Genomic DNA, 54,681 nt, shown 5'->3' with positions numbered 1-54,681 from the left:
TGGGTGGTGTGGGGCTTAGGGCCTGGGCTTCAACCCCACGCGGCGGGGCTTCGGCTTTCTGCCCTGGGCTCCAGAAAGTCTAGTGCTGGCCCTGTTAGTGGCCCTGCCAAAACCTGCTCGCAGCCCTCCAGGGGGCCTGTGACTCCTGGTTAAGAACCACTGCTCTCGTGGACAGGACAGATGGACGGACGTGGAGTCTGGATTAAGGGGGCATGGGCAGTTGTAAATCTAGCATTCCCTAAATGTTGGGGACTTGGGTTTACAGCCGAAACATTCTTCATGTAGTGTGTGTGTGTGTGTGTGTGTGATGTGAGACCTGTAGCCTGGAGTTTAGAGCGCCGGGCACTTGCTGCTACCCTCGATCGGTGAGCGGTGGAAAGTGGCCCAGAGCTGTTTGAGAACGCCAGATGGGCAGAAGCTCCGCAGGGTAAAGAGCTCTCTGCTGCCATCTACTGGTGAACGGGGAGAAGAGACTGAATTAGCCAGGCCTCATTTGCATTTTTGTTATGTGAAAGTTTTAGTGGTGGTGGTGAAAATTGTTTTTTGGGTGAAAGGATAATGAAATGTTGTTATCCTTGCTGGGTGACAGAAGGCAAAAGAACGACACCAAATGTGCCCTGGGTGAGGGGTCACCCTAACCAATCCTCTGTCTGGCATGGCTGGATAGTGAAATATGGACAGAAACCAAAAGGGCAAGTTTGTTCCCTACTATTCTGAAATTATCACAGTTGAATTAAATGATGAAGACTCAGGACCAGACTGCATAGTGTTTCCCCTAGGGGTTGGAGATAGGCCTGCTGAATTCTGGACTTTGCTAACCAGGGATAATCAATGATGAGTGGAGTGCAGTAGCAGAGGGGGAAGATGACTGTGACAACCAATCAACAATGAGAGGGTGTAATGGAAGAAGGAGAAGGGGATAGAAATTGTTAAAGGGACATTTTCTTATCCTGTAACACACCAGCCTTTTGGGAACTGAGCTGAACGTCTGCCAAAGATACCATGGGCGTGGGTGATTTGTTTTATACGTACGCACACATGTTGTTGCTGTTCCTGATTCTGCATCCCCTTTTCCCTGAATACAGTTTTCCTTGTTTCCTACTCAGACTCCGTGCTTGCGAGTGGGGAAGTATTGCCTGTTAAAGATGCCCAGGGAAGGCATTTAGTTTTCCCAGGTTTCTGGGAAGGGGCTTAAGCTGGTATTTGTTTAATTCTAAAAGGAACCCCTAGATATTTGAATTGGTTATTTGTGCTGCTGACTACTCCTGGCAGAAGGGTTACACTAACATAGTCTAGAGTAGACTTTACCCTTTTTCATGTCAGTATAATTTCAAGTACCAGTTCTCCTCCACTTCCTGGATTCGGAAGTGTGGTTTGGTACATTTTAAAGCTGGTAAGCATCTTATTGTATGTCAAAAAGTGGCTCTAATCTAACAAAACATGGATAACACCCTGAGCAAGCAAAGGAAGTGACGGTACAGTGCCTGCAAGTCTGTCTTCAAATACATTTGGGGCTAGGTTTTGCCCGTTCATTATTGCTGTGAAGTGTGTTCCCTCCTGTACGGGACACACATACCCTGACCCCGTCTAGATAGAATACACACAGTAGGTAAAATGCGCAAGAACCCCACCAGCTTGTCCTTCGAGCTGAACCCTTAGTAACCTGGCATAGAGGTACCCGCCGCTCTCTAGTAGATTTGGCTGCTGCTGCTCCAGCTTCAGGGTGGTGGAAGTGGGCCGAGGGAGAGGAGTCCTCATGCTGCTGTAGCTGGGGGGAAATACACAATCTCCTACGTGGAATGAACAGATGGTGCAAAGGGGCCCAACATCCTGCTGCTGAAGTGAGCAGTACCCTGGGTCTCGCGGCAGCCACATGCACAGATGACTGGGGCTTTGGCAGGAGTGCAGCCCTAGATGCAGTGACGGTGTAAGGGAACAAATGGGTAGAGCATGCTGCACTGCTGGGCCCATCTGGCTGGGGCCCATGCCCAACCAGGCATTCACCCCCATCCCTTTCCCCACTCAACCATGGGCAGCTGTCTCCTGTCATGCCTAGCTGCTCACCTGGCCACTTGCACGCCATCACTGCTTCAGCATAGCTGCCACAGGCTCGCATTGTGGTATACACTGGGACACAGAGGGAATGAGCAGCCTGAGACAGGGGCAGGATGAATATCCCCCAACCACCACCCGTTTCCTCTCACAAGATCTTGGCAGGATCCTGTTCACCAGCCATCACCAATGCTCCAGCTGAGAAGGGTGACATTTTCCCAAAGGGAAAACAGGACACAGCACAGGGCAAGCCTGCAGCCCCCAGCTTCCCCCCTACACACATGAGCCTGCCCTCCCTGCCTTCTGCTGGCACGGGTCTGGCCTGAGGGCCCCCCCGCCCTTCCTCTCCCCATACGTGAGGCTGGCACGAGGCTTTGCTGCCACCCAGTCAGCCCAAGCCACCATGCCACCCATATGGGGCTGACCCAAAGGCCCCATCTACCCACCACCACCTGCATGGGTCTGGCTCAAGACCCCCCCCTGCTGCCTACCCATGCACGGCTGGCTTGGCCCAAGCCGCTCTCCCTAGCCCTCCCTCTGATGCTGCCGCTTGCCCATCCCCCGCCCCCCCAACGGTCCTCTGTGCCCCACTTTTTTGGCAAAACTGCATTTGTCCAGTTTGCGCTTGCCAGCTGGTGAGCAGTTGGCTGGGACAAATGCCCAGTTTTGCCAAACAAGGCAGGCCAGCCAGGACAGGGCTTAAAAAAGGGACTGTCCCAGCCAAAATGGGCCATATGGTCACCCTACAACGGCAGTGCCACTGCGGGGGAGTGCGAGTGTGCGTGTGCACACATCAACACCCCCCCCCCCTTGCACCCACAGGGCTGGAGCGAGGCCTGCAGTACAGGAGACCAGCTGGGCCAGGCCTGCTGAGCCCCTGAGGCTGCTGTTGGCCCAGGAGTACTCGGGGCGGGGGGAGAGCGTTTACTCTTATGCCTGCGGGGGGGGGGTGGTGGGGGACCTGCAGCCTTGATGTGCATTTCCTCCATCCAGAGGAGTTTGTACCATGCCCTGAGTGCCCCCCACCCCAAGGCTGAGCCCGCCTTGCTCTGGTGAGGAGCGGAGGGTGGCCTGCTGTGGCTCGAGCTGCAGTATCGGGTGATGGGCAGCAGGGGGAGCCCGCACGCCATCTGGTCCTGCAGCAACACACCACGCGTGGCCGTGGCCGGGCAGCTGAGCCCTGTGGACACGCGTGGGGCCAGGGCCAGCTGAGCCACATGCACAGCAGGGCTCCCACGCACGCCAAGGGGGGCAGCATGTCAGGGCTTTGGGCCTGGCCCTGCCCCATGCAGCGCCAGTCTTGCCCTAGCAGTTTGCTTTGGCTTGTGCCCAGCAGCAAGCGGTGCCCGCTGTCTTCCTGCTCGGGTCGCTGTCAGCCATGGCGGGGAGGGGTTGCCATAGCCGGCACCTCCCCTGCGGGGGTGCTGCACTGGGCAAAGAGGCTAGGGTGGCCCACTTTCTGCTTGCAGAAAACCGAACCTCGTCCCCTGCCCTGAGGTGAGACACCCCCCCCACACACCATCCCGCATTTTCACCAAAATGGAGCGGGTGGGGGACTCTGGCTTTTGGGGGGGGGGGGTGCAGGCTCTGGGGATGAGGGGGCACCGAGCTGAGGCCAAGGTGTTCAGAGTGCGGCCCAGGGGAGAGGGTAATGAGGGAGTTTGGGGGTGCAGGCTCCAGGTGGTGATTACCTCAGGTGACTCCCGGAAGCAGCCGGTAAGTCCCTGCAGCACCTAGGCACAGGGGTGGCCAGGGTGCTCCACGCACTGGCCTCGCCCGCAGGCGCTGCCCACGCAGCTCCCATTGGCCACGGTCCCAGCCAATGGGAGCTGTGGAGCCGGCACTCAGGGCAGGCGCAGAGCACGGAGACTCCTTGGCCACCCATGCACGTAGGGGGCCGCAGGGACATAGCAGCTGCTTTTAGGATCTGCAGGGTTACTGCCTTAGCCCCGCTACACCCCCGACTGGACTTTTAGTAGCTGGGTCAGCAGTGCTGGGTATTCCAGCCAAAAACCGGATGCCTAACAACCCTAGAAGAGGCTCAAACTGGAAGCCCAGCTGCTGGCTGCAGGGTGGGCTGAGGTGTGTTCGAGGGGGGAAGCTGTGTATGTGTCTGACGGGTTAAAGGGAGAGAGTGCTGCACCCCCAGAGCGGCTGACCCTTGCGCTGCTGTTCGGGAAGTGGGGGGGAGTCTCTGAGCCTTCTGCACCACAACCCCGTGAACTCGGGGGCTGACTGGGGTGGGAGCAAGGGAGGAGGAAGGGGCGGCTTACACCCCGATGCCCCCGGCTGGGATGAGAACGGCTTCACGTGGTGGGGGCACTGGTTGAGGGGCAGCGTCATGTCCCAGTCTGAGCCAGGCTGCCATTGTTACGCAGCATCAGTTAGCACAAGCCCCTCTAGCCTGTTGCTGGGACCCCTGTGCAGACCCCTAACCTGGTATCTGGTGGGGCAGCAGTTCCCTTTGACTAAGTTACATCGGTTTTCAACCCACGCTCCTCCCCGGACCGCTGGGGCTGGCTGGCAGGCAACGGGGCCAGTTGAGAATCTGGTCTCACTTGTGGGTGAGCCCCTGGGGAGCTGGCCCACAGCACTGGCTGCTCCTCCTTGTTCCCAGTTCCACCTGTAGCGAGCAATACAGAGACTTTGCCAGGGTTCCTTCTCCTTGGTAGCTAGTGCCATGGTTACAAGCAGGGGATTGGGGGACCCTGACAGAGGTGGGGATACAAGACGGTTTGAGCCAGGGGATAACCCTGGCACTGAGAATTTGACAGCGCCCCAATGCAGAAGAGCCGTGGGTTTGCTTAGGGGGCCTTTCTGCGACCCCATCCTGCCCCAGGGAGAACGTGGCCACAACTCACCCACGTCAGGGCCTGATTAAGACAGAAGAGGCGGTGGCAGCTGTAGGAAAAGGTGGGTTATAGAGCGGCGAGCTCAAGGGGCACGAGCTGGCAGAGCTCTGTCCGGCCACGGTGGGATGGGCGATGGACAGAGCTGGCGGCACCAGGCCGCAGCGTAGACAGAGCTAGCCCAGCAGAGCCGCGCGGTTGGCAGCATGTTCCTTGGAATAAGCTGCGCTGGCAGTTCTGCTGCTGTAAGCCGTGTCCACACCAGGAGGGCGTGGTCCGTGGCACGTACTGCTTTAGCCACGCAGGCAGAGCTCTCCTCAGGAACCGCTCCCGGTTCTCCGCCGTGGGGCAGCCAGCTGCAAGCTGAGTTTTCAAACTAAACAGCTGCATGTCTGCCGGGGGCCCGGCTGCACTGGTCCAACAGCCAGGTGCAGGCTCCTACCACGGCTGGATGGAAGCTCCAGCAGCTCAGGGAGCAAGCCCCACTTGTTCCATTCCCCATGCCCCGTTTTCCTTGGGACTGCAAGGGGTGACGATGCTGGAGGCAGCTCTGCAGTGGGGGAGCTGGAACCACCCAAGGGGCCACGGCTGCAAGTACAGTTTACCCCAGAGGCACTACGTTCCGTGTTTCTCAACCCTTTTGATCCCAGGGACTGGCTTGCTGCCTTCCTAAACTGTCAGGGAAACCTCAGGGACCGGCGCCGACCTGCAGACCCGTCGTTGAGAAACACTGCACTAGTGCACCAGGCCTGGCAAATGCAACAAGCTGGTTCAGTGCATCACGTGGCCCCTGGTGGCGGCTCCAGCCACACGTTTACGACTCTGCAAGCTGACGGAGCCACTCCATCGGTGACAGGAGTGGAGGCTGCCGCCCCTAGGCACCGATCCAGGAAAGGATTTGTGTACATGCCTATCTCCAAGCACATGAGCAGTCACCAGCTCCCATGTTCCATTCCCCACTGGTGAGTACTGGGAATGGGTCATTACACACCCAGCAGCCCCACTGCACTGCCCCATGATCCAGCAGCCAGCACAGCCGCCCCACCCAAACTCTCCCCCCGAGCCGGACACAAAAGGCAGACAGAGAGGAACGACTCTGAAAAACACAAATCTTTTATTTTTCTTGTGTGTCTGACAAACCCTCCCTTCCATGGGCACACGATTCCGGGCACAAGAGGGACCTGAGCGAAGAACACATGCGACAGATAGCATCGGCCCAAATTCCACTTGCAAAATCCTGGAAGAAAATTTTAAAAAGGGGCAGCCCCAGCAGTGCCCGCTCCAGCCGCACCCCTCCTGCCAGGAAGAGCCACAATCCCGGGTCACAGAGTGCAATTCCCTGGCGGGTTTTGTACATTCTAGCCCAGGTAATTCAAAGCTGGTTCCACTCGTTCCATTTTGTTTTTTAATTGCCACTTACAAACACCCTTTTACACATTGATTTTCCTTTTCAAAGCACTGTTTGGCTTCGTTACTTTTCCCCGATCTAGCCTGGGATCCCCAAAGGCCATGCTTCCTCTTCGTCTGTCTGCATGGAGCCAGCAAGCTGGGCCGGTTTGTGCAGTTGCGGGAGAGATGGCATGGCCTCTTACTGTCTTCCCCACCAACTGAGCCCAGCCTAGCGCACGTCCCCCAGCTCTGGTCCTGACTGACGTGAGCAGGAGCCTCACGGGTGGTAGGAGTGCAGGAGGACTGCCTAGGCTGCAGGGCTCCTACAAAGTGCATGACTATACCTTCCCCTTCACCAGTGGGGCACCGGGGACCCTGGCACATGGTGCCTCACCCCCCCCCCCTTTGCGATACACTCTGCCCTCTTTGGATGGAAGTGCTGGCTCAGCTAATGCACGGGCACTGGTGCATTCTTCCACCGCAGAGTGGCTTTCTGCCAGGGCACTGGGGCTAGTTTGCAATGCAGAGGCTCAGTACCAGTAATCAGCAGTGGACAGGGTAGACGACAAGGGCTGGTCCGACAACTGTTCCTGCCCAAGCTTTGTGTTATTAGCCAGGACCTCAGGTTCCTAGAGGGACCAGCGCGGGCCAGACAAGGGACAGGAAATCCAAGCAGAGGGACCCTCATCCCAACCCAGCTTCAGTGCAGCTGCAGAAAGCATCAGTACCTACAAAGATCCCTAGTGCATGAACCTGTCAGAGTCCCACAAGGTCAGAGAAATGGGTAACATCACACAGCCCAGGGAAACAAACAAGCTACATTCATTGCCTGATGGCCAGCAGGTTCACAGGTGAGAGCTAAATTCACCTCTGGGGAGGGGGTGGCTCAATTCCCCTGAACTGTGACTGCCTGTACAGAGGGCATGCGGGAGTTCGGAGTGTGGCTAGGGTGTAGCACATCTTTGGTCCACCCAGATATCTCTTGTGCATTCCCTGTCCATCTGGCTTTAATCCTCAAAGAACGTGTCCATTGCACTAGGAGACCACACGCATGCACACGCCACTCACTGCAACCAGTTACCTTCCCCCCTTGCACAAAGCCCGAGGCGACACCTCTGTGAGCAGCAGCAGCGAGGCCAGAATTGGTGAAGGGGCCCGGCAGGGCAGGGAGCTGGTGGCCAATCTCTGGGGTGAGGGTGGCACTGCCAGCCAAAGCCATTCAAAACCACGAAGGAGCAGCAGCCTCAGTCGCTTGCATTTGCCACGGTCAGGTAGGTAGCGTTGCCAGCTCTGTTCTGCGGCATCAAGCTCGTCTGTATCAAGTGCAGCCAGAGAAAGGAAAAAGGCCACCAGGATTCCTTGGGCAGCCACCTGCACCAACCCTCCCAGTGCAGGGACCCCACTGGTGCTGCAACAACCTGGAGCCGAGAGCAATTCCAGCCAGCTGCGTGTCACAGCCCAATCCTCCATCGCACCCAGGGCCCTGCCAGCAGGGCCCCATCGCCACTTGATACCCGTCACAGGCTGCATGCAAGGAGCCACGGAAACCACGGGCTCACCCCCTGCACAGCAAACCAGAGGGGTTTTCCCACTCGGCAGGGAAGAGACTCTTCTCTGCTTTACAGCTTAGGAGCACCATCAGCAGCCATGGGATGACCCCACTCCCTCCAGCTGGGGCCGACCTGCCCCCTGCAGGCCGTTCCCATGCTCAGTACATTCGCTTTGGGCAACGTTCCTGCCACTTCTCCTGAAATACTATTCCCAGCGTCCAGTGGACGCGACTGTTGGACCTTTAAAAGACACCAGCGGAGATGGAGTCTGCTGCTTCTGAGCTGCCGGCCAGCATCTGGGGATGTAGGATTGTCATATTGCTGAGACCCTCCACGCACTCGGACTGCAATCCCACCAGAACCAGCCCGAGGCCCAGACAAGCTCCCCTGGACCCTCGCCGGGAGAAATCCTCAGGTGCAGAGCTGTCACCCAGGGCACTGCTGGGATCCCACCCTGCTGCCACCGGGCTGGGAAAGCAGGAACTGAGCCCTACAAGAAGAGGTCCTGGGAATTCGTGGGGAAATCTTACAGCAAAAGGGGATTAACATGCTGAAGAAAGCAATGAAATGGTCATTAACGCACCGACCCTGCTGTTTGGGCAGCCCCTTCCCTGGGATTACGCTTCTCCGCTTTGCCCGTGGCTGCAAGAGGTGCACCCCTCCCCTCCCCCAATCATTTGCCTGGGGAAATCACAGTGCAAATTTGCTTTCTTAAGAAAAGTGAATTGTGTGCTAGTGAGCAGGGCCAGCCCCAGGCCCTGAACTCCCTGATTTACCCTTAGAATGGGCACACCACAGGTAGGGCACATGTCCCTTCACACCCCACCCCTCCCCCACAACAGAGCTCAACCCTGAGGATGGGGGCACCGTTTCCATGCTTGTTCGGGCCCTGGCCACGGGGGAAGCTGCCAGCATTTGTAGAGGGTTAGACCCTGCAGTCCCTTCTAACCCTCTGACTCTATGGGACACTAACCACCAGGAACCAGACTTGGGTCCCAGGCCACTGGCCAGCCCTCAGAGACTTCTGGTGACTACAGACCAGTGCCAGCTTCGAACCCGTGCCCCTGGCAGTGGACAAAGGTTAGTGCTAGCAGGTCCTCGCTACGCCATGCAGTGTTCTACCCTGAGAGAAGCTTGGGACATGCGACCCTCCAGCCTCCCGTTGGTGCTCCCCCAGAGACAGCGGGTTCTGCAGGATCCCGTAGCTCCGAGCGGCTGGGAAGCTCAGTAATGGTGGAGCAAGGGGTGAATATGGACCCCTGGAGCTTGAGAGGGAGGAAAAAGGCTTTAGGAGGAAAATAGCCCAGAACAGCAGAGCTCAGAATGATCCGTCCTAAAGCGTGGGTGGCTGAGCTCCGTCCTATAGAACTGTGCTGGGATACTGCCCCCCACGGCGCCAAGAGCTCTCACTGCCCCACAGCATGGGGCCCGCTGCGTCAAGCCCCACATCACCTTGCTCTGAGTCTGAGCACCGGAGCTGGCCCAGGAGGCACCTGGCCAGGCGTTCCAGCTGTGGATAAATTAGGGGAAGGTTTGACCCTGCTGAATTCGCAGAAGGGCTTTGAAATGCTGGAAGTGGCAGGAGATTGCTATGATCCCGCACGACCCCCGATCAGCTGAGAAATACAGCGGGCACCAGCTGGATCTGGGGTTTGCATCTCAACCCCTCTCCCCTGGAAGGATCCAGCGTGGGCCCATGGCTAGTCAGAGGCCCCGCTACAAAGCCACCATAACGCTACCTCTATGACCTACTGCCCCCTCTCCACGTGGTCTGAGTCAGGAGATCAAGAACGACTGGACCAAACTGCTATGAGCAGAGCCTGAAAAGAACCATGGACAGCAACAGCTGAGCAACCAGGAGAGAGCTGCAGCCATTGAAGTCTCTCCGGCCATCTTGGGGAAGTCTTCAGGGGCAGTAAAAGATGGCGGCAATTCTGAAATCGGGCTTTCCCAGCCCTCCCCTCAGACTGTTGGACAGCAGAACGAGCAAAACTTCCAACCGAGTTTTCGGCAACGTTTTTCAACAATGGGAAAATACCACCGAACGTTCAGAGAACCATTAAAATGCTTTAAAAAATTCTCAGGATTATTGGTTTTTACTTAAAAATAAACTGCAAACCCAAAAAACAGTTAGATCACATGGGTACTGTAGCATCACCAGGCTAGGAATTCCTACAGCTCACCCCCTGCCCACAGTCACCCCTCCACACCGACAGCAGGCCAGGAATCATTGGGCTAGGTACTCCCACCCCACAACCCTCCCACCACTGTTTTCTTCCTGTGTTTAGGACTAATCAGAGCTATATTACTGCTTGGGGGTGGGGTGGGGCCTGTTGGTTTTAAACACACCCAAACAGGGCAGGTTTGTGCAGGTGATTTCTACACCCCAAATCCTAGAGTTCCTCCATGGAGACAGGCTTAGGGTCACTTCCCAGCCAGATACATGAAACTAACACTCCCAAACTATGGCCCTGACTCCCAGTACCTTTCACATTCAGGAGCTCCCCCCACCCAGGGGCATTCACACCAATACACACCTGGCCCACGCTCCCTTTCCCCCACCTTAGTTACAAACACACACGGCCTGCCACCACTCCTAGCCAAGTCTTCAAGCACCATACACCCACCTGTGAATTAAGTCTCGTGTTACCCTGGAGGTAGGCCAGCATTATCCTTGTTTTACACAGGGGTGAGGTGCACTGTATCCTGCTCCCACTGAAACAGATGCAGCAGGATCAAGCCCCATGTTAATTGCCTAAAGCCATGCAGCAAGTCCGTGGGTGTGGCAGGAAAACAACCCGGATCAGTGCCCCCCATCAGACCATCCTCCCTGGTTACAAAAGGCCCATTCCCAGCCCGGCACTATACCAGGCCAAGCCCTCACCTCGCTGGAAACAATCAACCTGCTGAAGCAGGCCTGTGGCTGGCGGCTTTGAAAGCACAGTCCAAGGCAGGGACAGTCCTCGGACTGCACAGAAGGGAGGCGGTGCCCTGGGCGACAGAGCAGCCTCCAGGCATTGCAGCCTCCAGGCAGAAGGTGGCAAAGTCCCTTCACTTCAGTCTGTTCCAAGAGACCTCGAGACGCTTGGCGTTTTGGCAGGGCCTTTGCCCCAGGGCGCTCAGTGCCACCATGAATGACCCAATTCATGCCCAGCACGTGGCACTGGCCCAGTTCCATAGCAGGGCGGAAAGTGCAGAGACCAGCCAAGAGCACAGAGCAAGCCTGGGGGCAGGGGAGGGGAGAGCAAACGTTTTTGAAAATTACACAAAGTTCCCACAATTTAATCGGTCAATGATTCACCCACAGCCTAGCACCAAGGGCTAGTGGCCATGATCAACTTACAAGCGGGGGGGGAAAGAGGGGGGAAAGGGGGACGGGGGGATGGACAGATGGGGCGCGTGGGGGTATTCAAAAGGGAGAATATAACCTGTGTCATGAGTGTGAAAAAGCCCTCAATCACCTGCCCTGGCGAGGCAAAATGGATTGTGCCCAAAGGGAAACTGTCAAATCATTTCTCATTCAAATACCAGGAGAGAGCCCATTATGAAAATTATTCAAAGCCTAGAAAGGCCAGGGGCCCAACGTGAGCTACCTCAAGAAGGGCCTGGGTTTTCAGTGCTGAAAATCAGGGCCCAGGAAGGCAGCTCCGGTCAGATGCCCAAAAATTGCGGGTTACTCTCGAAAGCCTTGTCCTTGCGATTATCACTCCGCCAGCCTGAGTCACAGCCCAAGTGCATGGCCACACTAGGAAGAGAAGCGGGAAAACCTGCCTCCCCGGGCTGTACAAGTCTCTGCAGGTGCACACGTTTGAGCAAGAGTGGCTGTTTGGAGACCACCCAAGTCCCACCTACACTGTGGGCATACGTGGGATTTCAGTGATCTCCTTAGTGCCACTTACATACTTAAATTAGACACCTGCCGAAGCACCCTGCCGAGGACCATAACCGGAGTATTCCCCCTGGCACGGACCGTACTGCTCAGGCACAAAAGGCAGCAGAGGAGTATTCATTATACATTCATAATAGGGAGCTTTTTCCATTCAAATCCGCCTTAGTCGGGCCACTTGGTGCACAGACAATTGGTTTTGTTTACAAAAAACCCAACAACAACTTACATAGAATTGAGCCAGGCTACAAACATTGAAAAAACAATCTTACAAAATACGGCTTCGTAAACACACGCACACACAGGCACACAGAGACTCGTGTCTTTGCATCCAGCAAATGGATTTTGTGGTGGGGGGGGGGGGGGGGATTATCTCAGACATTAACGATCCAGGCAAATTCCAATGGACGTTATCCGGGTTGTTGCAGTCAAGACTGCAGGACACACAAAAAAATGCACAAAGGGAAAAACTACATTTCCCAGCAACCAGTGCTGCTTGCTTATAAACAGGGTGTTCAAAGGGATGGGGGGTGATGGGAGAGAGAAAGGATTCTGGGAAATATAGTCCCTACAGACACAAATCTAGAGACATGCTTTTGGAAAGCAAGGAGATGAGGGTTTTCTCCATCTCTCTCTCTCTCGTGCCCAGGGAGGGAATATTTAAAATACGACCTTTAATATATTTTATTAAAAAAAAAAAACACACACACAAAGAAAAGAATAAAGAAAACTCTTTGTGCAGTTTGGCTTAGTGCAAATGGGCGCGTTGACGCAGGCACTTCCGGGCGCTCTCGTTGCCACGGGAGCGGGGGGTTTTTTTTTTTCCTTTATAAAAAAAAAACAACAACAACAAAACACTTGAATCCCTCATCCTGGGTGGACGCATGTCCCCCGTCTCTGCCCTCTGCACCCAGGGAGCCGGGCTCCACCCGCAGAGAGGCGACAGAACAGGTGCGGCTGGGGGAGGGGCAGGTAGCGAGCCACATTTTCCACACGGAAAAGGACGACCAAGAGATGCCGCATTTTCCAGGCACAGCTTATTCTTCGGCACCGTTACCCCCACCGCCGCTTTCCCCCCACCCCGTGTCCATCCCGGACACAGAGCTCACAGATCTGACCACATACGCGTCTTCAAACAGTTGAGGCATCTGTTGCTGAGTCCATCTCCCTCCCCCTCTGCCCTCCCAAAATCGAGAATTCCCTGGAGGAGATAACAAACAGCACCGTCCCCCCTTGCCCCTGGGACGCTGGGTGTTTTAGCCCACCAGAGTCAGGACTCAGATCGGACGTGGCACTTTAAAACCAAGAGATAAAAAAGAAGGGTAGAAAACGGCTGCTCGGAACCTCGTCACATCCCAGCGGGCTGCACCGGCAGGCCGGGTTGGGTCCTTTTCTTGGTCTGAAGTCCATTTCGGTGGCGAACTGTGGTTGGTGAGATTCCAAAGCAAAAACCAAAAGGGAAAGGAGCTCGCGGCTTCCTGTGCAAGCACAGTACCAGGTCCGCTCCCCTCCTTTCCCACAGCGCAAGACGGAGCTGGTGGTTGATACTGGCCTCCCACTGCTGGATCCCAGCGCACGGACATCCCTGGCTCGGCCGGATCCCTGACGGCAGTCAGATGGCGGGAGGGAGGGGAGAGGAACGTAGTGAAGGAAGAGAAAATAGCTTATTTCCAAAAGAGAGTGATCAGAAAAGCTCCGTGCGTATGTGTGCGTAAAGTGTAAAGCTTCCAAGAGACAAGAGCACGACGCTGGCGGGGAGGAGACAGGATGAGGCGCCGCAAAAAACAAAAATACAGCGCCAGACGAATGGCTCTCAGGGGCCCGATCCTGGAGGGAACCGGATCTAAGATGATGTCGGGAGCCGTGTCGCACCAATGGGGATGGAGGAGGGGGAATGAGTTTTTCCTTTTCAAGGACAACCCCTTCCTTTTCCCCCCCCCCACGCCTAGAATCACCGCCCTACAATTCCTCAGAGCAATTGCAGGCCAAGGGGCTCCTTTTTCCTGAGTCCGGGGCAGTTTCCGGCTAGCCACAGCTGAGTCCCTGGGGGCCCGGAGGTGGGGTCGGGGCTCGAAGGCACCTGAAGTGCAAAACGTGCAAGAAGGAAGCGTTGATGCTGACTTTCCAGAGCTGGGAGGTTCCAGTGGAGCCAGAGGGGCCCGGGCAGCGGGGCCAGGCGCGGGGGGCAGAAGGCGCTCAGTCGACGAACCTCTGACAAGCTTTCTTCCACCGGCAGGCTGTGCACCACATGTCCCGGTTCTCCATCCCGTACACCTTGCGGCACTTCTTGGCCTCGCCACGGGGCTTCCTAGGGGAGAAGAGCAGATGGGCCCGTCAGAGTGGGGCTCTGCCTCGGAGAAGGGAGCGCGAGCAGCACCCTCAGCGCAAGAGACAGGGCTCAGCGGGGACGGAGGCCGATGCACTCCCGGGGTGCTGCTGTACCAACGGCCAAGGCCTCTGGCCGGGAGAGGCGTGGCAGGGCTCTCCGAGACCCGACGGAGTAGGACTGACCGTGGAGCGTTAGCACGAGCCCACGGGCTCCCAGCACAGGGAGCTTCTGCATCTTTAGAAGCAGTTAACTGGCACGGTCCTGCCCCGCCACGCAGTTCCCCCCCCTAAGTTGTACGGCAAGTGAAAGGGGCGGGGACACGGTTAGACACCAGGCCTCGGAACGTGGTATCCGTTCAGTGGGGTGAGACGACTATCCAAGGCCTTGCCCAGCTGGTGGCTCGTCCTCACATGCCCGCTATCTCCCTTGTCCCAGAGATGCCTTCGCTGGGCACAAGCCGCACATTAACCTGGTGTCACGATCCCTTGAGCTGCCAAGAGCACTCCTTGCCCCGGGACCGGGCCGGAGCACCGCTGGGCTGCCTCCCCGGGCAGCACACAGCCACACTCGAGACATGGGTCCCTGCACCCGGGCCCCCAGGGACTCCCTCCCCTCCCCTCCCCTCCTGGCCTGTGAAGAATGGGGAGACAGGCGGCTAATGGAGCTAGGGAGGGATCTGGCTCCCAGAGCAGCCCCTGGTGGCCTTTTCTCTCCACCTATGAGATTAAATGCTCACGCACCTGAAGTGTCCAGCTGCCCCTGAGCCTGGCTCCTTCCCAGGCTGGCAGCACGGCTGGAGGGGATGACTCAGGTGTCTATGCATCAGGGACAACTTCTCCCTAAAGCCCAAGGTTCCAGCCCCAGGAGGATCGAGTCGGGCTGTGGTCCGGCAGGAATGGGCTGTTAGCACCACCCCAACTCACCTGGTGCCCGCAGCCAGCTTTGGCACAGAGGGGGGCGCTGCGGTGATGGGCGGGTGAGGGATCTGCGGCCGCTTCTCTCCCACGCCAACGGGGCGGAGTGCCGTCAGGCAGCCCTGGGGACGACACAGCCCACTGTGAGACCCTCCTGTCCCAGCCAGCACTCACGGGCCCGGCAGCCACGACCCCGCCAGGGCAGAGCGAGCATGGGGGCGAGAGCAGACAGGTCGCTGCCGGGCAGCGGCACAGACCTGCACCCGCTGGGATCTGCCCTCTGGAGATACTAGCCAATGGGAGGCCAAGGAGCCTTCAGCCCACGGTCCCCACGCTGAGACGTGGGAGCTGAGATCTGGGTGGCAGGCGCCAGAACGCACCCTATGCCCTTCCACCTGGCACGGCCGAGGAGGCCTCACACGGCTAGATGGAAGCAGTGACTGTCCATTTCAGCCTATGGTTGATGCTGCAGCTCCCTTGGTTCTGCAGGTCTCACAACCTACATGTGTCCTGCCAAGCGGAAACAGCAGCTGAAGAGAATGGGAAGAGTGAGCCAGAGCCAGAGAAGAGTTAACGCTTGGGGTGGGGGAACCTGGCTCTGCCTCAAGGGTCCGGAAAAGAAGACCAGTTCCCTTCTTGTGGTTAGGTGAAAATCGCCACCACCTGTTTCGTGGCCTAGTGATTAGAGCTAAACCTAGGGTTGTGAGTTCAATCCTTGAGGGGGTCATTTAGGGATCTGGGGCAAAAACTGGGGATTGGTCCTGCTTTGAGCAGGGGCTTGGACTAGATGACCTCCTGAGGTCCCTTCCAACCTTGATTTTCTATGATTCTAGTTCTGCCACAGACTGTGCGAGCTTGTGAAACTCACGGTGCCTCTGTGCCTCAGTTTCCCCATACGTAAAAGGAAACCACCACCCGACCTCAAATGGGGCTCAGGCAGCTTAGCACGTGTGTGTGAAGTGTTCTGCAGTCCCTAGGCAGGAGGCACCAGGCAAGCCCAAACATGATAACTGAAGATCTAGGAAAACAGGGAACTTTTCTACCAGGGACCATTTCACAGCCCAAAGTTTTCCACTTTTCACACCACACCCTGAAAGGCAGAAGCTTGCTCCAGTGGCAGCTGGAGTCTCTGCTCTAAATGCAACCGGGTCCCAATTTCCTGCAAAACCAGCCCAGGTTCGAGCCAAAAACATCCTGTCAAAGGCCACAGGCTTGTCATGAAACAGAGTTTGTTTTGCAAAACGGAGACAAGACCGATGCAAACCCCTGCAGCGCACGGCATTCCAGATCAGAGGCCAGCCTGCATGGCACACGCACTTCCACTGTGTCTCTGCTGAATTCTAGCCAGGAAATTGCTCTGTGCTTCCCTCCTTTCCCTCTTCTGATGGACTTGGAGCATCCCTCCTCTCAGAGAGCGTATTGTTCTTGGCACCTGAGGGACAGGGACCTGTAGACGGGACGGGTTTGGGGAATGATCTGGGCTGTTTTAGCGCAGTCATATGTCCCACTGAGGTACCGATAGGGGCCATTCTAGGACTCCGGCTGCCTCTCTCCTGCCAGCCAACACAGAGGGTGGGGGGACTGTCTGGTTACTCACCGGGGACCCTTTAAAAACAACTGGTGACTGGGGTGCTGGGGGCGGCTGCCAGGAGATGCTGAAGCCCATCCCGCCAGGCAGGGTTTTCGAAGCAGCTGAGATGCTGATGGGAGCCATCGCCTGAAAGCCACAAATGTAACCAGGAGAGGATGAGATGCATCTGGGCACGAGGACGGGGGGTGGCCAGGAGAGCTGGGGAGGGAGCTGGCTCCCGTCGCCCCAAAGGCCACCAGCTGCGGGTCAGTGTCAGCAAAGCCCGGTGAGACCTCCCCGGCGTGGGGCCCAGCTCCGGCTAACACAGCACTACGCCTGCATTGCCCAGACGGGGCAGAGCTCTGGACAGGCCTGACAGAGAGCAACAGTGCTGAGAAATGTCACAGGCATCCGAACAAGCCCCTGCCGGGCCCCCACCGGCCCATCCGGCGGGCGTGGTCTGCCCAGCTGGGCAGGGCCACCACTTCATCCGAATGCTCCAGCAGAATAGGGGGGGGCGGGGGGCGGTCAGGAGAGATGAGCAGAGGGAGTCCAAGTCCAGCACGGTTTTGGCATTAAATACGCTCTCAGAACCTTCCTGCCACGGGATGGTTCGGCTCCCAGGTCTGCGTGGGGCTTTCACACTGTGCGTACGAACACAGGGGCTGCCCATTCACTCCAGTGTCCTGCCTCCCACTGGCCCATGCCACACACTTGAGAGCCCCCAAATACCACCTGGGGTGGGCAAGGAGGGACCATCCCCAAAGCCCAGCTGCTGAGGAATTTCTGCCCCAAAACATGAGGCACGACAGCCCTGGAGCATTTCTACCCTGCAACTGCAGCTGCTGCTCTCGTCTTTTGTCCTCCCTGAAACTTCCCAGATCTTCAGCCAGCCTCAAGCTGGACTCTGACTTCACCCCCGTTTCCACACGCACCCCTGGCCGCGCCTGCAGAAGTGTCCAGGCCTCCACCCAGTGCATCCAGATCAGGCAGCCTGGCTCCAACTGCCTGACTCACACAAAACTGGAGCAAACACACTTCTGGGAGCACTGCCAGTCGTGCGAGCAAAGACCAGAGGCCAGACTGCCCCCGTAGGCAAACCTGCCTCCTGCAGTGGTGAGTTCCACAGGCTCGCGGCAGCGTTTGCCTCCCAGCATGGCGAGGGCCATGCTCCAAAGGCACCTCCTATACCCCAGCCACTGCCTCCTTCCACAAGCACCATCTGGGAGCCTTGTTTGAAAACGTTTGCTGCACAGTCTGAGGCTGCAGCATGGCCAGGGCAGCAAAGATGCACCCTGTTCTAGGAACACTCGTCAGGGCGGACGTGGGAGACGTCAATGGATTTGCACTGGGCTGAGCCTGGTATGGTTTCAGCTCAGGGACTGAGGAGCCCACATGTCCCAGCATGCATTACTCCACCATCTGTGTCCTCCTTCCCCACCAATGCGGTCTCACCTGCTTTTCCACATGGCCCACCTGATAGGCGTGGTCGGTGTGGACATGGCACAGGCTCGTTGGAGCTGAATGACTCAGAGGAGACTCCACGGAGTCCTCAGGCTTCACCAGCACCGGCGGGGTTCGCTGCACCTCCAGGACAGGGAAGGCCGGGGGCACCGAAGAAGTGGGCGAGACGGGGGTCAGGCTAGACAGTCCATCCGTCAGGGAGTCCACGTTGACGTCCAGCTCCGTGTAGTAAAAGTCCTCCTCGCCGTCACTCTGATCCAGGTCGGCTTTCCGGCTGCACAGGGAAAACGGAGTCAGGCGCTGGAGACATTTCCAGCCCTGACCCAGCCACGGGGGCAAGGCTAAGGGTCCTGCCTACCGCCTGAGAGCATCCCACATGCGATTGTGCTGAGCGATCACAGCACCTGGAGCGGTTTGCTGCTGGTCACTAGCAAGGCATTGAGAGAGACAGCCCAGGCTGGAGAGAGCTAAGGGGGCACAGTGGTCCCAGGCTGCACCCCAGGGATCCTGTCACAGTGGCGCAGTGAGCAGGGTGAAATACACAGCTTGTTGTGCTGAGCAAGATTTGCACTTCATACACTGGTGTAAAGATTTTAAGTGAGGCTTTAAGTGTGGGTGCTAAGAACAGTCAGGAGGAGGCTACCGGTTTGTTATTTTCTGTTTGCTTATTTCGGGAAAGGGAAATAAGGACGGAAAACGAGTGCAAGCAGTGAAGCTACTGCGAAGTTGGAATTTTTTAGACTGCAGGTTGCAGAAAAAGAAAGAGAACACGAGAGAGTCTTGGTACTAAAGAAACTGGCCATGGAGAAGACGGAAAGAGAGAAAACACGAACTGGACCTCCTAGAGAAGCAGAACCAGAAACCACCGACTCCAATCATTCCCATCACTCCAAAAACCCACAACTGGGACCACCTATGGCCTGCATACAACAAGGACCCTGCTCACTGCGGCACACCCATCCTATCCAACAACCCTGGAGGGCCAGCAAGAGGGATTCCATGCCTGGCTCATCCCACTGATAGGGGCTGGGAGGGGATTGCTCAGTGATCTCTTGGGCTGGTTAAGGGAAGCGATGGAGTGGATGGACTCCAAGACAGGAGGCTGCAATGAGAGGCTTCCTGAATGGCAGACGTAAAGGCAGGAGCACGGGAGGCGAGGAAGGGAGAAGTAACCTGGAAGCAACCAAACACGGCTGCAGGAGATGTGGGGGAAAAAATTGGGGGAGGAGCTTTGGCAGAGCCTGCCGTGCCCGTAGGACATAATTCCTTCCTTCCCGGCCCTCCTCCTACAGCGCAGCCTGCCTGGTACCGCCCAGAGCACTGCAGGACCCAGCGCACCCTCACGCCTACCCGAGGTGGACGGTTCGGATGTGCTTCTGCATCCCCGAGGAGCTGCTCAGAACCTTGCCACAGCTTTTCCACAAGCACTTGAACATCACCTTGGTGGAGTTCTTGAGGAGAGGAGAGAATGAGAAAGAGAAAGAGAATGAATGAGGCCCACCGCTCCCACTCGGGCCCAGGCAGCCCCACTCCATGGGGCTCAGATCTCCACCTGGAAAGGGGACCAAGGCTCTTAATCCCACAGGCTGGGCTGAGTGTGCGTGGGGAGGGAACATGGTCCAGTGGTTGGAGCAGGGAACAGTGAGACTTGCCCGTGTCACCACGTCCCTCTGACTTGGGTGAGCTCCTGAACTGCTCCCCCAACTGTAACATGGGCCCAGAGGTACCGGGAGGCTCTGAACTGCCAGGCCCAGAGGTGCCGAGGGGCTCTGAGCTGGCATAAATTAATCACTGGTGCTAGAAGAGGGGCTGCAGACCATTCTGCAGCGGGGAAAGCCCTGCTCGCTGCAGGGACGCAGCTCAAACTACTCGGGCTTCCTGTTCACACCCGTGTGCCATGCGGGGCACTGGACTCTTGGCTGGAGAGTCAGAGACCCCTCACTGTTACTGTAATTCAGCCCCCACCGGGAGCGCCCCTCGGCCCTGCAACCCACTCCCCAAGCCCGTCCCGAAAAGCGAGTCCCGTCAGCCCTGAAGGCACAGCACAATGCCCAGCTCTCCTCTCCAGCCTGGCAGGGAGGGCGTGATGACGAGGAGCAGAGGGGGAGCAAGTTGATTATTTGGGGGAGGAGACAAGTCTTTTTCTCCTGCCTGCAGAGAGGCCCCTTTCTCGTCATTTCGATGAGTCCGCTTCGCCCCCAGCACTGCTCCGGCCCCACCCCCAGGGACGGCCCCCAGCCTCGGTCCCCCTTACCCCTGTCCATGCCCTCCCACCCCTCCCCTGAGCTGCGGCCCCACTCCCAGCCTGGTTCCTGGGGTGGGGCACAGACAGGGGCAAGGGGGGCGCGACCGTGAAAAGTTTGACCACTGCTCTGCCGGACCCCCGGGACTCTCCCCCCCAACCACCTTCATCACTGCGCTGCTTTTGGACCGGCCCTGCAGCCCCATCGTTCCAGCTCCCGTCCTCCGCACCTTCCTCTTCCTGGGAATGGGGTCTCCGAAGAGGAAGTGGGTCGCTTCGGTCTCCTCGATGCCGTCGTCCAGCTGGGGGGCCGGCAGGAAGCTCTTGGCCACGTCGGTGGAGAGCGGCGGCGACGGGGTGGAAGGGGTGGAGCGGTCGCTCGGCAGGTCCCAGCTCCAGTCCCCACTGTTGTTGCTACTGCTGCTGTAGCTGGAGGACATGGCAGGACCCTCCTTCCAGGCCTCGCAGCTGGGCTCTGCTGCGGCAGGGCGGGGGGGGGGGGGGGGGGAGAGGAATTCAGTCACCCACTGGTCACGGGGGTCAGCCCCAGGACACGCAGACGTCAGCCCCTTCCAGTGCTCTGGCAGATAAGGCACCTGCTGAGCAGAGCTCTGGGAATCCTGCAGGCAGAGCCAGCCCCGGGGGGGGGGGGGGGCATCTGGGTGAACCCCCCAGGCAGCAAGCGCCGTGCCCAGCCCGAGCTCTCACGTGCCATCAGGGCAGGTTTCTCCCCGGGCACAACTCCTGCAGCAGTGGGCTTTGTACAGGAGGGGCTGCCACGCTTGATGGGAACCTCAAACCATCCAGGCCTCAACACCGCCCACCTCCCGCCCCCCAGGTCCTTTGTTACGTGTGGTGCGGTGATGGAGGGGGTGTCCCAGAGCGCCAGCTAGGAACACTGCCTCCAGCAGTACTGCCGCCAGGGCCCTTCGTCAGCAGATCTCAGAGTCCCTGACAAAGAGGCCAGTATCAGTATCCCCATTTAACAAATGGGGAAACTGAGGCAGGGGGAGGGCAGTGACTTGCCCAAGGTCCCCCAGCAGGCCAGCGGCTGAGCCAGGAATAGAATGTGTGTCTCCTGAGTCCAGTGCTCTAGCCCTAGGCCACGCTGCCTCCCATTATTAAGCCAATCTCTATTGGAGACGAGGATGGGATTTCGTGGAGGGGGGCAGATTATCGCCTATCTGCTGCGGCAGGCTTCTTACGCCTTCCTCTGAAGCACCTGTCCCTGACAGCCACCAGCACTGGGACACAGGGCTAGATGGACCTCAGGGCTGACCCAGTCTGCCAGTTCCTATGCTCCTACAAGTGGACTCGGGGGCCTGAATTCCGCTCCTGGCTCTGGAGGAATTCCCTACATCATACAGGATTTACAGAGGCGTAACCGAGAGCAGCACATGGCCCGACACCCCCACTAGCAATTCCACCTTGCCCATCTCGGGGCTCAGCATCCCATCAGTACCTGGGCTGAGGGTGCCAGGCGGGTTGCCAAGCACTAGAGGGCTAGTGGACAGGCTGGTGAGAACTGCGGCTGCCATGACCTCATCTATCCCCGCCTTGCCCGATAGCTTTCTGCAAGACAGAAAAAGGGAGAACACAGCGGTTAGATCCAGCTTAGAAAATTCTCTGGCCATAACTCCGCCAAGCGCCCCAGAGCTACCCCGCAGTAGCGGGGCAAGCGGATGCCCACACACCACCCTGACATCAGGTCCCAGTCCCAGGGCGCGACGAACCAACGTTCAGTCCACCAAGAAGCCTATTGAGACACCCCATCAGGGCAGACACCCGTCCGCAGGCCCCTCCCAATACCATTCCCACAGACCGCTGCGCGCCCAGCACCTGGCAACCATCTCCAGTTACTGCTGGCTGAACCAGCCACCTGGAGGGCAAAGGCGCTTTTACACCCCATAGGATTCCCGCTTCCAATCCAGGCTTGTGTGGCTCCTACTAGCCACATGCAGGGGACGGGCAAGACAGTGACTGCCATGGTCATTCCGCTTCAGGTCTTTTCAAGCCACGCCGGCCGCGCAGGCTGGATCGTATCATACCCAGAAGAGCCACTTTGGGCAGGGGGGCTCCCACCCAACCCTCTGTCCGACGCCCCTCCATCCTGCTGAAGGCGTGGCTCATTCCCTCCATGTGGCCTACCCCAAGCACAGCGCTCCAGAGTGGTCACCCCTGCAGCCAACAGGCTTCCAATGAACAGGACAGGCTGTCGCCCCCCTCAACGCTGCATCCTCCAACACTTCCGACCCAAGGAGTGTGTTACACTGGGCACGCTCCCTGGCTGGGAGACAAGCCGCGGGAGCCTCTCCCCAAGCCTGAGACGAGCGCGGTATTGGGAGGACAAGGCATGATTGCTCACCCCTCTAAGGAAGGGTGTAGATCGCTGGATAGCGCAGAACAGCGAAGTGCACCGTAGGTTGCAGGCCAGCCTTGTGGCGTGACCAGCTGCCGTGTGGCAGGGGCAAGCCACAGGTTTGTGCATCCAGCCCCTCACTCCTGGGCCAGCAGGAGCGGAGGTGCCCCAGAGGGCGAAGAGTGCCTGGACGATACCTTGGGTAGGCCCCCACCGCCTAGCAGAGCCGCTGCCTTAGGGTGCAGGACGGGGGAACCAAAGATCTAGAGCAGCCAGTGGGTCCGGCAGCGAGCAAAGCACATTTCTCAATCATAGGCAGGTCAACAGTGGAAGAAAGGGAAAGGAAAAGAAATGAGCCCTAATGCAAAGAGGGATGTCACAGGCAGCTGTACGCTGCAGGGCGAGAGACCCCCTTACTAGAAATCCCCAGCACCAGCCTGCCCCCACCACCTACACACCTCAGAAGGTGCAGTCCCTTTAAAAGCCAGCATGATTCATCCTCTTCCCCCGCCTCCCCAGTCTGCACCACATGATCCACCAGACCCAGGCAGCAGCCCAGAGCTGGGGGGGCGGGGGCGGGGGGGAGAGAAGGGTTGCGCACAGGGCCTCTGACTGCCAAGTGCTTTATCTGGGTCAATGTCTAACCGAGAAAACCACGGGCGGGGGCTGGCCATGCCGAATGAGCAGAGCCGGGGAGAGGCGCTCCCGGCTGCGGAGGGGAGCAAGGGCTTTTAGTTCTGCATGTTCACGGAGGGCAGGGAAGCAGCATCTTGGGAGAGGCTGTAAGGGGGGGAGTCGCTCCCCCTCTGGGGTCACTTAAAACACCTGGTTCTCCTCCGTACAGGACAATGCTCTGCCAGCCAGTGAATTATCCTCACAACTCCCCTCCTCAGCTTAGGCAGGCAGCCATCCTTCTACCCCTCTAGATGGGGAAACTAAGGCACGGAGGGATTAAGAGACTTGCCCCCCCGAGACACACTGAGCCAGTGACAGAGCCATTATGAATACCCAGGAGCCCTGGTGCTGGGTCACACTCCTCCCCTCCCCCCGCTATATTGACTGGCAGCCCAGCACTGGCTTGGCGAGTCTACCCTGCCGCCCACGGGCCTGGCTCTCTGCGAAGGGACAAGGGGTTCTCAACCCAGAGAGTGACGGGAGGCTGGCAGGGGCTGCCGAGCTCCGGCAGCAAGGGTGGGTCGTGGACTCTAGTCCATACATGTCGAGTGCAAGCCAGCAACCTCTGCCGGGCATCACCTGCCGAGAGCCAGAAGTGGCATCACAGGGCGACAGAGCAGCTAGAGAGTTCTGGCCTCTGCTTGTCGAGGGGTGGAAATGTCACGCACAGGCCCTGTGTACATGGCACATGTGACAGAACACAACGTACAACAAAACAAAGCACTCGCCCTGCAGCGGCGTCCCCCTTCCTGCGGGGCTAGGGCTGGCTCCTCGCTCCGGGCACCACAGGTCACAACCAAGCTGGGCCCAGCCCAGTGGGACAGGAGCTGCAGGGCAGGCTTGCCCTGGAAAACCCACCCCATGGCCTCCCCCCACCCAATGACCCCCACCCTGCCAGGACCTCTCTCCCCTCAGGAGAGATGGGCAAGTGGAGGGGGGACTCAAGGGGGCAGAGGGGAAGGGGAATATAGATGGGGGAAATGGGGCATCCAGGGAGGAGTCCCTGGAGCTACTGGCGCGGGGGGGGGGGGGGGGGGTTTAAAGAAGGAAGCAGCAGGGACTGGGACAATCCATAGGGTTTGTGTTACTGAGTGGCGATGGAGAAGTGGAGGTTAGATGAGGGCTGCAGTACTGGGTACATTTCAAGGGGGGGGGAACCCTAAGGAGCTGTCCAGGTTATTTCGGGGTGCCTAACTGTGGTGGGAACTGGCGAGTGTCTCAAGGCAAGGAATAAAGCCTAATCAATAATATGGTACAGATAACCTAGGATCTATAGACAGAGACGAGTACTGGAGGTATTTTATTAGCGTAAAAGAAATAAAGCAACATTTTAATGGCCAAAACAAACCATGAAATTCCCCAAAAATAAAACGAAAATTAAATCACACTCTCTAAAGCTTTCTGCTGGAGATGGCGCCTCCTGCTGGTCAGCACCTTCCTTCCCCGCCATTCGTCAGCCCAGGAGGCCACCCTGCAGCTCTGACACCGCTCAGCAAGTGGGGTTCCCTCCCTGCCAGGGGCCTGATTGCTCTCGAGCCTGCCAGCCTGCCCAGCCCACTGTCGTCACCTGCTCTCTCTACACCAGAGCTCTGCCTACGAAGGGGTCGGACTCCTTTGGCAGAGCGGGGTAGGATCCATAGTCCAGCGCACTCCCGTGGACGCACTCTGCCTCCCCAACCTGTGTATAGAGACGCTGGCTCATTCCTGCGCTCCAGGAGAGCGCCAAGCCTACGCCGGCCGGCTGAGTGCTACAGGCTACCTTTTCAGTGCTTAGCCAACAGCGTCTCCCAGGACCCCCCACGCCACTGCCCGCTTCCCAGGGCCCTCTGGGGGGAAAGCAGCTTGGGGAAACTAAAACACACAAAAAAAAAACCCCGCACACCACAGAGCACCCTCCCCATGTCTCCCAGTAATTAATGTCCTGCAAACCCACTCCAAGAGCAGGAATCAGCCAGACTGGTGTATTTATAGCACATGTGGGGGTCCAGAATTTCTTGGGTAGCTATTTCTGTGCCAAATCGTGCATTCCCTCACTCAGCCCCCGGCGTCCCCCTCACCCTGTAGACTCCTTCTGAATTCCAGCAAGGAGCTCCAGGCTCGATTGATCCCTAGGGTATAACTATTTACCCACCCCGTCTTGTGGCTTCCCTACAACGGAGCAACTGTCTTTGGTACGCACCAGTGACCATGCTGGAGCACGGCTCACCAGCACAAACCACCACCAGGATCAACCTTGCCCTTATCTTCAGCTACTTAGACTTCCTAGCCTTCAACTCCAAGGGAGAGAGCATTTCCTGAGTACCCTGGTGCCTACCACAATTAAACCAGGTTTTCACAGCCCTCCACTATCACCAGAAGCCACTTCTGCTCCGGATTCAAGCACGAGGCTTACACCAGAACATCGGCGTCCTAGCATACAAAGAGGGCCCTGAATGGGCATTTAGGGTCAGAATTAAGGGCAGCAGGGACCACCTGCTCATCGAGGCTGACCTCCTGCACACCACAGTGCACTGCACTGAGCCCAATAACCAGGAATACGCTAGAGCGCAACATCCCCCCCAGAAACAAAACGATCATGCGCCACAGGTGGGATGGAGGTGAACCAATGGCTCAGGCCCTGCACTGGCAGGGAACGGAGTTGGTCAGACGCTCGCCAAGATGGTCCAGACGTATCTCTGGGGACTGCCTAGGAGGCAAAGCTGCTGGAATTGTGATGGCCCACATGTTGGATCCCTGTGACCATCTGCTAAGCTTTGATATCCTTGGCATTCAAGTGGTAACTGCCTGGCTGGCTATTGCCTTCCCTGTGCCACGGGTTAACATGGCCTAGACAGTCAGGGCGTTCTTGTCTCCCCGCAAGACCTGCGTCATTCCGCTACTCCACCTCCGCTATCTCCAGCGGACTCGGCCACTTGCTGCCACCAAGAAAGGCTAGATGGGGAAGCACAGAATTCACTGAACCAGCAGCGTTTCAACCCAACACTTCCAGGGCCGCTACCAGCCTCCGGGTTGTCCTGGGTTTAGAGTCACAGTGCAGAGAGTGGGGCGCTGGCATGCAAGAGGCACCGAAACTCAATTAGCATTCTAGGCTTCACCAAACCCACCCCAACCCACCCACTCCCTCAAACCCTGAGCACAAATATAAACACTCAACACTGGCTGCTGCACGGCCCAGACTATTGGGTAACCTACATGGCACAGAAAGCCAGCAGCGTCCCACCTCCCTCCCACAGTGCCGGTATCAGCTCCAACTTCTGGCGGTGAAGCGGAGATCGGCTTTCCCAGCCAGAGACGGCCTTGATTGTGCAATCACTACCTTGGCCTTACATTTGCACACCTGCCCCTCCTCAGCCTGCCACTGGCCCCAGAGCCCACGTTTGGCAATTTGACTTTGCGCAGGGAGCGACACTGCTTTGTCCTCCTGCTGCAGGAAGTCGGAGGGGTACGCTGGAGCTCCGGTGGGGCAGAGGCATTCTGCCTGACACACAAAAGGCATAAAACAGGGGGAAAGGGGAGGAATGAGAGAAGTCACCATTCTTCGGCCCCCTCCCACCAGGCACACACCCCTCCTCTCCTTGCACCAATGATCACCAGGAGTTTAAACGAACATGGTGGTCAATCATTCCCCCAGGTGGGGGACTGCTTTACTGGGGGGGCGCGGGGAAGAGGGGCTGTGGTGATTGGATGGCACAGTGCCAGGCCAGCCAATTGTGGCAGCAAAAACAGCAAGAGAGCTGGGCAGCTTCTCCTAAAGAGCCACTTTAAAATGGTTTCTTCCTGTCTTTAAATAAACCAGAGGTTGGGGGGAGGAGGCGGGGGGAAAGAGAGGAGGAACAAAGAGCCAGCAAGACAAACGAAAAAAACGAAAATCTTTTACTGCGTGTCAGGCCAAGGCAAGAAAACAAGAAGCCCTTTGCTCAGGGGCCTGAATCTGCCTTGCTGGATTCTTTGGGAAGCAAGATCGCAAAGCTGAACTGAATCCAGTGCTTGGCCATAAGTCTGGAGTGCAGGACAGGACAGACCTCAGGGGGTGTAAGGGAAGAGACTTGGAGAGCTGGAGGCTCCAAGGTTTGTTATTTTCTATTTTCCCCAGTGAATGCAGAGCGCCTGAGACGCCCCGGAGCCCTACAAGCTGCAGCCCTGTCTACACAAAGCTTCCCCCCTTTCCCAGTCACGCAGAATCCCTGCATGCCGCTGTTTCATACAGCAGCTGTGACTCATTGAGGCACTTGGCTTCACTGCAGCCCTGCCAGCGTGCCCGCCAGTCAAGTGGCGCTCATTTGCAACGACAGTCACACTGGCCCCCCGCTGGCACTCTCACTTGGCACTCAGAACCAGGGCTGCAGACAGAGGGCAAGGCTTCCCTGGCAGCTCCTCCTCCCAGAGGCCATGAGCAGGCAGCCAAGGGTCCCCTCCCCTTTTCATTGCCCCCTGCAGCAAAGCACACCGGGGAATGGCTAGAGAGGCAGCTAGCCAGCAGTGCTGCGCCCTGGGCTGCAGGAGCACATGTCACTGCTAGGAGGCAGCTGTGATGTTAGGGAGGCCAGGGCAGAGCAGGGGAGAAAGACATTCAGGGAAAGGACGGACAGAGGAGATGGGCTTGGCAAACTGGCTGATGGGGGCAGTGGGCTAGAGGAGAGCAAAGCAAACAGGACAGGGATAGTCTTGGGGCTCCAGCACAGGCCAGGGCTCTCCCCAGCCCAACTCTGCGTGATGAACAGTGCAGCATTTTCTGCTCCTGGGTTAATATTTAACAGGGTTGCTCCGGTTTCCCAATCCCCAACGTTTGCCAGACCGCTGCCAAGTGCGCACAGAGTTTGCTGCTGCCTGCCATCCTGTCCCTCCCACAGCACTGCGAGCTTCCCACCTCCAGGGTGTCATCGGTCTGGTGCTCTCCAACGGGGAGCTGGACACACACGGATGGCACCGGCAGGCTAGGCACTCACAGGGAGAAAGGAGAGAGCTGGGAAGCTTTACGGCACTGCCATCTGCTGTACTCATCCCCCATCTCAATCCCATTACCAACCCCCTAGTCCCAGCTCCCATCAGTCCATCGCAGGCTCCCTCTCAGGAATCCACAGGTTCTGGGCAGGGGTGGCCAGTGGATGCTGGAACAGCATGAAGACACTGCAGCTACCAATAATCCAAGTGTTCCTTGTGGGGGACACGAGTAGACCTTTCTGTTCTCTCTAGTGTTTTCACCTGTGGCCTGTTATCCTCGTATGTAAGCACGGAGCTGCCCTCCTGGTGAAGCCAACTGGGAATCTGATCTGGTTAATATACAAGAGCCAGCTCCAATCTGTGCCATCAAGTTACAAGAAATTTTACAACCCAGCTCCCAGGATCATGGTAGCCCCCATTTATGTGACTCTCCCCCCCGCCCATCAGTGGGTTTCCACACGACCAAGGCCCGGATACCAATCCCTAGGTAGCACCTCAGAACTCTTGGGTGGGGAGATTCTATTCAAACCTCCTTAGCACCAAGAGCATCTCTTTCCACCATCGCCTCAGCCAACAGCAAGGAGGATGGGAGAGGCCTAGGAAGGGATTTATGACCTCTCTGGAGTTCTGTTGGGAAAACACAAGCATAGCATCAAGAGTCCCAACAGCCAGGGCTCTGGGCTAATGTTTCCAGCGCCCCACATTCACAGAGCAGATGCACAGACCATTAGAGAGGAGAATCTGGCCAATCAGAGCAGCGTGTTGGAACAGGATTAATAGTTTGGCCACAGAATTGTGCAGTGCTACCGACTGGATTGATGAGCAGTTGGATGGTGGTGTTGCAGCTGCAGGGAGCTTGGTGGGGGAGGGAAAAGACTGCATGGTGGAGCTCCATCACACATCTCTGGCTAAACAGAACAAGCCTAGGAAGATACCCCTCACTTGTTATTAGCTGTTTAGAGCCCAGCTCAGTTACTGGTTGGGGCAAAGGGATACAGCTATATACAGAGCCTACTCAGAGATCAATCTCACCCAGCCCAAAAATAAACTAGAGACCATTTTAATCAAATATATTAAACTAAAATGATATACAACAGTCAGTGGTTTCCCGATAGGCATCTCAAGCTAAGCAGCATATGCCTGGTTCAGTATTAGGAGGGGTGACCCACCTGCACACTCCAGAAGAAATGGTGTGGGTGACTCAGTAGGAGGTACTCTTCAATTATAGGTGGTATTGAACCAGCAGCAGAAGGTGCTGTGCTACTGAGGATAACCCTCTTTCAGCTGAGACTTAAAAAACACAAAGTCCTGATCATTGGTGGCTATATAAAATCCAAAAGGACACACCCTGGACTGGCAGCATTCCAGCTTTAGCAATCACAATCCCCCTGCAGGGTCAATAAATTCAGCATCTTCCTTTACTATTTCTTAGTGATGCTGGGTACTGCTGAACTTACTCTAGTTCACACCAGAGATGGTGGGAAAGCCCTTCTCTCTCCCCCCCCCCCCGGGGAAGAACTCACAGTTCAGGGCACTCAGCCATTTCAGCATCCCTAAACACAGCATCCTGCTCATTCAGACTCCCCCTTTCTCATGAGCCCTACCCTGCAAGTAATTTACTTACGACTAGGACTGTCTGAAGCCAGAAAGAGATTGGAAATTAAAGGCAGCTGGGATCTTTAGTAAAAATAATAAAATAAAATAAAAATAAAAACACCCTCCTCCGTACGGATGCATTCACTGGCTGCACCCCAGAGATGGCTACATTTTGACAGTCACATCTGTATGTGAAGTGCTTTGGGGTGAAGTGGATTGGATACATGCATGGCCATGATTAATCAGTAACTAAGTCTGAAAAGTCCCCAGAATACCACTGCAAGAATAGTGCGTGTTTCTCATTAGCTGTAAGATTTCAGACATGGGCTACATTATGGGAGGAAGGGTACAGCTCTGACAACCAGAATATAAAATCCTGAGGACAAGTGGATTTAGTTTATTTCTTAAAGCAAATGCCCCTTGAGTGAGAAAGTTTGCATGAAATTCTACTCTCGAAGCAGGGCTGATGGTGTTCAGGAGAAAGAGAGAGAGAAAGAAGTGAGACAGTGGGGGAGGTTATGCAAAAGCAGATGCAAAGTCTTGAAGTTTAAAGGTGAGCTGCGTGGGGAGAGATTAGACTCATGCTTCCAGGCAGTGCTAAGAATATAGGGGAAAAAACTGCCTTTTAATTTTTTTTTTTTTTTTTTTAAATTCAGAACTTCGAGCCTGGAAGAGGGTCTGAGAAGAAGTTGTTGGGCTCCATACAAGAATCAACGGGTGAAGCTCTCTGGCCTGTGGTACGCAGGTCAGTCTAGATCAGGTATGCAAAAAAAGGGGTAAGATTTTGGTTTCAAACCAACAGTTGTCATATGCGCTGCAGTGCATCAGAAAGTACCTGAGCCGTAAAATGCTCTTTCCTGTTTTCAACCAGGACGGGGTACAAACACTCTGGGACCAGGCTGGCACAGTAATTTTATTTAGCAGTCCGCTATGCAATGTGACTGTACTGTACCCTTAAGCAGGGCACAGCTGGCTACAGCTGGCTCCAAGTCACACAGCTCCAGCCACTGAAGCGAAACGGTGATGTTCGGTATCACGCCAACACAGTTCCTCTCCTCCAAAGAGAGGCACATTCATACAGGGTCTGGTCACAGTGTCTGAAGAGTCAGCAGCGCCAGGGAGCCCCGAGATCAACAGGCCGCCATACGGGAAACTGCTGTCAAGCAGGAACTCCCTCTGCACTCCCAGGTCTGCAGAGGCTGCAGCCTAGACCCTGCAAATCTAGGAGGCAGGGGGAGCATGGAGAAATTGGCTCTGCAAGGAAATTGTAGGGGACGAGGGTGCCCAGTCAGGCCCACTAAATAAAAGCCTAGCTATGCGACTGAGAGAGCCTCCCGGCTCTATCTGTGGGGCAACCGGCTGCCTGCTATTTAGGCCCCCTCCCAGCAGGGAAGCGACACTTCAGTTTGCCCAGCATTGTTGTATCCAGGGTCCGGAACCACGAAGGAGCAAGAAGCTGCCTGATGAAGCCCCCACTTTCAGCCAAGATTCACCCACTTCCTTGAGCCCCCGCCCTATTATACATACCTTTTGCAGAACGGCACTTGTTTTCCCATGTTTGTCCTCAAAACACCCAGCCCTTTTAGATGCAAGTTTTGTGAGAAAAGAAGCAAAGCGCCCTTTGGCTCACGTCCAGTGTGACTAGGCCAGATAAGAATGAGCAGCAACGGCAAAATTAAAAATCAAACAAACTAACAAGTCAAGCCACAGAGCTCAGCAGCATACACCAACACATCACGAGATGTCATGATGTAGGTAAATTGTTTCTTGCAATCCGAGTAGCTCAAAAGAAATAATCAGAGCGGTTTCATTCTGGGTTTTTGATGCATTGTCTAAAACCATGATGTTTAAAAAGGATGCTATAATCTAACCTTTTAGGCTTCCTTAGCCATTTGTTTTACTATGGAGTCCAGAAATACTTAAATTATACATATTAGGCTTAAAATAAATGGGCACAAAAAGGAGAAGTTTGCATGCTTCAAACTTTTTTTTTAAGATAGTGGTAAATGAATCAATAAAGGTTTCGAAATCGCTGGTCTAGATTATCACAATAGCCCCTTTTATAGCCCTGAAATCTGTGAAACACTGTCATTCCAAGAAATTGGAACACCCTTCTGCTCTCTACAGCTGGTCAGATGAGTTAAGGCCAGTCTATATTAGTAAAGTTTTCACCAGTCTATCATCATCAACTTAGGTGCTTAGCCTAAAGACTTCATTTTTGTTTACAGAAATTAAGATACATCTGGGAGAAAGGATGTCCGTGTTAAAGATTCAACATCCCAGGTTTCATGGAAAACCGAAGAGGCCATGGACAAGACCATCAAGAAGTTCCCCAGCAGAGCCAGGAATGAGCATATCTGACAATCCAAACGCTCACAATACAGACTTCCTTAGCCATCCCAGAAAGGCAAAAAATCCGATCTCTACTAACTCCTTTGCAGGTCACCTCCATGAAGGGAGGCAGTTTGAAGCACACATATGAAGCAAGCAGTCTCCTTCCCTTTCTACCCAACAGATCAGCAAGTGGGGGGAAAAAAATTCTTTTTAAGGTCAACTTTTCACTAGTTATGCTGTTTGTTCCCCCGGCCCCGATCCCTCCTGCGATTCTTTCAACGCTGACAAGTTTTGTTTATAGCCAGTTTCTCCATCAGACACTGGGTGCCGCAGCGTTTGGGTTACAAACAGCACAGCGGAACGGTTATTTGTTTAAAAAAGAAAACCACAACTCCTCACCCGCCTGCTGGACTAAAACGATACGTCTACATAAAGATCCATGCCGAGGGGGCCGGGTCACAGTTGGTGACTAGATCTAGATTTGGGGCCAAATTGAATTATTGGCCTCCTCGAAAACGCTGCTGCACTTGTTCTGGCTGGGGAGGGAGGCAACGAGCTTTATTTACGCAAACCGCAAGGCCCCCAGCCACGCGGCTGCTGGTTATCAGAAAGCATACAGTGCACAGGGCTGGAGGTTTTTTTTTTTAAATATAAACAAACAATTGCACTTAAGGCAGGCCCCTCCCTCTCAAACAAACACATGGCCAATCGCCATCTCCATGGCGACAGAGGAGCCAATGGGAAGGCAGTTGCCAACTGGTTTGGCAGCTTAGTGCCAGGAGGCCCACCCCCTGGTCCAGCCCCTTGCTAGCCGCCACCCCCGACTCCTCCTCCTCTTCCTGTGGCTGCTCTTGGCCCAGAGATCATGGAGCCAGAATTAGTCAACTCAGCTGCTGCGGCTCCAGCTTAGGGAGAGCGCCCGAGAACGCCCGGCAGCAGCCCCTCTGCACGAGCGCGGGAACGAAGCCCCAGCAGCATAGCTTGCTGTCCTGCCCGGGAGGGAAGCAGCCGGCAGGCTCGGCTGCGAGGGCCTGGGGGTGCCGGCCTAGGGGGAAACCGCCCTGCTTGTGCCACTCCAGCCAGCACGCCAGGGCTGGAGTCGCTGTCGAGCTGGGGATCTCTGCCCTGCCAAGGCCGCTCCTGGGCTCCTCACCCCACCAAGGGCCAGACGTGCTCTCTACCCCTCCCTCCCGCGGCTCACGCCCCCAGCACTGCTCTGTACAGCCCTCCCCATCTGATCAGGGCGTCTCCATCGGACCCACCCAGCAGAGGACGAGTAGGAGGTGGAGACAGATGGGGTAGCAGGAGAGATTTAACTCATCCCCACTCCAGACCCCCTCTGAGGCAGGAGCATGCAGCCGCGTGAGCAACCCAAGGGCTAAGCTACGTCACAATCAGTAGGGCTGCATCCGAGGCACTGAAGTCCCAGCGAAGAGAATGGCACCCTACTCTTCACAGAAGCAGAAGCCAACAGCTACATGGTGCTGAAGGCAAACCTCCACTTCTTTGCCAGGAGCCACACATCTGGGCACAGCAGGGCTTGTGGCAAATCAGCACCAAAAATCACAGCTCCTTTGAGAGCAACAAAACAGTACAGCCTGAGAGGAAGTGCAGTCTAATAGACAGAGCACGGGACTGAGGGTCAGGAGACTGGGTTCCATTCCTGCCACTGACCTGCTGTACGGCCTTGGGCAAGTCACTTTGCTCTCCATTTCCCCCTCATATCCTTTGTTCAGACTGTGAGCTCTTGGTCTCTTACTAGGTGTTTATACAATACCTAGCACAGCGGAGGCCAGATCTCAGTGGGAGCCACTAGCACAATAAAAACCTCTCAGCCAACAAATAGATCATTTCCGTCAGAGTTCGGACACCAAGGGACTAACTGCCCAACAACTTGCCCAGTGTCGCTTTCCTTCTGAACAGCATATTCCCATTGCCAGTGTGGGGAGAAGCGGTACTGTCTAGAGCACAGGGGGCACCAGTATCCTGACCTCAACTTGCTGCATGGCTCTTGAGGAGTCATTTAACTTCTGCGTCCCAGCCTCCCCAGTGGAATGGGGATATTTGGGAAAGGAGGATATTCCTTCTCACTGGGGTGAGAATTTCTGTTAATGGGGTAAAATCCTCTGCTGAACTGGTTGAAAGACTGTTCACCTGTAGCTCCTACAAGTGCCTGTCTAGCCACTCCTAAAACACCAAGAACCATATTCTGTGCTCAGGTACATCTCATACAACCCCATGAGGTCAACAGAGCAGAAGGCTGTTCCTGAGTTTTTAACTCCTTGCTGCAACAGGCAGTGAATAATATCAGATATCCTTATGGTTCCTGCTGGGACAGCATAAATGGGGGATTACTGCTCATCCTTCAGCCGCAGAAATAGAGCGCAGCTTCGGAAGACTGTTTTGCATCATAAGTGGAACCTTCTCCTGGAGACAATACAGCCTGTGAGTTAGGACTTTTAACTTGACTCCTGTTTTGATTCCTCTCGCTTGCATCCGTCTTGGTCTGGCAAACCTAGAGCTAGTCTCCACATAAGGTTGCATCATTTAACTGAAGATGTGATGTTAAATTGATTTACTTCAAGCCAGTGCAAAAGACCGTGTGGACATACATATTTTGGTTTAAACCAGGTTTATTGCAGTTTAGCGTAAGTTCACAGGAACAGGTTTTAGGTGAACTGAAATGAGGGGCTTGCACTGGTTTAATTTAAATCAGGGCAAGTTTGTGCTTAGACACTCACAATTTTACCTCTTAAATCAAAAAGCACAAAACCACCATGGCAAGTAGGATTGCCAACTTGGTAATATTTAAAAACTGGACACTCCAGCAGGAGTGCGGGAACCTCCCCATCCCACCTCTTCCCCCTAAGACCCCCACCCTCTCCCCCCATCGCTCACTGCTCTTCCCCTCCCATCCCCCTGACCCGGGACAGGAGGGACTTGCCTGTGGAGCCAGGGCTGGGAGCTGCAGCCACCCGAGGCAGGTAGGAGGCAGCCCCGGCTGAGTAGGAGCTGGCATGGGCGATGGCCCAGTGCCTTCCCACCTCCCCCGCCTGCAGTGACCGGAAACTGTCAGGTCTTCTTTTCGATCGGACTGTCCGGTTAAAAACCAGGCACCTGGCCACCCTAATATTGGCACGGTAGCATTTACTTCTTTGTGAACAAGCTCACCACTGATGGCAGTAATGGAAATAGGCCTTGTTAGTTCATATGGGTGCCCTCTGCTAGCTGGATTCTGCTTCTGAAGGGGCGAGGAGCCAGTGGCTACTAGACTGCTCAGCTTGTGTTTTGGGCCCCCCCCCAAACAAAATATTTAAAGGGAACAGAGCAATTGATTTAAAAAGGAGATATATTTAGCATGCAGGGCCATTCCACAGCTGCATGAAGTAGATCAGAGCTATGGTCACATTTCAGGTTTAAAGTCCTAAGGAGCATTCCTTTAGTAGTGCAGGCTTAAAATGGTAACATTTAGGCAGCTCAGACACAAGGCTGCCTATGTCTACCACATCCCCGTCCTAGCTGGAGGCAATGGGTTTGATACCAGGAAAGACAGGAGGACACTCAGGGTGGCAGCTGACCGAGGACCTAAAACAGAGATCGGCAACCTTTGGCATGGGGCCCACCAGGGAAAGCCCCTGGCAGGCCGGGATGGTTTGTTTACCTGTTGCGTCCACAGGTTTGGCCGATCGCAGCTCCCACTGGCCGTGGTTTGCCGCTTCAGGCCAATGGGGGCTGCGGGAAGCGGCGCGGGCCAAGGGACGTGCTAGCCGTCCTTCCCGCAGCCCCCCATTGGCCTGGGACGGCAAACCGGGGCCAGCAGGAGCCACGATCGGCCGGACCTGTGGACACGGCAGGTAAACAAACCATCCCGGCCTGCTAGGGGCTTTCCCTGGTGGGCCCCATGCCAAAGGTTGCCGATCCCTGACCTAGAAAGTGGGGAGGTCCAGGTTCCAGCAGTGATGTGTTTAAAGTGTGCAGAGGGTTGGTGGAAACATGGCACAGCTGATGAGATCCACCAGTCTGGGAGGGAGGGAGGAGAGGGGGATGCTTTCTAGTTCAAGGACAGCCCCCACGTAGTCAGTAGAGATAGACCAGCTTTGAATAGAACTCAGAATATGGCTCTAATAACGCTACCCCCAGGGAGTCAGTGACAAAGGGATCAGGAGGACCAGGTATTCCTTTCCCAGACACAACTGGGAGGCGGGAAATGCGATGAACGGATCCACCCTGTGGCAGGCAAGGCACTCAGGCGCTCCCCATGGGCTGGGCTGAAATCACGATGGCCCCAGAAGGCCGAAGCCAAGCTGAGCTACTGCTATTACTCATCAGCGCTTGTGTGTGTCCAGTGAGCTTCCCACCCACCCTCAACCTCAAACACATCACTGCTCCAATGGCCTGGAAAACCCCAACCCTCGCCAGAGCCACCAGAAGAAAGCAACTGCCAAGACCAAGTGCTCCCAAGGAGAGAAATTCCTTTGCAAAGCAAGAAATCAGGACTAGGACAGCATGGAAGGGGGCCACAGCATGAAACAACACAGCCCTGGAAACGTAACAGCCTCGCTGCCCTCTGCTCCCACCTGACTCGTGCACACCTACGCACGCAGCACCCTATTACCCACCAGCCTACCTTCCCACTTCAGAAGTGCACAACAGTGATCATAGGCAACGACAGCGCCACAGAAGAGCATCTGCACCTTAAGCAGCTCTAAGCAGAATGCAGGTACACAGAGGAGAGAGGAAGCCCTGAAGGCAGAACCACAACCCCAATGAGGCCCACGTTGTGTCATACCAAACAAATCAGCCTCGTGACTTCCTCCGAGATGCAGCCACTTTGCAAGCTGCCTGGACCCAAGCTTCCTACATGGACTGCAGAGTTGGGGTCTCTCTGCTTTAGCTCTTCCAAATATACTTGGGAGTCACTCTCCCATGGAGGCAGTGAAAGCACTTTTAAAATATATAGCACTGGGCTCCGGGATGAATCCTAGCTGTTAAGTAACAGTCCAGAAGACACTTCACCTCTTTCGCTTTCTTTCCGGGAGTAATAGGTGCAGAGTGCCTTGGAACAGGGACCGCCACCACCCAGGTTCCAGGACTGGAAAAGGATCAGGCCCTTTAAACAGCATCGGCCGCCAATGCTTACAGATGGGGAAGAGTCTGGATTGGTCTAGATTCCAAGACATGCAGCTGCAAATCCCAAGTGGCTAGAACATCCCACCTCTGGTCATTAGAAAGCGGTCAGCAGCCTTCACACCACCACACATGCATTTGTATAAACAGAGCAAAATCCTGCCTCTGCCCATCACACCCCAGATGCATATACTGTCTTGAGACGGGTCGGAGGAGCTCACCCATGCATGCAAAGGAGAGAACACACATAAGCAAAGTTCTGGGCCTGTGCAGTCTGCTCAGCTAAACAGCTGGGCTGGAAAAACACGGATGGGCAGCATGCAAGGCCGAGAGGAGCCAAGTGGGCACAAAGCCAACCAAAGCTGTTTACTACTAGAGCGATTCCTTAACAGGCCCTCATTAGACTATCCTCCTTCTCCGCCCCCTCTGCACACTTCCCACAGACACAAAATGGGATGATTAAGTTCAGAGACACCCAACACACGCGGCCATTGTGCAAGGAGAGGACTGGCACCGTGTGTCCCACAGGGGCATGCGTGTGCGTGCATGCTGCATTCGAGGAACGCAGAGTGCCCGAGACAGGAAACAACCTCCTGCAAAAGGCTGGTAACAGCAGGAACCATTTTTCAATCAGCTCCCAAACCTCCGGCCTGGAAAAGAAAAAAAAAAAACCCTCCCTTGTTTTCCAGGAAGGAAACACACATAGCACATGTTCCAAACTCCACTGCCTTCTCCCCCACAACACTCAAAGCACCTCCCAGCCCTTCCCTGCAACAGACACCAGAACTGCAACCGAACTAGCATTTTCACTGTAGCGTGGTAGGTAAGGAAAGAGGGCAGAAGGAGGGGTGGGGGCCCCTACCTTGGAGCTCGGCTAGGTGGTGTTAGTCACACAGAGCACGGTGGGGAGGGCAGGGGGAATCCTGACCTCAATTCCTATTGGGGAAAAACTGAAGCAAGGGAATATGATGTGCCCCCTGTGAAGGAAACGGGAGAGAGAGGAAAAAATTCTAGGTATATGATATAAAGAGAACAGGAGCAAAGAGTGAGCACGTTCTCCAGGAAAAACAGCAGCTACTGGAGGGATGCTACCAAGGCTGTATCCATCACTCGAACCCCACACCTTGGGCTATCAAAAGGACGCTGAGCTGGGAGCCACCTTCTCTATTTCAGCCTCTGCACTCGCTGTGCCAGCATCCAGAACGGCCTGGTGTCCGGCCAAACATGCGTTCTAGTTTCAGGAGTTGGATGAGATAGGTCTCAAATGGCCAGGAGTCAGCACGCAGGCTGCCAGCCTCAACGCAATAACCCAGCGTCCCTCCACAAGGATCTCTCTCTCCTCAACCTTCCCTGCTGCAATACGCCTCCTCAAACCCATCATCTTCTTGGCAAAGAACCGGAAGGAGGGGGCTTGGAGTCTGATCCCACAACTAGCCAGAGGAGGGTTGCTCTGCCGAGGTTATACAAGCTGAATCTCTGCCTATCCCCACCCACACTGCCCTCCCACCTAGGACAACCCCAGCCCTTGCACATCTGGCGGTCAAAGGACACCTTCCCCAGATAGCAGCATCCACGCGTGTGTTCCTGGGCTGCGAGAAATGGGGGTTTACGTAAATGCCCTGAACATAGATCTGATGAATATTTGGCATCTACCCCACATAGGGGGAAAAAGGGCTTTCTGAAGTGAACAGAAAGATTCCTGTGGGTAAGTCTTGCATGTGTATCTAGGAGAAATAAGGTCAACCAGATAGATCCCTTTCCAGTAGGCAGAGGAGACATACATCTGTGGCCAAGGCATCTGTGGAGCAAAGAACTGTAAACCAAGGAAGAGCAGATCCAGGTATTCAGATGAACTGGAATCAAGTTAGTCTGGGTCATCAGAACTCACTGCTTCCCACCTAGGCTGGTTGTGATCTGATTCTCCTCACACTTTGCCACTTTACACATCACTCATGCAATTAGCTGCTCTGCGTAAGAGCTGATGCTGTAATATTCCCTCTCGCAAGGGGGAATTTACTGTACTATCCTTTTTTTTTTTTTTTTGGGGGGGGGGGGGGGGGAATGGAGATCTCTGTTCTATTCTGTTCAGGCGTCACACCAGGCTCATCACTGTAGTATCTGAGCACCTGCCATATACAATAGCTGTCTTGTCCCTTGATGGAAGGTTCATAGGATCAGTCACTGGGACCCTCCTCTATTCCTCAAAGGATGGGCCCTGGGTGCTCCCAGCCTGCCTGTAAGAGGTCACAGCTCCTGTCTCAAATCAATGGTGTAGAACCGGGGGGGTGTGTGTGTGTGTGTGTGTGGAAGAGTTTTCTTTATAACCAAATTGCTTTGCAAACACTCCGCACACCCAGTTTGTTTGGAGAGTATCTGAACATCGGAAGGCACTTTCTGGGAGCCAGAACATGCTGCCATGAAGCCTTCTCTCTCCCAGGCTTCTGCTAACTCCGAATATCCATGCTATTGTCCGCTGGAGGCTGCCTCTCCTTCCTTACCTCACCGTGTTGGGACACAGCTATTTCAGTACCCAAGGTATGTGAAATCAGCCACTGTTCCCAGAGCCCCAAAGTGACTTGGCACAGCCACGGGGCAGAGTAGCAGCATTAAGTCTTTACTGTAACACTGTGTACTCCATTCACATAAAACACAGGAAACAGCCAGCAGCAGTTGCTGTTCAGCACAAAAATCCAGGTCAGGATTTCTTCATTGCAGCCTATTCCAGGTGATGAGGGTTTTCATGCTATTAACACTGTGTTAGAGCCACACAGATAGCATGCTTCAGCGGACAGCTAGTTCCCTTGCAATGAGCCGGGGGGGGGGGGGGGGGGGGAAACCTCAATAGGAACAGACTTGAGGAAAATGGGAGATGAACTGAATTTTCCACGCCTAACTGGGACAGGCCCCATTACAACCTGACAGCACCAAGCCTGCTATTATCCAAACCATCCTGGCAAGGGTGCCAAACCCTTCTTTAAAGGGTCAACTAAATAAAACTCTGAAAGCCAAGTCCCGTCAGCCCATGCCAAGCAGCTGTTGCAAAAAACACACAAGTTCCCCCTGCTGCCACCACCACCACCATTTTCTGGATTGGTGTCAGAACTTGTAACATACTACTAGACAGCTCCAGAGACCATCCCCCCCTCCTGGAGTGTGACAGGCCTCAACTGGGCCAGGCTATGGACACTGATCCAGTTACAGAATAGGGCTCCTCCCTTCTCTCTACCCACTCCCGAGTGCTTCTTCCAAATACTCCCCCTAGCAACAGCATTCCACACTGGAGCTACCTAGGCAGCTCCTGGAAGTGGTCTCTGCACCCAGTGCCTGATCCCAAGAGGTGGAGAGCATGTCCAATTCCCACTGAGGTTAGCGTGCTTCCAGAGCAGCAGTGATCTGACCTGTAAGGTCAGGCCTGGACCTTGCTGCGCTCAGAAGTGTGTGGCAAGTTACAGCAAAAATCCAGGCTAAGGTAGGGGACGAGAAGAGAAAAGCAGGGCAGTATTTTAGGACATGCTTTAGCGCACCAGCACTCTTTTGGAATCTCTCCCTGCCTGCTCTGCATCACCTGTAGAAGGAACCTCCTCTTTGATTCCTGTCTGGGCAAGGAGACAAACCCTGTTTGCCTACAGTTCCGAGAGGCAGAGACAGGCCCACGTCTGGGAACTGCCCTGCTTGGAAGCAACTGGAGAGTTCGGCCCAGTATAAGGCTGGGAGAGGGGAATACAAGACCAAGAGTGGAAGGGAGGAGAGATGGTGGGAGGCCACAGCACCATCATGATAAGGAGGCATTTGCAGTCACCCCTCAAAGAGCAATCAGCCCCTCACGAGCCCTTCGCTGCCTGCTGTAGCAGAGTGAGCTGCATCCTCCCAGTGCTAGCTGCCCAGTGAAAAACTGAACTTCAAAGGCAAAGTTATCAGGACAGCTGGGGGGCGGGGGGGGGGGGGGAGGACAAATGGAACAAACTGACTCTGTAAGGCACTACTGATGAGTATTTCCAATAGACAGGCTCACAACTTCCCAGTCACACCAGGAGATGCAATTACTAAGAAGAGGGCTTGAAAAAGCACTCACGTGACCAACACTTCCAGATTTCCTCTGAGATGGCCTGGGTATGGTGCATCCCTGCATTACCTCGGTGGCACCCTAATACTGTGGGGCCCTTTGTCCCCAGCTAGTGGCTTGACTGCCTAAAAGAGTTTGCAACTACGTATGAGCTAATGGACCTGGTTTTTTAGCATAAGCAGCAGATGCTCCTGTTTTTCAGATGCAGAGGAAAGGAGTTCAATCCCCACACAAGACCCATCCAGGGCTGTCATACAGGAAAACTGAAGTATTCATCCAAAATGATGGGTCTCTACAGCCTTCGAAAATATTGGTCAGTCCCAGGTGGTGGGACGGCTGCTTCCTCTTATTAAGCTGCACACGCACCACAAATTATTACTTATGTGCACCAAGACCCCCACTGCTAGTTGCCTTTACCTATAAGAGGACAACGTGCCCTTCTACATGCTACGTTTGACCAAGGATGCCACTGGGATTAGGGATCTCCCTTCGCACCCTGAACAGTAGATGCCTATAACGAGAAGGCTGGAACTACGAACTCACCTGGAAGCAGGCCTCCTTGGTGGTGGATTCTGTGAGCAAGGCAGAACCTACCTCACCCTCACCTGATATGAATCAGGCAATGTTTTTTACAATTTAAAGTTTAGAGATGGTATTAAAAAAAATTTTTTGGAGCTGCCCATCTGCAGTCAGTTCCGTAAGCACAGCAAGAACTGGTCTCCCCATTGTGTTCGCACAGGCCTCTGGAGCGCCACATCAGGGAATTCAGAAAGGGATATGCAAACTTTAAAAACAAACCAACCCAAAAAGCTTATTTTAATGAACACCTCCCCAAAGCTCATCCCCTTAGCAATATGGCCTCCTGCTGCTCCCTTTGGTAAATGCCCTACTGCTCACCCCCTGCCTTCTGTGCTTAAGGGATGCCCACACAGGTAAGCCATTATTTCAATTCAACAAGACTGAGGGATTCAAAGCCTCCTCAGAAAGAATTAACACTGTCCCCAAGTCAGCCTGCTTGATGCCCACCAAAGGGGACCAGGAAGCAGAATGAGGGAAACGGACTGGACTGAAGAACTCAACGATCTGAATGTACAGGAGGCTTGGAATTCGTTTCTGCAGCTTTGACTTAAAACATCTGAAGCCTACATCCCCCCCCCCCCCCACCCCACACACCTTGCTTGGGGGAAGTGTGTAGAGAAGGGCTGCAGACCAAACTGGATGAACAAGCATCTCAAAACAGGTTAAGAGACAGCAGAGAGCCTACACGGAATGGAAGATGGGATGGATCAGCAAGGAAAGCTACCTCTGGGAGGTCAGAAAGTGTAGGGAAAAAGTAAGAACTGCTAATAGCCAAGCAGAACTGGACCTTGCAAAGGAAATTAAAACCAATAGTAAAAGGTTCTTTAGCCATATAAATAAAAAGAAAAGGAAAGAAGTGGGACTGCTAAACACTGAGGAGGGGGTGAAGATTAGAGATAATCTAGGCGTGGCCCTACACCTAAATGAATACTTTGCTTGAGGTTTAAAAAAAAAAAAAAGAGTAATTAGGAGCTTGGAGGCAGTGGCAGGGTGGCTACTGGGAACAAGGATATGGAAGAAGAAATTACCACTTTCAAAAGTGGAAGCCAAATTCCAACGGCTTAATGGCACCAAATCGGGGGCATGGATAATCTCCATACAAGAATATTAAAGGAAATGGCATATGAAATTGCAAACCCAATAGCAAGGATTTTTAATGAATCCGTAAATTCAGGGAGTTATACCCTGACTGGAGAACCTTAAATATAGGTACTATATTTGCTAAAGAAAAAAGTGATACAGGAAACTACTGGCCTGTTAGTTTGACCTCAGTTGTGTGCAAGGTTCTAGAACAAATTTGAAACTAAGTAGTTAAGGACAGAGGTAAATGGGAATTGGGATAAAACACAACCTTGTTTTATAAAGGGTAGATCATACCAGATCAATCTGACCTCTTTGAGAAGATATGGATTTTCTAGACAAAGGAAGTGCAGGAGACCTAATCTACCTGAATGTCAGTAAAGCATTTGATACAGTTCTGCATGGGAAATTATTAGTTAAATTGGAGAAGTCAGGGATTAATATGAGAATTGAAAGGTGGTGAGGGAATTGGTTAAAGAGAAGAGTACAGCGGGTCATACTGAGGTGAACTATCTCAGGCTGGAGGGTGGTTACTAGTGGAGTTCCTCAAGAATAAGTCTTGGGACCAATCTTATTTAAGATTTTCATTATTGACTTTGGGAGCGTACTAATAATATCTGTGGATGATAAAGTTGGGAGGTATTGCCAATATGGAGGAGGACCAGAATATACAAGATTTAGATGACCTTGAAACCTGGAGTAATAGAAATGGGATGAAAGTCAGTAGTGCAAAGTCATGTACTTAGGGACAAACAACAAGAATTTTTGCTACAAGCTGAGGACCTACCAGTTGGAAGTGACAGAGGAGAAAAACCTGGGTATTAGTTGGTCAGAGAAGGACTATGAGCTGCCATTGTAACATGGTCATGAAAAAGGCTAATGTAATCCTAGGATACTTCAGGTGAGGTATTTTCAGTAGAGATAGGGAAGTGTTATTACCATTATACAAGGCACTGATGAGACCTCATCTGGAATACTGTGTGCAATTCTGGTCTTCTATGTTTAAGAAAGATTAATTCAAACTGGAATGGTGCAGAGAAGGGCTAACAGGATGATCAGAGGAATAGAGAACCTACAGTACAAGAGGAGACTCATGGAGCTTGGTTTGTTCAGCCTAACAAAATGAAGGCTATGGGGAGATATAATTGCTCTCTATAAATGCATCAGAGGAATAAACACCAGAAAGGGAGAGGCGTTATTTAAGTTAAGGGCCAATGTTGGCACCAAAAAAAAAAAAAAAAGGATATAAACTGGCTATCAATAAGTTTAGGCTTGAAATTAGATGAAGGTTGCTAGCCATCAGAGGAGTGAAATTTTGGAACAGCCCTCTAAGGGGAGTGGGGCAAAAGACCTAATTTGTTTTAAGGCGGAGCTTGATAAATTTAAGGAGGGGATGGTATGATGAGATTAACTACAATGGCATACAGCCCATCCGCAACTATTAGCGGAAAATATCTTCACTGGCTGAAAGTGGGACACTAGATGGGAAGAGCTGTGTCACTACGGAGAATTCTTTCCCAGGTGTCTGGCTGGTGGGTCTTGCCCACATGCTCAGGGTTTAACTGACTGCCATGTTTGGCATCAGGAAGGAATTTCCCCCCAGGTCATATTGGCAGAGATCCTGGGGGCTTTTCATCTCCCTCTGCAGCATGGGGCACAGGTCACTTGCTGGTCAGAATTAGAGTAAATGGTGGATTCTCTGTAACTTCTGGAGTCTTTAAATCAAGATTTGAGGACTTCAGTAACTCAGCCAGACCTACTATTATGGGTCTACAACAGGAGCGGGTGGGTGGGTGAGGTTCTGTGACCTGCACCATGCAGGAGGTCAGACTAGATGATCATGAACAAATTAGAGAAAGTCCAGAGAAAAGCAACAAAAATCATTAAAGGTCTAGAAAACATGACCTATAAAGGAAGACTGAAAAAACTGGGTTTATTTACTCTGGAGAAGAGAAGACTGAGGGGGGGGGACACAATAAGTTTTAAAGTACAAAAAAGGTTGTTACAAGGAGGAAGGAGATAAATTGGTTTTTGTTAACCTCTGAGAACAGGTCAAGAAGAAATGGGCTTAAATTGCAGCACGGGCTGTTTAGGTTGAACAGCAGGAAGAACTTCCTAACTGTCAGGGTGGTTAAGCACTGGAATAAATTGCCTAGGGAGGTGGTGGAATCTCCATCATTGTAGATTTTTAAGAGCAGGACAGACAGACACCTGTCAGGGACAGGCTAGTTAATACTTAGTCTTGCCATGAGTGCGGGAGACTGGACTAGATGATCTCTTGAGGTCTCTTCCTGTCCTACGATGGTCCTTTCTGGTCTTAAAGTCTATGAGAAGGCCAGACCCCTCCAGGACAAACCAACTGGAAAACAGACGAGCTATTTTGGCTGGTGTTAGACACCCATCTGCTACAGATCTGACATCCCATCTTTAGGGTCAGCTCAAACACACAATTCACCCTTTCAGGGTTGATGTGGAAAGGGAAATGAGAGCTTGCCTCTAGTGATGGCCTCTATTCTGAACAGGACAGAAAAGCATAGGCCAAGTACCCAGAAAGGATTTTGTCTTGAGTGCCTTGTTACATGGAGTTTCCTTGCCCTCACTTCATAACTTGGGGTCCAGGAATCCGAGTTTTCCCTTTCTTCCAACACCATCCATGGTTTAAAAGTCTTCAGTCGCATAGATTATGGAGCCAGAAGGGACCACTAGTCTAACCGCCTGTATAGCACAGGACTTCCCTCAATTAATTCCTGTTTGAACCAGAGCAGATCTTTTAGAAAAGCAACAGTCTTGATTTTAAAATAGAGAATCCAGCATAACCCTGGTTGAGCTGTTCCAAGGGTTAATTACTCACTGTTAAAAATGTATGCCTTATTTCCCGACTGAATTGGTCGAGCTTCAGCTACCTGCCACTGGAGCTTTTTAAATCTTTGTCTGCTAGACTGAAGAGCCAACGATCAATTTTTTGTTCCCCATGTAGGTACTTACGGGCTGATCAAGTCCTCCCTTAACCTTCTCTTTGTTAAGCAAAAGAGATTAAGCTCTTGGAATCTCTCATTATTTGGCATGTTTCCCAATCCTTTGATCATTCTTGTGGCTCTTCTCTGAACCTTCTCACATTTATCAACATCCTTCTTGAACTGGACACATCAGAACTGGATACAGCATTCTAGAAGCGGTCGTTCCAGATCCAGAGGTAGCATAACCTCTCTAGTACTCGATATCCACCTGTTTATACATCAAAGGATCTCACTAGCTCTTTTGGCCACCGCATCACACTGGGTACTCATGTTGGACTGATTATTCAGGACCCTCCCCAACTTCACCACCTCACCCCCAGAGTCATGCTTCCCAGGACAGAGTCCCCCATCCTCTAAGTTTGTTTCTAGATGTATAAATTTAGATATGGCCATATTAAAACATAGTTTGCTTGCACTGAGCTTAAAGAGCAATTCAAACTGCTCTTTAACAGTGACTTGTTCTCTTCACCGTTTACCACTCCACCAACCTGTGTGTTGTCTACCAGTGTTATCAATGATGATTTTATGTTTTCTTCCAGGTCATTCATTAAAATTTGTATCAGGACTGATCCCTGCAGGGCCCCACCAGAAACACACCCACTCTACGAGGATTCCACATTTACAATTACATTTTGAGACTTCGCACATGTCCAATGGACTAAAACTGGCTAGCTGATATGTTTCTTTTTTTAATCATTCTAGTTTGTTTAAAAATCAGATGCTGTGCAGTACCAAGTCAAATGCCTTACAAAAGTCTAAAATTATAATCAACAATATCAACCTTTATCAACCTAACTTGTAATCTCATTCAAAAAAAAATCACTTTAGTTTAATAGGATCTTTTTTCCATAAAGCTATGCTGACTGGTGTTATTCTTCCCTCCTTTATTAACAAGACCCAAATCAGCTGTCCCCACGATCAATGTCAGGCCTATAATTATTTGGGTCATTCTGTTTACCCATTTTAAAGAATAGCACAATAGCTTTCCTCCAATCTTCGGGAAGTTCCCCAGCATTCCAAGAATTATTGAAGAAGAAAGGGGACAGGAGCAGGGGGTGCGGGGGAGGAGGAGACAGGGGACAACCAAAAAAAAAAAAAAAAAAAAAGCCATCTGTGACCCAGCAAGCTCCTCTGCCAGTGCTTTTAAAACTCTTGGATGCAAGTTATCCAGACCTGAATCCTCTAAATTTCCCCACTCTGATAAATCACAACTGCAGGCTCCCTGGGCCGGAACAGCAACATCTGGTTTATTCTGTCCTTTCCACTAGGCATCACTCTGCCTGCATCCGCCTTATAGAACTAGTAGCAGATCCCTGCCCAAGGAGGGAAGCCGATTCCTCCCCTTCCATTGCCTTTTCAAACGCAGGCAGAGCACAGGCAAACAGAGAGCCTCTATCCTGAAATCTAAGAAGATTATAAATACATAATTGCCTCACCATTTGATTTATTTTTAGCTTGGTGTTTCCCCAGCACAGATGCTGTGTGGAGTTAAGTAGCATGTCAACATGCTGCATGCCTGACTCAGAGTCAAGCGCTGCTAGGAGCCCCATCACTAGCCTGCATGCCCACATCAGGCTAATGCCTCCAGGCGATACAGTAGCTGCCTACGCATAGGACCAGGACAGAATGAGAAGGGACACAGTGCACTAGATCCATACTGGTGCTAGAGTGCAAGGATCCACAACTGGTGGATCGGTTTGTGCCAGTACCCAAGTGCCCTGCCCAAGCCAGTAAATGCATCAAGCTAAATAATTACCTTTTCCCAAGGAATGACATCTGCCGCTTTGCTCAAATCAGGTCAGAAACATACTGGCTTCAGCCTCCTCTCCTGGCCTCACTCACCCCCATTTCCACTCTCCCACCTCCTGCTGCACAAAACCCATCCTGGGCACAATGAGCACAAACCCTGGCACCAAAACATTCCAATGCTGCTTTCTCCAGAGAAGCTGGTGCCCCCCACAGGGGCAGAGAATCCAGCAAGTCCAAGGGACTCCCATGGGAAAACATGTCACCATGTGGCAGAGAGAGGGGTCATTCATGTAGTTTCATCACTACGGCAACTCTGTTTCAGGGACCACAGCAAGGTGGGCCATCCAGGTACCCAAGATGGCACGATTTAGCTAAGGAGGAACAGACGGGCTTCCATCCTGAACCTACCAACCCCCAACACTTAGGGTGCCCCTGCTGCCCTCCCAGCGCTTGGATCCTGAGCTCCCCAATGCAGCACAAACAAATCACCCCACACCATTAGACCAGCTAGGACTGATCATTAGGTATATGCTTTCCCATGGTTCAAACCTGTGCCAATAAAACCCAGCCCCTCAAAGAGAGGATCTGCCCTGCAGGTTCTGCTCTCCCCAGCCACAACATCCAATGCAGCAGGGTCTTGGCATCTCAGGTTTACCCTTGCAGGGGAAGAAAAAAAAGCTATTTGTCAGTAGGATTTTTAAATCAACGCTCCTGGAAGATTTCCCCACTGCCCAAGCCAAACCACGTTGGGCAGACATCCCAGCACTTCTAGGAGAGGAGGCGGCAACGAGGTGGGATTCGGCCAAGTTCCCTACCCAGGGAGCACAATCCCCCGGGGTGGGGAGAACATGTGGGTTTTGGTGCATCACACGAAGATGGATGCTCTCAGTGATCGAACAGAGGATTAGAGAGCGACTCAGTCCCTTGTCGCTTGAGGCACAAGCAGCCCCTGGAACGTCAGGAGAGGGGAGAGCTCCCTGCAGGCTGGGCTGGGCATAGCACAAGGGGAAGGAGCAGCTCCCCTCACTCGCTAGCAGCTCCTCCAGGGCAGCCCCAACTGCCCCAAAGCCCAAGGGTACACCTTGCCCAGCCCTTACTCTGATAGGGGGCAGTAGGACTTGCACTCATCCCCTGCATGAGGCTGGGAGACACCAAGCTACTCACCTTCTAACCCCCCCCGCCCCGCAACCCCTCCCCAACCCAGCAGCAAAGCTCCTACCTCTGCCTGGGCACTGGGATGTAGGCCGAATGCAGGGGGGGGTGCTGCTCTGGCCCCACGCTGATGAGTCGCAGCGCTGCCTCCTTGTTTGATCCCTCCAACTGGCTGTGGGTCACGGCAGGCAGGCCCTGCCGCTCATCCACCTTCCTGCCATTCAGCACCAGAGCGTCCGTCAGGCCCCTCGGCTCAGCTTCTTCGAGCAGCACATTGCCATTACAGCTCTGCAAGACATGACACAGGGACAGAGCTCTCATCACAGGCGTCAGGGCGTGCAGCGGGGTTATAAGATTTAGGGGTCCAATGCAGCATAACCCTAGTCATCCCAGAGACACCCTGAATCAGCTCTAGCAAGCTTTGAAGCCTGCATCCAGAGTCACCCCTGAGCAGAGACCACTCTGGTGCTCCTCTCACGGGAGCCCTGGCAGGCTGAGAACTTGAGTCAAACCTTGGAGGATGGATGCAGTTTCAAAGCAGAGCACGTTAGGGTTTAAAGAGAAGCCAGGTTAGTTTGCAAGTCAGGGACCCCGCAGTCGGTTCTGCAGTAAACAAAGGCGCTTCATTAGCAACAGCTGGACCCCATTTTCCCCCTTTCTGAAAAGGCAACTGCTTCAAATGGACCCTTCCCTCAACTGCAAACTCCCTCCCTCCAAGGGACAGACACACATTTCACACACAGACACCCCATCCAAACTAAGGTGCAGTGGGGGGTGTGAAGAGTTGGCTCTCCTGCTGTTCTGCATATAACTAAAGGACTTTGGTCCCCAGGGCCACCAAGCCAATACCTCACTCCAGGGTTAGATTTACACCTTTGGCCTGTAACATACAAAAAAAACCCCAAAACCCACCACAAGTGATTTTTTTTGCACATGCAGGATTACCTGCTGCATAACCCCCATCTGGAGAGGGACTTTGCTGGCTCTTTCATATCTCACCATCAGGCCTCCATGTCTGCAGAGAATCAGCCAGGTCTGGCTTCCACAAACAGGGCAGCAGCAAGGCTCCCAGGCCCGTCAAGTTATCTTACACAAACACAGCAGGTGTGAATCAAGGCAGCTCAAGTCACCCCTCCCGCTTGTGCGAGAACCGATGGCAAATGTCCGCAAAACCCCTTCATTTTTCTGTTGCAGTTTTCTGTGATGGGCCCCACCCCCCTCCACCCAATTGTGCGACGCTTACTTACACCAAGCAGCACTTCCACGCAGGAGCAGTCCAAATGACTTCAATGGGATGGCTCCCACACGTTGCCCTGGGTAATGGTTGCAAAGTTTGGCCATAGCTAGAGGAAGCAGACTCGCCATGGCACACTCCTCCAGGAGGGAGGGTTTGAAACCTATGGCAGAACTCCATCTGCACAGACTACTCCACAGCGGCTTGACTACAAACAGCTAACCCCGCCAGAAAGGAAGCTAAACAGAACAGAATACATCTGCTTACTCCTCAGATGTGGCCCTGAGAGCCAAGCTCGCCCCACTCCTAACCCTACCAGGGTAACTCAGAGGCTCCGTCTACACTAGGACAATTTTAAAGATGACCTTTCACATTCAGTTCCCACCCATCCTTTTTGCCTAGCCACTCAGGCTGGCAGCGTGGAGAGCGGGGGACGACTTAAGTACCCACTGAGGATTTGGGAGGGGTTGTTATTGAGCAACCAATGCTCTGAGAATGCAAGCTACCAATCATTAAAGTGTTCTCTCACTGCCAAGAACTATCACTTCCCACTGACTGCAGTGCCACCTTCTGGAGAGGTCAGAGCTGATCAAGGCCCCTTCCAGCCACACAGAACCCAACTAAGGCCAGCTATGCATGTCGTCTGCATCTCTCTTTGATAAGGCCAGATAGACAGAAAATGGAGTCCAGTTGCGCAGAGACAGGTATTGTCAGTGATCCTTTTAAACAGGAACAGTGTCACAAAACACTGAAAATACCTTTCTTGATTCTACTCACGATTGATGTTCTTGGTTTACTTATTACTAGTGTTACAATAGTGCAATAGCAGCATATCTAGGCATGTCTGGTTTAAAAACAAACAAAAAACAACACGAAATTTCTGTCCTGACACCTTGCAGTGTCCCACTGCAGTTCAATATCCACTTGCGCCCCCATCTCTGTAACATGCACCTTTCTGCCCAAACCATTCTGTTACAGGCCTTCGGAGACCCAAAAAACCAAAAAAACCCCCAGCATTTGCTCCCCCTCTTCCTAAACAAATGAGCACAGGAATCAGGCCAATTTTAAACAGTGACTGTGGTGTGAATAAGGAGTTACCAATTTAAGAGGTCAAACGTAATAGCCATTGTTACTGGAACTGGTCTTTTTCAAACAGTGGGGTGGAAACCTTTGCAGACTAAACAAAATTACTCAGGATAATTAGATCCAAAGCTGACTAAGAAGAGTTATAAAGGGATTTCACAAAACTGGGTCACTAGGCAAGAAAATGGCAGATAAAATTCAATGTAGATAGAAACAGTAATGCACATTGGCAACAAGTAATATAGACCCCATCATTTTGTATGTATAGTTGGCATTATGTTTTTCCACTCAAGAAACAGGTCTTGGTGTTATTGCGGATAGTTCTCTGCAAATATCGAGTTAAAATGCAGCAGCAGTCAATGAAGCTAACAGAATGCTAGGAACCATTAGGAAAGATAGACAGTAACACAGAAAATATCAAAGCCACCATATAAATCCATGGTATGCCGACCCCTTGAATACTGTGTACAATTCAGGTTGCAGTAGTCTCAAAAAATTATTATAATTGGAAAATGTGCAGAGAAGAGCAACAAAAAATCATTAGGGGTATGGAACAGTTTCCATACGAGGAAAGGTTTAAAAGACTAAAAGAGACGCCTAAAGGGGGATAGGATAGAGGTCTATAAAATCATGAATGGCGTGGAGAAAGTGAATAGCAAAGTGTGTTATGTGAAAGAGTAAACAACAAGAAACAGGGTTAATCCAATGAAATTAATAAGCAGCAGGTTTAAAAAAAACAAACAAAAAGTATTTCTTCACACAACACACAGCCAACCTGTGGAACTTGTTCCCAGGGGATGTTGTGAAGGCCAAAAGTATAACTGGGTTCAAAAAAGAATTAGGTAAGTTCGTGGAGGATAGGTCCACTGGTGGGGCTATTAGCCAGGATGGTCAGGGACGCAACCCCATGCTCTGGGTATCCCCAAGCCTGACAGCCAGAAGCGGAGACTGGACAGGAGATGGAACACTCGATAACTACCCTGTTCTGAAGCATCTGGCATGGGCCACTGAGGGAAGTCAGGACACTGGGTTAGATGGACCCAATATTGGTCTGACCCAGACTGGTCATTCTTATGCAACTCCTAAAATGCATTACCTACCACATACAGCAACTGTTGCCGTACTGTACTCTAGGCCTAGAGAAGTCCACTAAAAAGCTTCATCAAGAAACAGCAACATTACTTCTGGGGAAAAAAAAAACAAAAAAAACCCCACCAAAAACAGGTGGGTGGGGAAATTGAGCCTCTAACAGTAGCTATCCCCACACTTGATTAAAACAAGTGTACGTGTTTGGGATGGGGGGGTAGACACCCCATCGAGTAAGCTCTTAGTCTTTTTACAAAAATCCTAGAAGTTAATAGCAAAGCTGCTGTTGCTACAGTATCAGAGCGCAGAGGAGTTTGTGGCGATTAGTATCTCCCCCTCCTGCTCCACTCTGAGCTTGGCTTACGCTCTGAGCAGCCTGCTCACAAACATATAAGAACCAGAAAAGCGTGCAGCTGGCGGAAAGGACAAGTGGTTAGAATCATCATCTTCTTACAGCAGGGAACTTACATCTGCATAGCTACGGCTCTCCGGGGTGTGAATTTTCACACCCCTGAGGTATGCCGTTAAGCCAACCTAACCCTCATGTAGGTGGACAGACTCTTCCAGGAACCTGGCTACGGCCTCTCAGGGGGGTGGATTAACTACAGCCCCGGGGGAAAAACCCATCCCACCTCCACAGCGAGTGTCTACACTGAAGCACTACAGCGGTGCCGCAGCAGCAGTCTGAGTGTAAACATACCCGTGGCATTTACTAGATCTGGTCTCAAAGCAAGCAACCCTGCTCCGGCAAGTCTCCCCGCCTGCAGGATCCATGCAGATGTGCCAGGTCCTGGGGCTAGGTCACAAACAGGGATCTGCACAGGCGGGACGGATCTGCACAGAGCCTTGGGCGGATCCTACAGAGGCTGGAAGATCCCTCCTCCCCCACGATCTACGCCCCACCCCCAGGAGCCAGCGCTTTCCCTCCCTCCGCCCCGGGCCGTGCAGCCCCCACCCCCTAGCCCGGGGCCCGGCAGCCCCCTCCCCCTGCCCCGCCCCCGGGGCTGGCTGTCCGCGCGCGGGGTGATTGATGGCCCGTGCATTCCAGCAGCGCCGGGCGGGCGGGCCGGCGCTAGGGGGTGGGGGGCCGGCCCCGCTCAGCCCAGGCCCGCTTCCCTCTAAACTTTCCGCACGGCCACTTCTACCGAGCGGCGCCATCTTTAGCGAGGGAAACTTTCCCGGCACGGCGGAGCCGGCGGCCGCCCCCCGCCCCCGCGATCGCGCCGCAGCGGCCCGGCCTCCGCGGCGGGCGGGAAAGAAAGAGGCTTGGCAAGCCCGGGCAGGACCGAGCTGTCACGAACCCCCGCTGACCCCCCCCCCCAAAAAAAAAATTACAACGGCGCCTTCAACAGACTCGCACCCCCAGCGGGGAGCGACACGTCCCTCCGTGCAACCCCCCTCGGAGAGCTCCCTCCGCCCCATGCACCCCCCATGAACTCCCCTCCCTCCGCCCCAGCTGCCCCATGCACCCCCCCCAGAAGAGCCCCCCGGTCCAGGCAGCCAGCCTTCCATGGGGAGCGCCACACTTATCGAGGCGCGACACCCCCAACAGGCAGCTGCCTCCGCGCACATGCAAGCCCCAGAGGCAGCCGTACCAGGCCACGGGACACACCCACCCCACCGGTGCCGCGCTCAGCCCCGCTCCCCCTTTGCGGGCTCCGGGAAAGGGTCGGGCCTCCCGTACCTTCTGCAAATGCTTCCCCCGGCCCTTGCCGGGGCTCTTCCCCTCGAGCCCGTTGGCCACCGACGCGTCCTCGCTACTTTTCCGCCGCCGCCGCCGCAGCAGGGCATCTTCCACCAGCACCGTGTAGACGGCGTTGCTGGCCGCGGAGGACGGGGCTTTGCACGCCTGGATCACCCCGCAGTACAGCCCGTGGCGGTGGGCAGCCGACGGGGGGCTGCAGTCGGGGCAGCAGGGCCCGGCCGCTGTTAAGCCGGGCGGAGGGGAGCAGATCCTGCTGTCCGGGGCCGCTCTCTTGGGGAGGCGCTTGGGATCCATGGCCCCTGCGAGAGGGACCGAGCCCCCTCCCGGCAAGGGGGAGGTGGGGGGCGCCGTGCGGGCGGAGGCTGCAGCCCGGCCGGTGGCTTCGGGTCGCTCCCTCCACACCGAGCTCCCCCGGTCTCTGCACCCGCCGACCACGCCCCCAGCCCGCGCTCTCCCCCTCTCGCGGCTCGTGCGAGCCGGGGAACCATTCTCCACTCCCCGCCCTTCGCCATTGGCCCGCTCGCTGTATCAACATTCCGAAATGGAATATGGGCCCGGGCCCGGAGCCGGCTCGCACGCCCATTGGCCCCGCGGTGTTGCCAATTAGCGTGGGGGCGTTCCATTCGCCCCGCCTCCCTCCCCAGCCCGGCTGCTGC

The 54,681-nt window shown here is 54.1% G+C and overlaps 1 protein-coding gene and 1 long non-coding RNA gene across 3 annotated transcripts; one reads left to right on the top strand and one right to left on the bottom strand.

Moving 5' to 3' along the window:
• Positions 1-12,091: 12,091 nt before the first annotated feature.
• SLC2A4RG (SLC2A4 regulator) lies at positions 12,092-54,454 on the bottom strand. 2 transcript variants are annotated; one of them, XM_074969731.1, is made up of 9 exons: positions 54,005-54,454; positions 48,985-49,205; positions 21,708-21,817; positions 20,476-20,723; positions 19,354-19,454; positions 17,995-18,277; positions 16,567-16,686; positions 14,979-15,091; positions 12,092-14,034 (listed from the first exon to the last, which is right to left on the bottom strand). In XM_074969731.1, the coding sequence occupies exons 1-9, from the start codon at positions 54,317-54,319 to the stop codon at positions 13,923-13,925; spliced, it is 1,623 nt and encodes a 540-aa protein (XP_074825832.1). In that variant the 5' UTR covers positions 54,320-54,454; the 3' UTR covers positions 12,092-13,922. The 2 variants fall into 2 exon arrangements, with proteins under 2 accessions (XP_074825832.1, XP_074825833.1); XM_074969732.1 differs by having other exon boundaries at positions 20,476-20,720.
• On the top strand, positions 29,398-32,323 carry LOC141997282 (uncharacterized). The gene is made up of 3 exons (XR_012641705.1): positions 29,398-30,369; positions 30,473-30,576; positions 32,045-32,323. It is a non-coding gene; the product is annotated as an uncharacterized LOC141997282 (long non-coding RNA).
• Positions 54,455-54,681: the final 227 nt, after the last annotated feature.

This window comes from Natator depressus, chromosome 13 (assembly GCF_965152275.1).
Source record: "Natator depressus isolate rNatDep1 chromosome 13, rNatDep2.hap1, whole genome shotgun sequence".
Taxonomy (NCBI): domain Eukaryota; kingdom Metazoa; phylum Chordata; order Testudines; family Cheloniidae; genus Natator; species Natator depressus.
Note: the sequence above shows the minus strand (reverse complement) of the source record. Positions and strands in the feature narration are given on the sequence as shown.

What these genes read in the sequence shown, in the direction of transcription:
- SLC2A4RG (XM_074969731.1), bottom strand. Translation starts at nt 54,319, where the DNA reads ATGGATCCCAAGCGCCTCCCCAAGAGAGCGGCCCCGGACAGCAGGATC. An exon ending in GCCTGGCACCCTCAGCCCAG is followed by an intron (nt 20,724 to 21,707) that starts GTACTGATGGGA and finishes GCCCTGCCGCAG; the next exon opens with CAGAGCCCAGCTGCGAGGCC. An exon ending in ATCCGAACCGTCCACCTCGG is followed by an intron (nt 18,278 to 19,353) that starts GTAGGCGTGAGG and finishes TTCCCTGTGCAG; the next exon opens with CCGGAAAGCCGACCTGGATC.